The 72089-nt window shown below is 36.7% G+C and overlaps 2 protein-coding genes, 1 long non-coding RNA gene, 1 other non-coding gene and 1 pseudogene across 8 annotated transcripts; 3 read left to right on the forward strand and 2 right to left on the reverse strand.

Moving 5' to 3' along the window:
* Window positions 1–8327: 8327 nt before the first annotated feature.
* Window positions 8328–11887, reverse strand: LOC120087835 (vesicle-associated protein 4-2-like). Its single transcript, XM_039044767.2, has 7 exons — window positions 10664–11887; window positions 9927–9997; window positions 9700–9781; window positions 9479–9597; window positions 9032–9109; window positions 8809–8928; window positions 8328–8697 (listed from the first exon to the last, which is right to left on the reverse strand). Exons 1-7 carry the CDS (start codon window positions 10905–10907, stop codon window positions 8638–8640), a joined length of 774 nt encoding a protein of 257 aa, XP_038900695.1. The 5' UTR covers window positions 10908–11887; the 3' UTR covers window positions 8328–8637.
* Window positions 11888–13037: 1150 nt separating this feature from the next.
* LOC120088861 (uncharacterized) lies at window positions 13038–15280 on the forward strand. Its single transcript, XR_005485051.2, has 3 exons — window positions 13038–13568; window positions 14934–14992; window positions 15113–15280. It is a non-coding gene; the product is annotated as an uncharacterized LOC120088861 (long non-coding RNA).
* An 823-nt stretch (window positions 15281–16103) lies between these two features.
* On the forward strand, window positions 16104–16892 carry LOC150033207 (uncharacterized; annotated as a pseudogene).
* Window positions 16893–22962: 6070 nt separating this feature from the next.
* LOC120087869 (diacylglycerol kinase 5-like) lies at window positions 22963–31490 on the reverse strand. Of its 5 annotated transcripts, XR_005484717.2 has the most exons (14): window positions 31200–31490; window positions 30037–30246; window positions 29806–29928; window positions 29574–29702; window positions 29150–29235; window positions 28919–29039; window positions 27987–28035; window positions 27675–27757; window positions 27370–27431; window positions 26355–26429; window positions 25040–25127; window positions 24784–24900; window positions 23632–23766; window positions 22963–23540 (listed from the first exon to the last, which is right to left on the reverse strand). XR_005484717.2 is itself a non-coding variant. In XM_039044837.2 (13 exons), the coding sequence occupies exons 1-13, from the start codon at window positions 31284–31286 to the stop codon at window positions 23214–23216; spliced, it is 1557 nt and encodes a 518-aa protein (XP_038900765.1). In that variant the 5' UTR covers window positions 31287–31490; the 3' UTR covers window positions 22963–23213. The 5 variants fall into 5 exon arrangements, 4 of the variants coding, with proteins under 4 accessions (XP_038900765.1, XP_038900769.1, XP_038900766.1 ...); XM_039044837.2 differs by lacking the exon at window positions 23632–23766; XM_039044841.2 differs by having other exon boundaries at window positions 22963–23766.
* A 3792-nt stretch (window positions 31491–35282) lies between these two features.
* Window positions 35283–35385, forward strand: LOC120089537 (small nucleolar RNA R71). The gene has a single exon (XR_005485213.1). It is a non-coding gene; the product is annotated as a small nucleolar RNA R71 (small nucleolar RNA).
* The last annotated feature ends 36704 nt before the right edge of the window (window positions 35386–72089 follow it).

Genomic DNA, 72089 nt, shown 5'->3' on the forward strand with positions numbered 1-72089 from the left:
TTGAGATATTAAAAACCCAATATTTCGAGAAGAGTTTTAGAAATGATTCATAAGTCATAATCATTTGGGTAATACTACGACTTGATGAACTAGGTAAAGTATGTGTAATGATATGAAGGATTCTTTTGGAATATCTAGCTAAGTTGATATCATTAAAGAAAGTCAAAATAGTTGGACATGAGTTTAGACTTAAAGGGGATAAAGCAAAGTGTTATTTGTTTGGGTTGAAAGATTATTTTAGAGTATCTAGATTAATTAAATCCATAGCCTTATGGTGATGAGGAGATCAAAGTTGGACAAATTTGAACAACCGAAAGTCTTCTGGAGTTTAAAAGTATGAAAATTGGCAAAGGAGAATTCTACAAGATGAAAATTCTTAGGGAAAGAGATAAGACTTATGGAGAAGTTAAGTAAATATTCTTTAGTAAAGAGATTATGTTCCACTTGGAAAGAAAAAAAAAGTATCCAAGAAAGTTTACTCTTTTGAAAATAGAAAGGAATTTAATGTGTTCAAAACTCCCAGTTAAGTATGGTTTGAAGGCTTGAAAGAGGGGTTACAAGGTATTTGTTTTGGTGTAAAAGAAGAATACCTCATTATCATGTGGAACTTTAGGAGAATATGAGTTGGATAGAAAGATAGCTTGCATAGGTGATCGGTATGGAACTTTTTTTTTACACAAGAATCTGTTACCAAAATAAAGTTTGAGAATAGATAAGCTAAAATGGAGTTACTAGTAACAGTAGATGTTCAAGAATTATTGACATGGTATGTTGAGGTTTCATTAGTTAAGAGGTAAACTATTAAGGGCATTAGTAAGATTTAAGGGATTTTGATGTAGTGTGAAAGTTCGAAATATGAACTAGCAAGACCATCAATTTGATTGAAAAAGGAAATTAATCCAGCTCGAGGTAGACAAAGGTGGTATATGTACAAAAGTAAGTAAGTTGGATCTTCCAATATCACCATTGGCATAAGGGATAGATTGGTAATAAAGTTGAGTTGATAACAAGAAGTTGCTATAGGTGGGTTTGGAGTAGTACAGGATAGTATGTTTTCCCTTGCATGGGCAATGAATTAACTAGCTCTAGGGAGTATGAGTAATTCAAGTTATGACTTATAAATCAAGAAGATTTCATTGTAAAAACCGATTTCAGGGATCAATTATGGTTATTACGAGGTTATGGAAATGTATTATCAATTGACTGGTGCTTTAGCATCCAGGGACTTCAAAACCTCATTTTCAGAGGGAATTTTAAACTCATCCACAATAGGGTCTAAGTAATGATATGTGATTGTTTTAAAGCTAAAGAATAATATAAGGATTGGCTCAAGCAAGTTTTATAGCCCATGACAGTATAGAACCTTATGATGAGTTTCTCATGAATGTGAGGCTTAGTTAGATAGAGTTATTCTTAGACATGTAGACCCTAAGAAAGACATCACAGTCAGTGCTTCTAGAGTAGAAGCAGTTTTTAGTTGACCAGATTTGTTCTGGTACGTATCTTCAGATGAAACATTATATCGTATGACTAGTTTCTCCACTACACCTATGAAGTTTTCTCTGTGACAGAATGGTAAGCTCAGATATATGTTTTTAGTGGATAAGACTTTCTTAAGCTTATAACAGTTTTCATAGTTCTTAGCTTGAACGTGTTAAAGTATTGTTGGTTTTCAGCATCTTAAGTTTCATAGTTATATATGGAAGGGGTTGTCACACCTCTTTTGATACTAGTTTCAGCTATATCAAACAGTTACTCTCATTTTACATCTAGTTTTTGGAAGAGTATCCAGTTAGCATTGGGTACTCGATTGGATTTTAATACAACTTTTTACCCATAGACTGATGGTCAGAAAGAACATTTGAACTAGACATTGGAGAGTATGTTGTGCACTTGTGTGTTAGAGTTTTCCAGGAGTTGAGACTCTCACATGCATTTGATGGAATTAACATAATTACAATTATCCAATTACCATTGGCATGTCGTCGTTTGAAGTCCTCTATAGGAAGAGTTGCAGGTCGTCTGTGTATTGGGATGAGGTAGAAGAAAGGAAATTGCTAGGACTTGAGCTAGTGCAAGCCATGAATGGGGCAATACAGAAGATCAAGGCCGTATATAAACACCTCAAAGCAGACAGAAAAGCTACATCGACGTGAGACATAAGGACCTAGAATTTGAGACTAGTGATAAAGTGTTCTTAAAAGTGGCACCTATGAAGGTTGTTCAGAGGTTTGGCAGGAAGGGAAAGTTGAGTCTGAGATCATTGGACCTTTCGAGGTCCTAGAACGAGTTGACCTCATAGCTTACTGTTTGGCATTGCCCCCAGCACTGTCTTCAGTTCATAATGTCTTCCATGTTTCGATGTTAAGGAAGTATGTGACATACCCGTCCCATGTAGTTGACTACGAGCCCTTATAGTTGAATGACAACTTAAGCTACGAGGAGAAGCCTATAGAGATCCTCACCAGAGAGATAAAATCATTGCGTTGCCGGGAAATTGCTTCTGTGAAAGTCCTGTGGCAGAATCACCAGTTCAAGGAGGCTACCTGGGAGCGAGAGGATGAGATGAAAACCCAGTACTCAGAGCTTTTTCAAGAATAAACTTTCGAGAGCGAAAGTTCCTTGAGGAAGGAAGAATGTAACACCTGGAGTGTTTTAACTATCGAGGATGAAAGTTCTTTGAGGAGGGAAGAATGTATCACCCCACACATTTTTATATAAAAATGTAATTTCAATAACGTTATTATTTGGAAATTCATTAATTGCTTAGTCCTTGGATCTCAAGTATAAATGCAGGAATTTAAGTTTTGGCAGAAAATTATTCACTTTTGAATTTCAATGTGAAAGTTATGACAGGAATTAATTTTCTTTCGAAATGGAAAGAAATTAATTATAATTATACCTTCCTTTTTAGTTATTATATTTATTATTATTATTGTTATTATTTTTAAAAACCCACCAACCCATCTCCTTCTTCTTCCTCGCACGGCGACACCCCCCCCCCCAATTTTCTTTCTTCTTTCCTCCCAATTGCACGCCGCCTTCCCTCACTGTCCAAACCCACGAACGCCGCGTCTCCCCTCACTGCCTCATCAGACCGCCGCCACGCCTCCTTCGTGCTCAGATCCGAAGTTGTCGTCACTCGCCCAGCCGATTTCTCCTCCATTCGTGGCCGCATTGCCCAGCTGAGGGTGTTGTTTTCGTTCATCTGACGCCCCTCTGTCGGAAACCCATCGTTTCAAGCCCTTAGCCTAGCTCGTTGTTCGTCCGATCCGTCCAGCCGCCGCTCCCTTGCGCCTCGCTGGCCCAGACTCGATCAGCTGCCGCCTCTTCACGCTTCGCCAGACCCAGATCCATCGTCGGTCGTTTCTCTTGTCGCCGTCGGATCTATTCCAGGTAAGGTGGAGGTAGTTCGGTTTGATCTCTTAGCCATTAACGTTGGTTTTGTCATTTTGATTCACAGTTGTTGGGTTTTATTTGAAGGTGAGTTTTAACGAAGCTTGGACTTAGAGGTAGCATTGTCAAGGGAGGTTGGAAGTGATTTTCATCCTTTGGGTAAGTTTTTGGATATATTGGACTTGGGTTCGAAGTTTTGTTGTTATGGTTGAACTGAAATTATTTGAGTTGTTTTCAGAATTGGGACCGCTACTTCAGGTTGCCGCCATAGTTTGGTCATTTGATTTTTGTTATTCGTAGAGTTTCATTTGAGGTAAGTAATCTTACCACTAGAACTGCCCACGGGCCAGGCTTTAGTTGTATGCTAGCATGATGAGTGTATGTTATGGTAAATGTTAGCATGTTGATTGATAGTACGACTTGAATCAAAGTATGTTTTGGCACGAGTTCTGATTTATTTAAATATACACCTAGGCACTTGATTGTTAGTATGGGGTAGTATGTGTTTCCATATGTTGGTATCTGATCTGCTGATGTTGAGGCATATTTGTATGATGTGGATCTATGATGTTAAGGTATACATGAATGTTGTAGAATATATTGTTGAGGATTATGTGTATGTGGTAGAGCCATGGTATCGAGGATTACATGTATGTCATAGATTCGTACGGTGTTGATTTTTGAATGTTGAGGCTGTGTGAACATCCTCACTGATTAGTTAGATGCTCACCAGTTTGTGTTTCCTTCGGGATTCACCAATTTGTGTTTCCTTCGGGATTCACCAGTTTTGTGTTTCCTTCGGGATTCACCAGTTTGTGTTTCCTTCGGGATTCACCAGTTTGTGTTTCCTTTGGGATTCACCAGTTTGTGTTTCCTTCGGGATTCACCAGTTTGTGTTTCCTTTGGGATTCACCAGTTTTGTGTTTCCTTCGGGATTCACCAGTTTTGTGTTTCCTTCGGGATTCACCAGTTTTGTGTTTCCTTCGGGATTCACCAGTTTTGTGTTTCCTTCGGGATTCACCAGTTTTGTGTTTCCTTCGGGATTCACAGTTTGTGTTTCCTTCGGGATTTACCAGTTTGTGTCTCTTTCAGGATTCACCAGTTTGTGTTTCCTACGGGATTCACCAGAGGTAGTGGGCATACTTAACTACAGTAGGATAGGACCCAGTCTCTTACCTATTTCATGTGTGTATATGTGCCATAGGTGCGTATCTAGAGGACATAGATGCCTAGCCTGACCCTAGTGGTAGGGTTACTTACTGAGTATTTCATACTCATTCTTTCTTATGTTAATGTTTCAGGTAAGGGTAGAGATGCACCAGCGATGGCGCAGCGGAATTCGTGATCATGCCACTGGGACTAGTTTTTACGCTTCCGCATCATGAAATTTAGAGTCCTTATTTTCCCTTAATGTTTAGTTTTACTGTTTGAAACTTATTATTAAGGATTGTTTTTTTTTTTTTATTACTTTTAATAGTCTTTACGAATTATGGGTATCCTATTATTGTTTTAATAATTGCATAAATGGCTTTTGAACTTCTCTTGTCTATTTAGCATTTATTTCAACATAACTGAGCGTCGTTTCAAATCCTATGCATGCATTTATCTTAGTAATGGCCTAATCTAAGTCCTAGGGGATCGGGTCGTTACACATCTAGTGGTTATTATTTCACGGTCCGGTCTTATGCAAACTCATTGCATAGGATACCCCCACTCGCATGTCAACTACACGAACACGTTGAATCATTGTGTTTGTATTAAATACAAAGTGGGTCATATTCATAGTGTTACCAATATAAGGTATCCAGCCTTATCCCTATACTATAGACCTTTCAGGCTATATCTTGAACATTGATTATTGTATGTCTCTACACATAGTTCAAGATTCATAAGGCAACCTTGGATGTTTGTTTATTAGATTTAGGGTTATTAAGACAAAAATAGACAAACAACGCAAACAATTTGTTTATTAGATTTAGGATTATTAAGAAAAAATAGACAAACAACGCAAACAATAATATTTATTGAATTAACATCTATAGCTCTTTATTGATGACGGTTAATTAATAATGTTTACTATCTACGAGTTTTAAGGCATAAAATTCAACAACATTTAGTATCTCACAAACACACGCCCCAAAATTGCGTATGCTGTTAATTATCTCAGTTAATTTTTGCACTCTCCGACTGATGTCCACTGGCAAGCTGCTAAAAGAGTTTTGAGGTATGTCATTGGCACTTGTCACTATGGTCTTATGTTTTAGCAAAGTTTTTGTATAAACATTTCAAGATTCTCTAATGTTGATTGGGCATCAAACATTGATGACCGGCGATCAATGGCTGCCTATTGCGTATTTGTGGGAAACAATCTAGTGTTTTGGTCCTCAAAGAAACAAACGATTGTAACATGTTCAAGTACTAGATCTGAATACAGAGCCTTGGCTCAAGCTTTCGTAGAAATCATATTGCTTCAACAACTGCTAGACAAAATGGGTATGAAATCAAATATGAGATTGATCCTCTGGTGTGATAATCTATGTGTCAGAGCCTTGGCAACAAACACGGTCTTCCATTCTCGAACCAAGCACATCGATATCGATATTCACTTTGTAAGAGATCAAATCACCAATTGCAGCCTGGAGATTCATTATGTACCTACGACAGATCAACTTGCTGACTGTTTGACGAAGCCTTTCTTCCATTCGCATTACTATTTACTTCATGAAAAAATTGGTATGGTTGATCTAACCCCAAGTTTGAGCGGGATATTAGGGAAAATACCACGTTGGAAGAGGCTAACAAGTCAAAAGTGTCAAATCCTCATAAGGAATGCCACAATAGAATGAAAGTCCACGTATGAGAAAAGTGGTCCACATTTCCAATTTGTTATAATTTGTTAAAAGATTCTTATTCCCTTATTTATTCTGATTCTTTATTTTTTCTGCCCTTAAATTAGGGTTTTCCATATATTTAAAAGCCATGGTTGTCTCTCTATTCATCAAGTGAAAATATTATGAGAAATTCCATCAATTCAAAGCTGCAAATCCTTAACTCTATTTAGGACCCGTTTGATAACGTTCTTGTTTCCTATTCCGTATTTTTCATTCCCTGTTTCTTGTTTCCTATTTCCTATTTTTTAAGAACAAGAAACAAGAATATGTTTGATAACTATTTCTGTTTCCCATTTCTTAAAAAATAACAATAACAGAAACTTGTTTAATAACTATTTCTTGTTTCTTGTTTTTTGTATTTTGTATTTTTTTTCCTTTACATTTTTCTCTCCATATTTTATAGTTTAAATATAATTTAATTATATAAAATTTAAAAAATATATAGCATCCATTAAAATATAAAAAATAATTATTAAATATTTACATCATCAAATACACATAAGTCCGATGTAAAATTAATAACACTAATACAATTGTTTCTATCATTCATATGTTACTAAAATTTGATTTACAATATCATTTCTCACTCAAGTCATTTGTTTTAAATTTTAAATAATGTAAACTCAAATCTAACTATAATGTAAACTCAAATCTAACTCAATTATATTATAATGTAAATGTCAATGTATCACCTTAGTAAACAAAATTTATAACTTGTTTTTTATGTAAGAAAAAAATTAAATTTAAAATAATATATAAAATACATATATCACCTTAGTAAACAAAATGTATAACTTGTTTTTTTAAGGAAAAAAATTAAATTTAAAATAATATATAAAATACATATTGCAAATGGTAAAATTTAAAATTCAAAATCTTAAAAATATTTATATATACATATGGAAAATTTGAAATTTAAAAATCTAAATAATATATAAATCTAAATATTTGAAAATTCAAAATTCAAAAATAAATTAACATATATATAAAAATAATAATAAAGAAAATAAAAATAAATAAAAGAAAAAAAGAATTATAAAATAATTATAAAAAATGTAGAGAAAAATAAAATATAAAACAAAAAAAATCTCACTTGAAATTTCGGAATAATTATAAAAAAAAAAAAAGTGAGTTTCTTAAAAAATAAAAAACAACATAGAATAGGAAATAGAAAATGAAAACATCATGGAATGGAGTACTAAATCGTTTTTCTTATTTACAATCTCTGTTGTATGAAATGTTTATTTTAAAACAGTTTAAAGTTTCTTAAGAAAATGATGGTCTCCCTGTAAGAGGACTCATTTTGACAATTTGTAATTTGCATCTTTATAAGATCTTATCGAAGTCAATACAAAGTGGAAATGGAGGAGGACCCATCCACCAAAATGGATAACCTCCTTTCCAAACTCACTAATGCGACAAAATCATTCATATTACAATCATTGCTTCCCTTTAATCTCCCATTATCAACCATATCAACTCTCTAATTTAATATTCAATTTGAAAATGCTCTTATCTTATCAATTACTTTTATATGTACATCTACACATAATAAGTTCAAATTTCCAATCCTTGTCAAGTTAATGGATATGTAGTTCAACTTCCATTATCCACACATGAACATTTTAGCATTATTCACTTCATTTAAATTAATAAATTTGACATTAGATAGAGATAAATAATGCAATTATTGAAGGTGGGGTTCACTGGAATATGTTCATAACATGATGGGAGAATTGCTATAATTGTTTTTATCCATTAGGTCTCCACTTAGAGGGGAAAAAAAAAGAACCAATTTTTAGCCATTTCGTGCCTAATATGATATGAAACCACTGAGGAAAAGATTTCAAAGAAAGGGACAGACCAAACAGACTCCACTCAGCCAGTGGCCTAAAATGATGTCTCTCAAATCAAATGTTTCATTTAGAGATGCTTCTGGATAAGATTCACCAAGAAGAATAAGGATATATTCTATTTGAACATTTGATTCTTTAGCTAATTTATCCTAAATCTTTTATCACAAACAGCAAAACCATCAAATAAGAAAAGGCATTTTCAAATAAAATGAGAGATTTGCCAAATTTTGGTGTCAAACTTTAGGGCGAAGCAACATCACAGCCACTATTTACATCAATGATGACAGTGTTTCAAATCAACTGAAAAACCTTCAACTTTGAGAAACAGCAACCCAATCAAACAAACACAATATTATGAAACTCCATCACAAATCTAGTCGTTAAGCCATTCGCCTTTGATTGCTAACGTCGATGGCCGCTCCTTTGACAAATGGCACAATGAAAAGTTCACACATGAATGTGATTTCAACTTCCATGACACAAGCAACTGATTTCTACACCAAATCCACACCTCCAACCTGTTGCTTAGCTAGATATCTTTCCCTTCTTTCTTTCTACAAATGGAACCATGGCATCAAGTATGTCAGAGAATGTAAATGTTCAAATGATTTTAAAACTCAGTAAGGTTTGAAGAAGATGTGGGCAACAGTTTAGTTATATCTCACCCATTCATCGAGGACGAGTCCTCCACCAACAATTTTCGGGTCTGTTTCTTCAGCAGGCTTTTGGCGCATCTCAGTTGCAGCTTCAGCCTCAGCTAGTTGTCGAAAGACTTTCTCCAGTGCCTGAAAAAGAATATAGGAGAAGAATCCGAACCGATATGAAGATTCATTCGAGAAGCAGTTACAGGTGTCCTTGATATTGTGTTTATCACTTGTTACTACTTACAGGATTAGAATGATCCGGGTCAAGAAAAACAACTTGCAGTATTTGCTCAACTGCTACATGGTCTCTTTGCTCATCAAACTGTGAAATGCCATTATTTCAAATTAAAATCCGAAAGTTAATCCTAGAATGAATTATAATTAGTTTTTCACATAAGAAAACTAGAAGATCTTCACAAAACCACTTGATCATAAATGGAAAAATTGCATCATAGGATTGATAATAAGTGACTAGAAGTATTTAATTAGCCTACCATTCATTTTAGTCATTGTGAATGCGACAAAACTATACCTCAGGAAATTATCTTGAAATGGCAGCAGATACTGAACTTTATAGAACAATGAAATAGTAAATGCTCCTCTTGAGACAATAATAATACAAGCATTGGCTACAAACTAAGCATGGAAAAACAGTTACTATTTCATCAGAATTTGAGACTGCAAGACATACCAGCTCCGGCACGTAGTCCATGTTGCCCTTCACTTTCAAGCTCACAATCTTGAACTTGACCCTTTTCTTATGATCTACATGCTTGTCATTGTTATCTAGTGGCTCCACAAACTTGAATACTGAAGTCAATCACAGATATGGGAATCTCAGCAAAATTCCAAATGATTTAGTTACATTGTTTCTACTTGCCATGTTGAAACAATGTAAGACAAGTGTCTTACCGGTTGCAATAATACTTTCATCAGGAGCAAGTATACCACCAGGAGGACGCATGTAACAGCTCTTCGGTGCGGTCGTTTGGAACTACAACAATTAAAGGGATCACAACTCACAAGTAAGATGGCTGTATTGGGTAGATTAAAACAACAAAGAAAGTTTGGCATCTATAATAAAACTAAACAACTCAGTATTCATACTGATAAAAGTTCGAGAAGGAAATAATCCATACTTTGAAAGCCACATGATTCTTGCTCGTATTCTTTATCTCAATAGCACTCTTGACCTGCTTCCCAGGTTCAACTTTAAGGGGAAAGAAGAAATGAAAGAAAGAAATCAAAATGCAATTGTGAGGTAAAACAAATCTAGTCAACAAATAAAATGATGCAACAACCAATATATCCAATTCAAAGGCCCCATTGTTGTTAGACGACAAAACAAACTAGCCTATATAACCAAATAGAGAGGAAGCGATCTGAAAAAATGAACAAAAAGAAAAGGAGAAAACAACATTCTATAAACCCAATCAAGAACAGATCATTTTTTAGTTTAAAATTTGGACAACATCTTTTAGAGAGTAACTAAGTAGTCATCAATCATCATCCTTTATTAGATTCACAATGAACAGGGGAGGATGAGTAAATGAACACATTAAAATTCTATTTTAGCTCAATCTACTGCCGGATCAGAAAAGCAAGAAACCAGAAATTAGAGCTTCCACATTGAGACAGAGGAAAGAAGCAAAAAACACACAAGCTTTTCGATCATCCAGAAGCCAAACACAGTTGAAGAACAGAACGAAAAGGCAACGAAACCTCATTATGAACCCAGAAACATGACGACCCAGATGAAACAATCAACTAACTTAATCAAGAAAACACTAAACCCTATAAATAAACCAAAAACCAAGTTCCCCATCAGGCAGAAAATCAACCAAGCACAAGAGAAAAAGAACCGCCGGAGACATACATGGAAAGTAGAGCTTATTGGAAGGATCGAGACGAAGCCTTCGTTTGGTAGGAAGTAAAGATTTCGCAATTGACGAAACCACACCAGGATGAGAACTCGAATGCTCAGCTGGCTTATGACCATTACTTTGCAAATGAACTCTATGAATAACAGACGATGAAGAAGAAGAAGAAGATGGAGCATTGCTGTTTTGCCAAAAGGGAATACTACAAAGGGTCAAAACCTTCTCATCGGCGACAGCCATTGAAGCCGCCAAATCAGACCCTTCAAGTTCTTCCCAAGTGTTCTCCTTCTACAAGAGGTCGATTCCTTAGTGGCGAAGAGAGGATTTGGGGTTTTGCTATTTGGGATTTCCTAAACAGGGGATTTATTTAAGTGTACATCTCCTTTACTCGCTTCTCTTCGAATTTACCGTAGCCGAAACAACCCTTCCGAATTCGGTTTGATATTCTAATTTTGGAATGTAAATGGGAAAATTGTATAGTTGAGAATTTTGATGGGTTGAAGCTGATGATGCCGTTAAATATACTTGAAATACTGGAATTTATGTCCAATCCGACCAAGAATACGGTTCCGTTGCAGTAATCTTCGAATCATCATCGCATTTGTGGTGGCAATATCTGGCATGACAGTTCGCCTGTTTTTTCACTAATGCACTTTTTGAACCACATTAAACAAATCACTAACAAGAAAACTTGTCAAATACAAACCTTTCATTAGATTAAACAAACCATTACAACTGAACCAACCACAGCTTAATATAAACAAATATTATTATCTTTAATTAAAAGAACTGTTGTTAACAAATAGCAATTGTTCTTTACTGTTGTTGTATATTCTTTTTTTCTTTTCAAGAAAAAGTTGAATTCCCATCAAAATTTAACAAGTTAATGTACTAATGAAGATACACACAAGGATAATAGGAGTAGAGAAGATGACGAGAAAAGGCACAAATAACAAGTTGCTTGAGGAAGATCAATCCTAAATATTCAAATATTTAATAGTGGGGGCCAAAAGTTATGATTTTCGCCACCATATTTCCCACTTTTTTCCTCATTTTCATTTGTTCTTCGAGAAACTGGAGATCTACTTTTGCTTGACAAGAATTGATAAAGCTATCTTTATAAAGACAACATTAGTGCATGCAGTGAAAGGTGTATGATGATGATAAGCAGCGATGTTGTAAACAAACATGTATGTTCCTGAGGTGTTCTTAAGTGTTCAAGTAACATAAGAAAATTGCTCACCAACTAATCTTCCCTTGTGACTCTGACCCCTCTTCCAAAATTTCTGTTTTTTCTTCAACATGCTCATTAATAGTGTTCTAGTAATGTTTCTCTTGTTTTGACTTTGTCCCTTAAGTTTACTACATGAAATTGTAACTTCTACCTGATCCAAGGAAGCATAGTCGTATTTTTTAACTTTTCAAGTGTTTTAATTTTGAAAATAAGTCATTTTTGGTAAAAGTTAAAAGTATTTGACAAGCATTCAAAATATCTTTTAAAACATATTTTAAATAGTTTTTGTAAAAATAGTTTAACTAAAAATGACATTTCTAAAAAACATTTTTTCTCTAGTCAATCCAAACATACCTATAAATTATACCAATATAAGTATGATTTAGGTCTCATTTGGTAACTATTTTGTTTTTTGTTTTTGTTTTTGAAAATTAAGCTTATGACCACTACTTCCATCTCCAAGTTTCTTTCTTTGTTATTTACTTTTCACCCATAGTTTAAAAAACCAAGTCAAATTTTGAGAACTAAAAAAATTAGCTTTTAGAAATATTTTTGTTTTTGGAATCTGGCTAAGAATTCAATCACTATACTTAAAAATTGCAAATCAATTCAAGTTTCTTTCTTTGTTATTTACTTTTCACCCATAGTTTAAAAAACCAAGTCAAATTTTGAGAACTAAAAAAATTAGCTTTTAGAAATATTTTTGTTTTTGGAATCTGGCTAAGAATTCAATCACTATACTTAAAAATTGCAAATCAATGTAAGAAATGCGAATGATATAGACTTAATTTTCAAAAACAAAAACAAAAAACTAAATGGTTACCAAACAAGACCTGAGCAATTTGAGCGTTTATTCCTTTATTTAAAGTTAGTTTTTTTTTATTGCACTTAGAAAAAGGTTCAAGTACAAATTTAGGGCCTATTTGGGCCCAAGAGTGGAGTGAGTGGAGAGCCCAGTCCATGTTTGGGGCTCCAACTATTTTTAGTTGGAGCTCTAATATTATCTTCAAAATTAACCCTAGGAAACATTATTCCCAACCCCACGATTTCTGTCATTTCACTATTTGCAACATCTCTTTTCTCCCTCGTATCTTCTATCTTCTTTCTTGTCATATGGAACGAAATACTTAGATTTAGATCAATGATGTTCTTCCTTCTCTCTTTACTTCTCTGTCTTCAGATTTGGCTTCGATGCCGTCTTTAGATCTGGTTTCGCATTTCTTCGTTTTCTCTTTACTTCTCTGTCTTCAGATTTGGCTTCGATGCCGTCTTTAGATCTGGTTTCGCATTTCTTCGTTTCCGCCAGTTCCATCGGCATTGAAACCTGATCTAGATCCTTAGATCTATAGATCTAGCCCTTCACATATCTATAGATCTACATTTATGGTGGTACTCTTCTTGCATTTTTTTAGAACCATTCACAGATCTATAGATCTACCGATCTGGATTCGTGTCTTTTGCCCTTGCCACTCCAAACAATCTCTTCTTTAGCTACTCCAAATCTTTGATTCCCTTTTCTACTTTATTCTATCTTCTCACTCTATCGAAACAGGCCCTAATTTGTTTGGATGACGGACGATTGTGCTTGGTGGGGGCGGAAGTTATCATTTGGAGAGTGGTAGGGTGTGAAGGACAAGTTCAGGAGCTTGGTAGGGGGAGGTTCGAAGGTAATCTTCTTTTTTCCTTTCCCAGTCGATGATGAGGTCATTTTTATTTTTATTTTTTTTCAATTTTAGCTCAAAACTTTGTAAATTATGCTCTATGTTTGTCCACATTTTGCTTCGAAATTATGCTTTGAATTTCGTTTCACGTTCATTGTTTTGATATTATCGTTTTTGTTTGTTCATTATTTGTCCATTTTCTAAATTATAAAAAAATGGAGAAACATGTGGTTTGGGCTGTTGGGTATTCTTAGGTTGATTCTATAGGGTATTTGCGGGATTTTGGTGATTTTGATTAGGTTATTTGATGAATTTGATGAATTTTGGTAATTTTGATTAGGTTATTTTCAATATGTTGTCTATAGTGTATTTGATGAATTTTGGTAATTTTAATTAGGTTATTTTCATTATCCTGATGAAGAATGATGGACTTTCTCTTCGTAGTGTCCATTGTTTGTCCATCTTAGTCATTGTCTGTCAATTATTTGTCACTTTTGGCCCCTGTTTGTCCATTGGTTGGCCGCAAATTTTGGTATCTGTTTTTTTTTAACTTTTGGCCTCTGTTTTCATTGTTTGTTGTATATTGATTGACAGTAGTTGTTAGGTACAATTTATTGTATTCATCATTGTCATATCATCTTTTAGGATAGTTTATTGTGTATTTATTGACATTGGTTGTTAATTACTGTTTATTAGGTAGGTTTCTGTCAAAATCATTGACTTTTATTTACATATGGATCTCAATTAAAAAAAATATATATCATGAGTCAATAGTTCACTCAACTATATATATATACATATATATATATGTCTCACACTTCACTTCAACTTTAGGCCAAACCCATTCCATCTACTTGCCTAATGCAATTGGTATGTCATTTCTCTTGTCTCCAATATTTTTTTTTATCCTGTGTTTTATTTCAAAATATTATGAACTTCTTTGCATCTTTTGGTTTCTATTGTCTCTATTGTTCGTCTCTAATTTTTAATTTTTCTTCCTTGAATGAAATAACTTACCCTTGTTTGTCTCTGATTTAAAATCAATTGTTGGTCATTCTATCTATATTGTTGATTTCTCATTTACTATTATTCATGATATTATCTGAAATTCTATGTTCAATGAATGAATTTCATAACTCTGAGGTTGGACCCCATTCCATTCCTTTTTTTTTTTTTTTTTTGCACTTTATAATTATGGTCTCACTTGCCTTTAACTATAAGGACAAACATATTCCATCTACTTCATAAATGCAAATGGTATGTCTTCTTCCTCTTTATCCAACATTTTTTTTATCATGGGTGTTAACTAGTGCCTCCCTATTATAACTTTTTTTTATAGTACTAATATTCTTTTTTGTAACTTGTTTTAAGGTTGGTCTTGTTACGAATCAGCTGCATCAAACGCTGTCTACCAATTTTCTCTTGATGAGGTGATAACTATCTATCATTATTATGGTTTATGTAATTCTTTTCGTGGTTTAGGTTACACATTTTTCTTTATCTTACTTATATTTGTTGCTAATCATTACTTTTTGTGTGCTCTTGTCAAGGTGGACTATTAGCATACTCGGGCATTGCATGAGGTCCGTTAACATGAATATAGTAATTTGGACGAATATTCATATATTCTTAATTATAGTTGTTTGTATGATGAAAATAGAAATATATGTTTGTTTCATATTTATAGCTGTTTGGAGTAATTTATAGTTGATTGGATGAATTTATAGTTGGGTGACTGTTTTATAAATCTTGTTTATGTTTGGATGAATAACATTACTTTATACTTGTTGCGATGTTTGGGTGATTGACAATAATAATATTTAAAAAAAAAAGTAATATAAAAAATCTGATTGTTGTATTATTTACTAAAAAAAGGATAACATGAAAAAAGAACATAAAAAAAATTAACATGAATAAAAGAAAAAACAGTTTGCTATGGACAAAAATTGGTTTTTTAAGTCTGCAGAAAAAAAAAAAATAGTAATGTTAAAAAAACAGTTTGCTATGGAAAAAAATCGATATTTTAAGTCTAAAAAAAATAGTTTCATTAACATGGAAAAGAAAAAAGAAAAAAAGGATAACCATTGTTGTTTAATTTGCTTCTAAAATAACATGAAAAGAAAATTAAAAAGATAGTTTTTTAAGGAAAAAAGTCCCAATCAATAGTGTAAAAAAAAAAAAAACAGTTTGCTATGGACAAAAAACGACATTAAAAATCAAGTTTGTTAGACTCAAAAGAACATAAAAATAGAAACTCGAAAAACAATTTGTTTCATATGGCATTAAAAAAAACATAAAAAATTCAGTTTTTTAAGAAAAGAGTCCCAACCAATAACGTAATAAAATAACTGTTTGATATGGAATAAAAAAAAAACTTAAAAAATCAGTTTCGTAAGTCTCACTTGTTTACTATGGAATAAAAAAAATAATTTAAAAAATCAGTTTGATGGACTTAAATTCGAACATAACATCAAAGACTTAAAAAAACAATGTTGTTTAATATGACATAAAAAAAGAACACAAAAAAAAAAAATCAATTTGTTGGATTTGTTTTCATAAATATAGTGCCAAATTGATAGTGTATTTGTTTTTAAAATAACGTAAATGAAAAAGAACATAAAAAATCGATATTGTAATTATTTTATGATCTAAAATTTTTCTTTCAGGACCAGCTTCAATTTTTTGAGTACGTAATGGACCCAACAGAACTAGTTACAATAATAATAACATTCACAATTTCACAACGTCAGTTACTTTTAACACTAGAGTTATTACTAAATGACCATAGGAGGATAGAAAACACATCATATGACAATAGACATTGTATTAGACAATTAGTATACTTTCGACTCATTCATGAGTCGGACTTATGTTGTTGTCAAAGTACAAGAATGAATAGAAGATGTTTTGTTATTTTATGTTATTTACTTAAGACAACCGGCAGATTAGTCGAAACTGAAGTTATAGATGTAGAGGAGATGGTTGCCATGTTCTTACATATCTTAGCTCACGACATTAAGAACCGGATAGTTCAAAGAGAACTTGTACGGTATGGTGAGACTGTTTCTAGACATTTCAATACCGTTTTATTAGCAGTGTTACGATTACACAATGTGTTGTTAAAAAAAAACCTTTTCCGGTCGCAAACTCGTGTACAGATCAGAGATGGAAATGGTTTGAGGTATAGTTAAACTACACCAACATTAGTTTAACGTAACTTATTTGTTAGGTGAACGTATGCTCATGAATATTTCTTATTTTGTTCCACTACATAACTTTCTGGATGCGTTAGATGGCACATACAACAAGGTAAATGTCAGTGCAACTGATCGCCCAAGGTATAGGACAAGGAAGGATGAAATTGCAACAAATGTACTCGGTGTCGGTACAAATGGTGACTTCGTATTCGTCTTATCAGGGTGGGAAGGATCCGCAGCTAATTTTGGAGTTCTCAAAGATGCAATATCACTACCTAACAGACTGAAGGTTTCGAAAGGTAACTAGTTACACATATTATCTCTTCCTACTCATTGTATTTCTAATATAAGGGTTGACATGATTGGACGTTCAACAGGGTATTATATCTATGTGATGTCAGGTACCCAAATATAGAAGGTTTTTTGGCTCCATATAGAGGCGAAAGATATCATCTTTCAAAGTGACATGGAGGAGGTATGCACCAACAACTCCACGAGAATTCTTTAACATGAAGCATTCTTCTACATGGAATATCATTGAGAGAACGTTCGGGTTGTTGAAGGGTAGATGGGCAATCTTGTGAGGAAAATCATACTATCTAGTGAAAATCCAGTGTTGAACCATCATGACGTGTTGCCTTCTGCACAATCTAGTCAATAGGGTGTTGGGATTGGTGTTCTAAATGTCTTGTATTTTCGTAGTTTGTAAACTTTGTATAAACAAATTGTTATTAATAAAATAACTGTTATTTTATGAGCATACACTCAATCCAATAAATTAAGATCCTAGGTTATTTTATGTAATTTAAACAAGTATGTAGAGACATACAGGTGGATCTTGTTTAAATAATAACCTAAACGGTTTGTAGTAGATGAATAAGGTTAAGTACCTTATCCTAGTGACACTACGGATACGACCCGTTTTGTAGATGCTAAAAGTGTTGTAAAGTGCTACAAATGATTTGATCCTGATCATTCATGTGCAGACATGTGAGTAAGATCATCCTATACAAAGAGTTTGTATAAGACCGAGCTATGAAATAGTTAGTTTCATTATATAACACCGTTAATGTAGAGACTTACATTTCACAAGGATGACCATAGGTGACATGACCTGAATCTTGATTGAGTTGTGAAGTCCTGCTCATGAAGGCAGTCCTTTGATTTGTATGGGTGAGGGTAGCCAGATTGTCAAATCAATAAGCCTACCATTTTGGGAATTCATCTGATTGGGGAATTGGGAACACAACTACACAAGATAAAATTCACTCTTTCCCTGATGACAGGGTAAGTAGATAAATTGCTCCCTTAAGAACTGATTCTGGGACTTGAACAATGTGGTCACACCCTGTCTTGGCTCGAAAGGGACTTGGTCATAGTTGGACTATGACTTATTGTTCACTAGAAGAATCAGTGATACTTAAGGAGTTAGATGTAACTATAGGGGCAAAACGGTTTTTTTGACCCAGCTGTACTTACGAGCAATTTGTGAAGGATCATTGCACTGTTGATTGGTTATATCCAATGGACACAGAAATATACCTGTAGTACAAAGAGTGTAGCTATCGGTGTTTAGTGGAGTGACCGACAGTTAATGGAAGTTGGGTAATTTAACTAAAGAGTTTAGTTAATTATCTAATTACCATTTGAGCTTCAATCTATAGATCCATAAGGTCCCTTCTGTAACTCAACATGGATTTAATTGACAAATAATTTTAGATCAATTTGAAGTATTCAAATTAATTGCCAGAATTAATTATATATGATATAATTAATTAAATTAATTATACATGTGATATAATTAATATAATGTATTTAATACATTATAGTATAAAGTATTATGAGAAGAATTTGAATATGATTCAAATACTAATTATGTGAATGAGATTCATATAATTAAATTTAATATAAATATGATTTATGTTAAATATCATAAATAGTTTAGAGGAATTAAATATTTGGATGTGATTCAAATATTAATTATATGGATGTGATTCATATAATTAAATTTAGTATAAATGTGATTTCTATTAAATATCATGCATTGTTGAGAGAAAATAAAACTATAGATTATATGTTATATTTGATATAACATATAGTATATATATATATATAATAAGATAGTTATTATATATATATATTATTTAATTTAATTAAATTTATTATTTATTTTTAATTTAATCAAGGAAGGGAGTTACAACTCTCTCCCCCTATTTTCTCTCAAGTTACGTATAGATGGGGGTATGTGAATCAGTTGATCATTCATCTTCTTCATCGATTTTTTAGAGAACATTTCTCTCTGCAGAAAAACACAGAGAAGAAATGCAGAAAAACACAGAGAAGAAATTCTTTCCCTCTTCACTCTCAATCTCTCTTCCTCCCTCTTCCAAATCTAGGGCAGAGCCCACAACTCCGACCTATTCTCAATCTTAGAGACTATAGAAGGTTCCGTTTGTGATGGTTGTTGGCTTTTTGGCCCTTAATATCAAATTAATTAATTTTAATTAATTAATTAATCAATGTTTTGATGATAACAAACTAAATTTTTAATTACTGAAAATTTTAGTGTTTTAATATGCTCATAGCGTAGAGCTTGGAACAACGATTCTAACACCTCTTGAATCACCAATCCGACGACGACACGTGGAGCTTTAGGAGAGTGACACGTGGGGCTTTTGGTTATTTAAAATATTATATATATATATATATATATATATTATTTTATTAAAATAAAAATGAAATTAAAAAAATTAAAAGGAAAATAAATTTAATATTATTTTATGTTTGTGTCTAACTACTAGTTTTTTACACATGGTATGTTTTTTTATTTTTGGATTGACTTTAAAAAGAATGAATTTAAAAAGAAAATGAATTAAAAGGAAAATGAATTTAATATTATTTTATGTTTGTGTCTAACGGTCAGTTTTTGACACATGGTACGTTTTTTTTATTTTTTGGATTAATTTTAAAAAGGAAATGAATTTCAAAAGAAAATGAATTTAATATTATATTTTGTTTGTATCTAACGGCTAGTTTAATTTAAAATCTCTACCATTGATTTTTCTTTTCCAAAATCCAGGTCCAAATTAATTTTGGTTTCTAAAATTTTTTTCCATCTCTATATAAACCACATTCCTCTCCAAATTTTGAACCAACAAATTTTACATTTCATAATCCTCCAAAACTCAAAAGTTTCCATTGTTGCTCTCTCTAAGCTCCCAATTTTTTTCTTTTCATCTTATTCTTGAGAGAGTGTTATTGTATTGTGAGGATAAATTTGTTGAGTGCTTAAACTTGTAAATCCACTATAGTGAGAGTTATATTATGTTCTTCAAAAATTCTAACATTTATAACGGTTTGATCTTAAACCGTGGAAAGGATCGGGTTTGCTCTTGAACCCGTAAAAGGAGCGGTGGTGTAATTGGGCTCTAATCCATGGAAAGAGTCGGAAAGATTTTATTCATATTCCCAAGAGGTACTTGGGGTGTGGAGTAGGTCGAGTTTGACCGAACCACTATAAAAATTACGGTGTCTTCTTCTCTAACTATTTCCTTTTTATTTTTGAAATTAATTTAACAAATTTATTGTATGTTTTAGTTTATTCTTATTTATTTGCTAAATTTTGATAAAATTAAATTATCACACTTTTTGTCATCTTATTTGTTGCATAAATTGAATTTTTCTTATTATTTATAAAAAGTGTATTAATTAGTTTAATTGGGTTAATTTAAAAAAAAAAAGTTTAATTAAACCCTATTCACCCCTCTATGGTTACCATATTGATCCAACAGTGGTATCTTCCAATTGGAGCTCGAAGAGGATCGTGATCTTGATCAAGAGGGAGTACGTGAAGAAGTATGGCTACAAGGGTTTGTATATCTTCTTCCCTTTTCTCTCCCTCTAAGCATGCTGTAAAATTGGGATCGATCCCCGCTTCCGCTGTAGAACCATCATTGGTTTCTTTCATAGGAAAATGATTAATAGTGAACTGATTCAGGATTTGGATGAGGTGGATTCAAACTTCGCTACAATTGGAGGGAGGGGGTGAGGAGGGATGAGATCAATTATATTGAGAGTTCAAATGAATGGACCCAATGGACGGATAAATTGGCGCAACAGATGTTTACTGAATGAAAATTGCATACGTGTAGTGCCTTTATGCTACTTTAATCAATTAAAATGCTTATATTTCTTTGTCGTGTGTTGTGAAATGATTTCGAGGTTGTTTAGGACGCTGGGATGATATAGGATGTGGGGAGTTCTGATGTCTAGAGAGTTCTGATGTCTGAAGAGTTCTGATCGAGTATGAACGATCAAGTATGTTCAAGCACTGAGATGTTATACGATACACGGAAGGAAAATGACGGTGAGATACAAAACACGTTCCAAAAATGGGCCCACAAACAATTAAAATTGGTGAGATAGGATAATGGGCCTCCAAACACTAAGATGATATAGGATGTGGGGATATATCATCTCATGTTGGGCCTCCCAAACAGCCCCTTCATTTGGAACTCTCTTAATATTATTATGTTTAATATATTTTGTACTTCACTTTACCCATTAGTTATGTTCCGTATTTTTTTTTTATTTATTTGTATTAAAATATGTATGTATATACACTAGAATGTCAAGTTCTTCAAGAGCCCCGAAACACACTTGGACTAAAGAGGAAGAAGTGAAGCTGGTCGAGTGCTTGGTGGCGTTAGTTGCATCTGGTGGATGGAGATTAGACAATGAGATGTTTCAACCTGGGTACTTGGCACAATTACAATGTATGATGGCTGAGAAGTTGCTCAGCTGTAATATCCAAGGATCACCGACTATAAATTGTCGAGTCAAATCTCTAAAAAAAACTTACGAAGCAATCGTAGAAATGAGAGAATTAGCTTGTAATGGATTTGGTTGGAATGAGGAATTCCAGCATATCACAATAGAGCGGGAGTTATTCGATGGAGGGGTGAAGGTGCAATTTTGTCTAAATTGATTTACGAATATTGATAACCTAATCATAACATCCACTTTACCCTTCATGCAGAGTCAACCTGCAACAAAGAGGCTTCTACAGAAGTTGTTCCCATACTATGATGATTTGACCTACATCTTCAGTAAGGATTAGACTACAAGAGGACGGTCAAAGACCTTTGTAGACATCGAGTTTAACGTCCCAAACCATATGAATGATGGTGTTTCTATCCATGAATCATAGGATCCGAACTTCCTCACGATGTCTAGTCAGGGAATGGACATGTCACAGGATGACATGCATGGAACACGTACTGGTCGAAGAACTGAATGAGGAAATGCTTCGAGAGAAAGTAAGAGGAAGTGAAGTGGGAATCAATCTGAAATGTCAGAAATTGTTAGGAATGCAATGGAGTTCACAAATGACCAATTGAAGGCCATTGTAGAATGGCCGAAAGAGAAGCATGCAACCGAGGTCGAACTGCATGCAGAAGTCGTAAACCAACTCCAAGATATTCCTGAATTGCATAACTGCCAAAGGGTGAAGCTTATGCAAATCATACTCCATAGTGTGCATCTAAAAATAATGTACTTTTTTTTTTGCTATGTTAACTAAGGTACCTTCCAAAATGACAAAGAAACAGTGGTTAGCTTTTAACATAAATTAAAATCAAATTAATTTTGTATAAATGGGTGGAACATATAGTTTTAATTATATTTTCAAAATATGATATTTCACATACATAATTATTAGTATTATAAAAGATGGTAGTAGAAAAAGTCACACGCGGTCTAAAATAATCTACATTCAAATAATGTTATAATTCAGATTACAGTAACCTGCACCCCAAACACAGACTATTATAACTCAAACTACAATACTCTACACCCCAAACACAGACCACAATACTCTATACCACAAACACAAACTATTATAAATCAGACTATAACAATCTGCACTCTAAACACAGATTATAATAATACACAGTTTATTATAATCCACAGACTATAATACCCGAATGCCCTCTTAGTTTTTTATAGTGGAAAATAGTTACCAAAGTTTCTTCTTGTACAAGAACAAAAATTTGTTTATCTGCATTAAGAAAAAAAAAACCTTTTGCTTCAACTTTTCAACTCATTAGGATAAATCTAAATAAGCCATTCACGTTCAAGAAATTAGATAATAAAAGAAGAAAATGCATTGAAAAGCCTGGGTAAAGAAGACGGATCACTCTCTGTTTTAAATAAAGGAATAAATACCTATTTTTATTAAATAGGCAACATTATGGGAAATCAAGCCGATCACTGTAAGTACATGAGCCTGCTGTTCACATAACAATCAATGATGATGATCATTCAGAAAAAAGATAACTATAGCTACAATCAACGGTAGGAGAATTTGAACCATCGACCTTATGGTATATCGGATGTACCAATTGAGCTATGCTCCTTTGGCAAAAAAGATAACTATAGGTATAAGTGTTTGTTTTCAACTAAGATGAGAAATATCAATTTCATCTGGAATCTTAAAGGTGGCTGCTGCACCAAATTTCCTGAATTCTTCCCCACTTTGCGTGGAGTCTTCTTCAAAATCCTCCTCTTCTGAATCCTCGTCATGCCTGCTAGGTGTTGAGGGATCATTAACACTTTTTGATCTGCAATTATGGGTAGCAAGCATGTTGACTTGGCCAAGGTGAGAGATTTCCACAACAACAGATTCATTTGCAGGGAGGGGTTGCTTCCAGGGTTCCCCATCCATCCTCATGTATGTGTGATCTGCTGCACCTTTTTGAAACTCAAACCGAATGCGATGGGCCTTGTCCCAAATCAGAGGCAAAATGTGAGTAAAATAGAACAGAGACACAGTGAATGAATATGCTAAAACAAATTCAGAACAATATCTATACCAGGAGAGATACATGATTCTGTCAAGCACAAGGTTAAAGACAAACTTACAACTGGAAGTACTATATAGTTATAGTACATCCTACTTGAATGAAGACCTATAGTGATTATACCCTCTAATCACTAATCCAACCAACCTGCATCAAGTTCTGACTTTTAATCATGAGACAAAATCCCTTAACAGTGATAATATACATGTTGTCACAAGACCATCACTATTCCCTTTGTTCTCATAGCATTGTTGACTTCAACCTTATAAAAACTTAACATAATGTGTATTACAACACTAGTTAATCCAACGGGTCATATCTTGGATGTATATCAATAAAACAAACAATATAACAATGAACTTTTCTGCATTTAGACCAAATTATGTCGGAACCTCAGGATAGATGGATGATTGAATGGATTTCGGTAACCAAGTAGACTCCAAATTCACAAAAGTATAGCCCACAGTGGCAGCAGTTAACCTCAAAGAATGTATTTGATCAATGAATACTTTGGAAGCGCCCTTCAATCAAAAAAAAATCTTACAATTTTTCTTTCAAACATTGCTCAACATTCTGCTCTAAGTCTAGGTATGCTTCATATTCACACAAGTACTAAAAGTTTAAGATTACTATGGAAATAGAACATAATTATGAGATTTTTGGTTGTTATGAGCATTTTACCATAGCTTATATCCCATATGCTGACGGTTATGATCTACAACCGTAACACATGGAAGTAAACAAATCTATATCTGCTTTCAAAAGCCTTCTTTGGGCTTGTATAATGAAGATGCAGTTTACCAAGATGTCTCAACTTAATCCCTAATCTTTAAGTTAATTATCAATTTGGTTATTTATCTTTTACAATTCTCAATTTTACCCTTATTACATTAAAAATTCTCAATCAAGTCAACCATGTAAAATCTACTGCTTTTTGTTAACAAAAAGTTGATGTATTAACACTTCTAACAGTTTCTTTCTTACAAAAAGACCTAATTAGGATTTTTTTTTTAGTTCAAGAAAATGTGAGGGCAGAGAGATTTGAATCTCTAACCTATCAGTCGATTAAATTATGCTTTGTTTGGCAGTGGTACCTAACCTAAGAATTAGCTAATCTAGATTAGAGACCCTGTTGTGTCCCCAGCCCTTTATTCTATTTCTTACCTGTGCAAGGCGAGTTCCATGTCCTTTTGGAGCAAGCAGAACGAGTCCATGCCAAGCATCCCGAAAGCCAACAACCTCAAGAAGGCCATCATCAACATATGGTGGAGTTAAGTCTCTCTATGAACATATTTCATTAAGGAATGACATCAGATACAAAAGGAGAAGCATGTGAAAATAATTAAAGCATTCTACCAACATCAGGATTTAGATATGCTATCTAAATAAAAAAAAAAAAACACATAGATCGGGGACTAACATCACGCCGCTTTCTGTTATTAGGTGTACCCCATGGATTGAATCCACCAGAAAAGCTGGGCAAGTTAAGGCATACGATTGACCTAATTCTGTAACAAACATAAGGGTACAACATTTCATAATAAGAAAGAGAAGCATATGGTATCCTAAGAAAGGGGTCCTATACATTAAAGAACGTCTGACCAGAATTTCTTTTTAGTTCTCTGTTTCTAAAAGTTACACTTGCTACTTCACTATCACTTTGGTAAACTTTCCACTTTTTAGGAAACACATTCAAATTCTAAGCCAATTTCAAAAATCAAAAACAATTTTTGAAAACCACTTTATTTGGACCTTGTTTTGTAACAATTTGGTTTTTTGTTTTTATTTCTTAAAGATTAAGCCTATAAACACTTCTTCCACCTCTAAATGTCTTGTTTTGTTATCTACTTTTTATCAATGTTTTTAAAAATCAAGCCACATTTTGAAAACTAAAATAGTAGTTTTTCAAAACTTGTTTTTGTTTTTGGAATTTGACTAAGATTTCAACTCTTTTATTTAAGAAAGATGCAAACAATGGTAAAAAATTGACAGAAAATAAACTTAATTTTCTGAAAAATCAAATGGTTACCCAATGGGGCTTTAGTTTTCAAATTCTGGTTTTGATTTTGGATCATTTTTTAAAAAAAGGTAACAAAAAAAAAAAAAAAGGTTGATGTAGTGCTTATGGTTTAATTTTCAAAATTGGAAAACAAAATGTTACCATGAGCACCTATAACTATTATCGTTAACTAAGGTGAGAGAGGAGGGGTACTATCTTCTTGCCAGAATAATTATCAAGACTGTATGTGACACAATATGTATCTATTTAAAAAAAAAAAAAAGACTGTATGTGACACAAAGTTAATAGTAGTACTGATAAGAAGGAAACAATAAAATGTAGGGTGCTGGTTTCAGTTTCCAATTATAAATTTTAAAATAATAGTAGTGCTATTACCAAGAAGACACGTTTTCTCCAAAAAAAGAAAAAAAGAAAAAAGCCAAACTCAAATAAAAGAGATGCATCAATACTTCCATAATTGTTCTTCTGCATGTCTTGCAACAATTTGGATGGAAAAATATTATAGTCATCAAATAGTTAAAAATAAGGGTATGCCAACCGTAAACAAAGTGACATTTGAGCGAATTGCAGTCCAAAAGAAAATCAGATCAGTACCAATAGACAAGGAAATTATTTGAAAATTTAATACGAATTTGAATATGGTTCCAAAACAGGAGTTATTTGTAGAAAGTAGAAGAGAGTCCAGTAAGTAACTTTGAAAGCTGAAAAACTTTACCCATGAGGTATATGCAACGGTTTCCAGTCACCATGACATTTCATGATCTCAACCTTAGCCATTTGAGCTATATTCCTACAGTGACAGGAAACTAATTAAACAAAGGAAAGGGAAAAAAACTGAAGGTTAATGCAACATATCATTCTTGCATTACATTTTGAATTAATTAGGAGAAATACCCATTTTTTAAATTAATTTTTGACCGTTTTACACTTATACTTTGAAGTCATTTTCCATTGTAATAAGAATTGTGGTGTAATTGCTCGGGACTATCTGTAAATTATTTCTGCCCAAATCTGATAACTGGCAGATTTGCCCTTGTTAAAGATCTTTCTGTGGTGACTACTAGAGTTATAAAGACGTGGTTTAACCCATTCTAAGGTGACTACAAGGGCCAAAAAATTGAGTTTTTTTGTTGTGTGGAAGCTATGCCATGGGGGAGTCAATATGATGAATAGAGGCATTGCCATGTTTTTTAAACCGTCGTTGCTGCAATCTGTAAGAGGCAAAAGGAAAATGAAGACCACCTATTCTTTCATTGTTAATACAGGATACTATAGCAAGGGTTAGAAATTTAAACGAGAGTTTTAAGCAATCTTGGGATCTCCACATAGCAGTAGCAGCAAGGGCGAACATATTCCAGATGTTACGGGGCCATAGAACATAAGAGGGCTAAAATGTTATGGATCGAGTTAAAGGAACTCACTGGAGTTTCTTGAAATAATGGAATGAGAAGGTGGTAATGACGAGAGTTGGGATTTGGTAAGATGTTGTGAACTTGGCTAATTAAATGGTTTGATATGGAGCTCGTATTTCCATCTTTGTATGGTATTCCCCGAATGCAATTTATACTAATTTTAGTGCATCTTGTAAAGTCTCCTAATGGGCAGCCAGCATCGTGGGGATTGTTTAAAACCTCACAAGGGACGATACATTGGGAATTTTGTGTACCTCATCATGGTTAACTTTTCACACACAAACAAATAAAATAAAATATAATCATTTGGATACGAACATGGATGAAGGATGAAACAAAGGAGCAAAAAACCAGGTGCTGCCAATCTTTGCGTAGGTACTCTGGTACACATTACGAAGAAAAGGTTAAATTTTGGTATACATGCAATAACACTATAATAATCGAAGAGTTAAATGTGCTTGACAAATACATCCAAGAAAGCTTAGACGTTGAAGCTCATGTTTTGATGATTCAATGTTTTTAAAATCAATTGTGTTTCTAGTATCTATCATCTCATACATAGATTTTAGTAATGATTGAAAACTAGTCTGAAAGCAAATTCATGATGAAATTGTAACGCTTACCTGATTAACTAACTGATTCTTAAATTTTTCAGGATGCAACTTTCGCTCAGAATGAAATGCATAGGATACTTGAGCATCCATTCCTATAATCAAAACAAAGAAACCACTCTCATGTCGGAGACCATTACCAGGATTATTTCAAACTAAAATTAACAGGGTACAAAATCTAAAACAGTAAAGGCCAAATGTGAGGCATGCTGAAGTAAGAGATTTTCTTTCTGGAAATGATTTAGGACATATCTCCTGTGATATATTACAACGCTTAGTAACATATTGAACTTTTATCTAGAAGTGCCATGGAAATAGTCTTACCCATGCTGAAGTAATTCCAAAATCCCCCACGGAATGTGAGGCAACCTTCCTGATAATCAATAAAATACTTCAGGACATAAAGAGGGCATAAGATTGACTTATGTAAAGCATAATTGAAAGGTGAAGTTTCTTCCAAAAACTGAAAAACAAACAAAATGAGAACTAGAGGCCACCTTTCCAGAAATAATACTTTTTATGCGTGTTGAGTTGAGTGCATAACCTTTATATAATTTCAGAATCTACGTTAAGAATATTGCTAAAATATAAAAATGGAATTAATAATTGATAATGAACTAAGCAATTATGACGTAGAATTAAGAGAAGATGACTCCGGGAAATAATTTATATAAAGTAGAATCAACTGGCCTTCCCAAAAGACTTTGGTTTCTAAAATATAAATTACTTGTATTTTTCAATCAAACTTCAGGGTTCCGTTAAAACTGCTCATTTCCAGGGATATAAATTGAGTTATCTATCGGGTCTTCATCAATCATAAATAAGAACTATATTAAAGACTAGTCCCAAAATAGAATACCTGGACAAACAATAAAATCTAGTCATCTTATCCAATATTATTGATATGTAATCCCGTCAAAATACAAGATTGCTCCTGTCTTGTGTTCTGAATTTCTAGTTCAGCGATCAAGTATCTTCTGTAGAAGTTAGCTTCAACTTCAAGTAAGACCATGTAGTTAAGTATCTTCTGTAGAAGTTAGCTTCAACTTCAAGTAAGACCATGTAGTTTTGCAGGTGTTGAAAATTGGAGTATTAGACCAGTAAGTAATTACTTAGATGATGATGAGTTGGTTTTCATGCAGAATTCTTTGAGAGAAAATAAGATAATTAACTAAGATTTATTAGAACATCAAAATACTCTTTTACGTCAAAATGCAACATAAACAGGGAATATGTTCCACATAGCATGTAGTTACCACATTGTCTTCACCCTCAGTGACGCGATGAAATGCATGTAGGGAATGTGGTAGTTCAAGGGGAGCAATAGGATCCAACGAGCCTTCTGTTGGAGCTCTCATCCTCATCAGAATGTGCCAACTGTCAAACAACAATAACACGACCCATTACGGCTTTTGATAAGAATAATGCAGAGTTTGTCATGAAAACATATGCAAACATATGTGCATCAGCCTTTACATCCTTCTTACTTGTCTATTTTCATTTCCTTTGCTTTCAGGACTTGATCTAAAAATGAAACCACAGAGTTAGGATCTGTTCCAGGATTCCTCTTACCCTGAAATTAGGAAAATATTTTTGTTTCAATTCTTGTGCTGCATGATAATAACCAGGACGAAACTGATCATTATACAGATGCGCCTGGTTGATAGCAAACTAAACTGCACAGTTTTTACAGAAATGCATGCGCTCTTCAAATGCCAGGCCTATCGATAATGTTTTCAACATTAACTAACATTCTAATCAATAAGAAAGTGGCAATTAAATACATTAATTCTGCCTTCAATAATATTTGCACGACATCCTGTGCAATGCTACAATGTTAATATGCTAACCAAACAGTGTGGAAAAAAAAAAAAAAAAGCAAAAAAGGAAGGGGGGAAAAAAAAACCTTACCCAACCAAATGCAAAAGGAAGATTGTTTCCAGTTCCTAAGGGCACTGTAGCAATTGGAGGCGGATGAGATAACTTAAGATCGCAAACGACTCCAAGAAGCCAGCCAGCTGTTCCATCACCCCCTGCAACCTGAAAGATCAAATGCATCAAAGATGAAGTTTAACAGCGTACCTTCCTAAATCATAAAACTTTGAACTTGGCGTAGATATATGAAAAGAAATCAGAAACTCACAATTAGTCGCAATTTCTTCTGAATATCAACTGCAATTTCATCGCCATTAAGCTTAAGCTTTTCAAGATTCAAGAAGATTCTGCGCAGCACCTCATCAGGAGCTTCTTCCCCCAAATCAAAAACCTTACAATTAGTCAGATAGAAGTCAACCAGCCGTAGATTCAGTAATTTTCTATATAGCTCCCTCAAGCTGACAAAGTACATATAAAATCTTTGTGACCAAAAAATCACCTGTTTCTCATTGAGAAGAGAACGATATGTGCTAAGGAGACTGCCACCAAGCTGACCACCACTTCTGGAGTTGATAAATACTAAAACAGGACAATTTGGAACATAAGGAACGCTTTCAACTTCCGCATCAGGTCGGAGTATGTAATTGGGGATGATAAAATCCTTAAAGAATTCAGGATCATGGTGAAAACTTGCCGCCATTGCTTCCAGCTGCATCATTGTATGATTTGCATCATCATTAACGAATTTTGGTAAAGTGTTCATAAATTATGCTCGCAGAAAAATGGGTATCACAAGTCTGATTTATGCAGACAACAACGCAAAATAGAAATCCTTAAATCACATAAAACAATAATTTGCAAAGTTTTGGGAATAAGTAGGTTATGTGAATACCAAAAGTTGCTCAAGATAATACCCATTCTACATTAGTCGCCTAAATCGTTTGAGAAGAAAAACACAAAGAAAACACAAGAAATGAAACTTAATCCCATGTATTCCGTCCCCAAATAGAGATTATAGATCCCAATCCTGATGATTAGGACTCAATGAATCACGGCCAAGTGTAGGTTTTTAACCGATTTCAGATCTCTAAAACAAAAATTTTCACACGACCAATGCTTTCAGAGAAACACCCGTGATGGGGATCGTCGATTAAGCACAAAAATTACAAGTCAAAATGTAATTTTACGACATTGTAAATTACCAATGTTGCATGTACAGAATTGCGCAAGATATTAAAATTATATACAAATTATACGAAATGACCCACTTGGAAAGCGAAATAGACAAAATTCAGAATAATCAAGACGTTAAAGCACAAAAAAGCGCAAGGAATATCCGTGGTCTGTAAAAGATCAATAAAAGAAATCAGCCGGAAATTCCGAATTTTCCTGTACACAGAGAGAGTTGAACATTTCCAGAGAAGCAAGAGATCAACCAAACAGAAAAGTTATACTTTCTAATGCTGTCTTCCCAGTTGGCGCCTAGAAATGACCGTAAAAATGGCGGAAGAAAAAAGAAATAATATAGAAATCTCACAAAAAGTGGATCAGGAAAAGGAAAAGCCACCGCCTGAAAAAGCCACCGGAAAACCAAATCGTAGACGGAACTATATTAAAGAAATCTTAAAACTCCTGCCTACCCAGTGGGCTTAAAGTGCATACACAGCGAAATATTATATATAGAGAGACGAATTGGTGGGAAGATTCAGAAAGGCGCGTTGCCGTTGACTGCTTCAGACAGCTACACATCCATCTCTCTCGCGCTCTTATTTTCTTCAGTTGGTTTAAGAAAGAGAATTGTTGTTTATTATTATTTTAAAAACTTCGTGACCTTTTATTTTACAAGGAAGAAGAAGAAGAAGAAGAAGAATATTCATCTTCCAGTGAACGTTTCTGCCGCGTGGACTTCACTCGCCTGCTTTACAAGCTGCAGCCCAATTACAAACAATTAATAATATCTTTTTCTGTCTTCTTCTTACATCCAACAAGTTGCTAAAATAACGATTCATGTCAATTATCACTATCATATTAAATTTCGAAAAAATGCATTCCTCATTTTCCTCCATCTCATTTATGTTAATATGCAGAAAAATTTAAGGTCACGTTCACTTTAGTAAAAAGGCGTAGAGGGTTCTTAATCCAATGTATCTGAAAATTACGTCATATTGTTACAGTTGGTTAACATTATTGTTACTATTCCAGAGATAATGGTACTATTTACTATTATCATTACCGTTATTGTTACTATTTGACTCTTAGAAATAACGGTAACAGCATGAAAAATCCATAATTCTAAGTAAAGACGATTAAAAATAATTCAATTACATTTGTGATTCAAACTCATTGCAATCGATTCATCAATGAAATTCCATTACAATTATATCAATTTTCATTATGAATTGGTAAATGTGGCCTAAAAGGAAAAAAAGATATACTACTTTTAAAGAGAGAAAATTTATCACGTGATAATTTGTAGTTAGATACTTGAATGGGTAGAGTGTAGCAGAGGAAGTTGAATTAGGTTGAGTTGATGAATTATATATTATTACGCGGTTTTCTATAAAAAAAAATATTACCCAGTACTTAAATGTTTTTTTTTATAGAGAATAAAGAACCTTCAAAACTGATAGCATAAATTAGTTGAGTTCATGCAACAAATATCATGTAACATTGTGTTAAGTCAGGGGAGTAAAAAAATGTGTTAAATTAGGGATTGGAAAGAGTTTTTTTTTCCCTTCCTTTTTATTCTTTAGTAACTTCTTTTAGTTGCGTGTGTAACTAGACTTTTCACAAATGAAGGTGGATCCCACAACATTACGGGAGTATTTGGTGGCCTATAATAGGATGGGGTTGTAATATAATGTAATAAAAAACTCAAATGTGGATTGAGCATTTTGGACGCAATTTGTAATATAAAACTTATTCCGTCCGACAGTTTTCAACCCAACCCTCTTTTTTATTGTTTTCACGTTTCACGATCTCATTTTTGTTCCGTATTCGATTACTCATGTCATGACATTAGGAGCGGGGGCGTCCTTGCAATGAGTTTGTACAAGATCGGACCATGAAATAAGTCACTCTTACTTTATAACGTTGTTTATTGTTTAAGACTGACTATTTCAAAGTGATGACCTAGATAACTTGACCTTAATCTTGAGCTAACTATGAACTCCTCTTTATTCAGGATTATCCTTAGATTTGCATGGGTGAGGATTGACCCAACAGCGCCGGCTCAATAAGCCTCCTATTTCAAAGTTAAGACCAGGTAGATAATTAGGGACATAGGGTGCAAGATGGAATTAACTCATACCCGCTTTCAGGGATAATAGAGAGGTTGTTCCCTTAAGTGCTGATTTCGGGTCTTGAACAAGGGGCCCCACTCTCTCATTGGCCCAAGAAGAACTCCGTTTGATGATCGGATCACAAACCAATTGTTCATTAGATGATCAGTGAGACTTAAGGAACAAGAGGTAATCTCGGAGGTAAAATAGTCATTTGACACAGCCATTATTACGAACAACCTGTGAAAGGTTAGTTTACTAATCATGATTATATCGAGTAGACATAATATATCTACAGTGAGGGGAGTGCAACTCTGGGCTTTAGTGGAGTAACCCAGTAGTTAACGAATGGGGGTTAATTCAGTGTAAAGAATTTAGCCAATTAATCTCGAATCGTTGGAGCCCATGATCTGTAGGTCCACGAGGTCTCCCTACTAGCTCACAAATGGATTAGCCTTAGAATAGCGTAATAAGTTAATTTGAAACGTTTAAATTAGAATTAAGGGAATTAGTAGTTATATGTGATATAATTAAATGTTTAATTTTGGAATTAAATGAAATTGGAGAATCAATTAATATTTAAATATGATTTAAATATTAAATTCATGAATAGGTTGTTGGTTCCAAGGAATGCATATTTCAAGTGTCCAAGTAACTGTTTCAACTCGAGTTCTGGTGGTTCTTCAAGTGATGGACGCGTTGGTTTTATCCGCCGCTCACTCAGACTTGGCGGCTCTGATTCCTTTAGGGTCTCCTCCAACGTGAGGACCTCACATATGTGAGTCTTTTCTTCAGGCAACTTAATACTGTTTAGTTGATAATCCTCACTATCTGGGAATTTTAATGCATTGAGCACATTAAACTTCACCTCTTCATTGTCCACGCGCATAGTTAATTCACCTTTATGCACGTCAATTAAAACTTTCCCACTAGCTAAGAAGAGGCATCCAAGGATAATTGGTACCTCTCTATCTGCTTCGTAGTCCAAGATAATAAAGTCTGCTGGGAATATGAGATCATCAACCTTCACCAAAACATCTTCAATCTTCCCTTCTATGTACTTAATTTTTCTGTCAGCGAGTTGAAGGGTGACAGAAGTAGGTTGTGCTTCACCAATCCCCAATTTCTTAAAAATTGATAGTGGCATGAGATTAATGCTAGCTCCTAGATCACACAACGCCATGACCCACATATAATCCTCCTATCGAACAAGGAACTGTGAAGCTCTCGGGGTCCTTCTGCTTCTTTGGTAGATTATTGCTTAATAACGCGTTACATTCCTGCGTTAGCGCTATCGCTTCTTTCTCACTGACTATTCTCTTCTTCGTCAAAATGTCCTTAAAAAATTTTACACATGTTGGCATCTGCTCCAAAGCCTCTATAAGTGGAGTATTGATGTGTAGCTGCTTTAGGAGCTCAAGAAAGCGTTTGAATTAATGTTCATCATTCTTCTTTATCAGACGCCTAGGGAATGGTGCGTTCAGTGACACCTCAGGCTTTCCCGCGTTATACGTGCTGGTTTTGGCTTGTAGTCTCGGGCATTCTTTCTTCTTGATCCATTGAACGTGTAATGTGTTCTTTCGAAGGACTGCTGTTTCTTGGATTCCCTCTTCTTTCTTCAAGAGCTCTTCCACTCCGCAACGTCACCACGTGACATTGCTCCTTCCCATTATTGTTCCCAAGTGTTTCAGTATTGCTAGGTAGAACTCCATGCTGCCTGTTTTTCAACTCGCTTGCTATCTGCCCTACCTGGATCTCTAGGTTTCTGATTGATGACGCCTGGCTTTTCAGCAACGCGTCGTTCTGGGCTATGTACTCCTTCAATAGGTTCTCAAGCGGAGATCCTGAGCTCGATGCCTATCCTCCTCTATTGAAGGGCTATTGATGTTGCTGATGCGTTTGTTGAAATGCAGGCGGCGGTCCATTCTTTTGTTGATGGTTCGCCCCTGGGTGATGCTTCTGCTGATATCTTTCTGTCTAAGAAAAATTCTGATGGTTTCTCCATCCAGGGTTATATGTATTAGAGAATGGGTTTTTTTTTTTTATGAAGCATACTGACTGAGGGTTTTGTGGACACTCAGTATATGAGTGAAGATCTCCGCAGCCCATACAACTAACCATGGGCTGCCCAAACGCCTCTACCTAATTCACCTTCTGCTAGTTTGATGTGTTTCCCAGCGTTATGTTCTGCAGAAGGCTGGTCATCGTAGCCACTTGAGTAGAAAGAGTGGCTATTGCATTGGCATCAATAGAATTAACGTTCTGAGATTTCCTTCTCCTGTCATTTCTTCCATCATATGTATCATCCACCCATTCCATATTGTGTTTAGCAATGCGGTCTAGTATCTCTTTAGCCTCAGTATAGGATTTGTCCATAAGTCCACCAGTCGCTGCTGCATCAGCTGTCATCTGTGATGCTCTATTCAGTCCTCCATAAAACGTCTCCATTTGAATAGTCAGTGGTAGTCCATGTTCGGGCAATTCTTGACCAAGCCTTTAAAACGCTCTCATGCATCGTTTAAGGTCTCAGCATCTTCCTGTTCAAAGTTCATAATTTCTCGATGCCTCCTTGCATTGGTGGTAGGTGGGAAGTATTTTTGCATAAATTTTTCCACCAACTTGTCCCAGGTGGTGATTTCACAAGGCTCCAATGAACTCACCCATTGTTTTGCGTCATCACGCAAAGAATAGGGAAACAAGGACAGCCTGATCGCCTCTGGGGTGATTCCAGGAATCACAAATGAATTAGACGTTTCCAGGAAACGGTTCATATGGGCGTGAGGGTCTTCGCCACAACCACCCCCAAATTGTCCAACAATCTGGAGCATTTGGAGCATAACAGATTTCATTTCGAACCTAATTCCATCTGGCATTGGGTAATGCCTGACAGTTAACGGATGGTGGATCTCATGGCTAAAGAGTTTAGTAAGCTATTCACATATCGTTGGAGCTTCAAGCTATAGGTTCATAAGGTCCCCTTGGTAGCTTGGATAAAGTTGAGAATCAGTTTTTGGGTCAGTTTGAAATGTTCAAATTGACAAGAGGGAGTTCTATTATATATGATATAATTGAACTGATTAATTATATATGATATAATTGACTAAATGTATGAGATACATTATTTTGGAGAAAATTAGATATAAATATGATTTATATCAAGTAGAGTTGAAAACACTATAGTAGATATATGTTATCAAACTATAGGTGAAGAATATAATATGATTATATTTTTTATTTAATTAATTAGGCAATTATGAGATAATTGGCCGAGTAGTTCTCCGGAATCGTGTGAAAGTGGGAAGATCGAATTCGGTTCTTGTAACTGAAGAATAAAATGAAAATTGTTTTCATTTTGCAGGACACAAAAAGAGACGCAGAAAATTCGCTCACGGTGTGAAAGTATACGATCACTTAGCGTTGATAGCCTATACAATAGCACGTATCGTCCTAAACGATCCCATATCCATGCACTAAACGATCGCCCGCGATTTCTAAACAATCACTTAAGTTAACTATACGATCGCTTAGCGCGCCGAGCAGACCTAAACGATCGCTTACCATTTGCTATACGATCGCTTAGCAAAAACTACACGATCGTGTACCTTTTTCTAAACGATAAGCACTCGACTATACAATAGTCTTCTACTATCTCCCACTTGCTTGTTCATACTACACGGTCGTCTTTTCCTCCTCCCTTTATCAATTCCATCAAAGTCGACCCTTTGGATTTTCACTTCAAGAATACCGAGGGTTTCAAGTAGCGGTGTCGTCCCCAGTTGCTATTGGTTTGTGCACTATTGATTGTGTAGACGACGTGGTGCTGTTAGGTGACTGTTTGCTGGGCGAAAAGGAGCGTAAAGGAGTTCGCTTCTACTAGACTGAGTTTGAGTGAAGATTTTCTTCAGCTGGTACGTTTACTCGATCTTTTGTATTTTATTTTTTAAAGCATGCCTATAATTAGTATTACAATGCATATCTATTTATTCGAATGTATGTGTGGTAATTTTGTCACAATGAAAGCGAAAAGATCTGCTTCCGCTTATGGATTCTCTTGTTTAAGAGTTCCTTCAATAACATCTACAAAGTGGATCGTATTCATAGTATCACCATGATAAGGTATCCCTCCTTTATCCATATACTACAAACCATTTAGGTTATTAATTTAAACATCCACTTGTATGTCTCTACATACTTGTTTAAATTTACATAAAATAATCTCGGATCTTAGTTTATTGGATTGAGTAAATACTTATAAAATAACACTTATTTTATTAATAACAATATGTTTAGAGTTTACAAATTACGAGACTACAAGGAGATTTAGAACACCATTCCCAACAGTATGAACATGATCTAGATCTTATTTAACATGTATAAGGATGTATGAATTTATACTATGTTTTATGTGTTGGACTCGATTTTATGATGGATGCCATTTATGTTAGTGGTAGTTGTCCCTAACCCTAGTCATGTACTCACTAGAGGTTAGTGTTTCCTTCAGAATTCACCAGAGGTTATTGTTTTTCTTTAGGATTTCACAGAAGTTTGTGTATCCTATGGGATTTACCAAATGTTAGTGATCTCCTTCGGGATTTCACCAATGGTGAGTGATCTCCTTTAGAATTTCATCAGAGGTTTGTGTATCCTTCAAGATTCACTAAAGATTAGTGATCTCCTTCAGGACTTCACCAGAGGTGAGTGATTTTCTTTGGGATTTTAGTAGAGGTTTGTGGGTACATCTCACGTACGGTATGCTAGATTAAATTATTCATTAGATGGCCATCTATAAAAAGTAGAGGTTTTTGCATGTCCTGCTAGTATGTTTCATTTATTGGACATAAATACTTAGTCTGACCCCAGTAGTAGGGATACTTACTGAGTATTTTATACTCATTATTTCTCATATTTCTTTTTCAGGTAAAGGTAAGAACACACTGACGAATGACAAGCGGAATCCGAGAACGAGCCATAGGGACCAGTCAAATACTTCTACTCATGTCTTTTCTATGTTTTCATGATTTTAAACTTAGTCGATTGTTGAATTTAGAGAATTTTCAATTTTTGCACTTTTGATATTTTGAATGATATCTTCTGGTGATGTTTAATTTTCTTTTATTTGATTAAGCGTATCATGTTAAATGAACTTCATTTATTTACTTGTAATAAAGTTATTTATTTTATAGTATTTATTTGGTTTTTACCAAATAACAAAAAAGGTGTCAATTTAAAATGTATACATGTATGTAGTAATGACCTAGTTTTAGTCCGTCGGGTCATTACAGCCAAATTACCATTTTACCCCTATAGTTACATCTAACTCTTTAAATACCACTGATCCCTCTAATGACTATTAGTTATAGTCTAACTATAAACTAAACCCCTTTCTAGCTAATGTGAGGGTGAGACACTTCATTGATCAAGATCCGAAACCAACCCTTATGAGAGTAATACATCTACTTTCCTAGACGGGAAAGAGTGAATTTCATCTTGTATAACATATTTCTAGCTCCTAACAGATGAATCCCAAAAATGGTAGGCTATTGAGTCGACAAATCTTGTCACTCTCACCCATACAAATCAAAGGATTGCCCTTATAGACAAGAGTTCATAACTTACTCAGGATTAAGGTCAAATCATCTCCCTCATAGACAAGAGTTCATAACTCACTCAGGATTAAGGTCAAATCATCTATGGTCATCCTAATAAAATGTTAATCTCTTCAAGTAACGATGCTATAAAGAGAGATTAATCATTTCGCAGTCTGGTCTTATACAAACTATTTGCATAAGATACCTCCACTCACATGTCTCCACATAAATGATCAGGACCTTAGATCATTTGTAATACTTTACAACTATTGTGACAATTACAAAGTGGGTTGTATCCGTAGTGTTACTAAGATAAGACATCCAATCTTATCCATATACTACAGACTATTTGTTAGAGTTAGAAAACATGCAGCAGAAGAAAAACAAATCATTAAGCATTCTAATACATTAATTTTGGCTTTGAATAAAGCATGCTCATAAACTAACAAGAGGGTTTCATGATATACCTTTGAAGAAACACTTGAATCTCAAATTCCAGCTGCAATTCTCCTCCAAATCTTGTTGTGGATCACCACAAGATCTTCTCTACTATTCTGTTGGTGCCTTGGATTGAGTTATGTGACTCAAAATAAGTTTGAATTGAGGGAACAAGGAGGAGAGGTTCTGGTTTTCCAACTGAAAACCTATCTGTTAGAAAACCTATCTTTAACCTTTGAAGTTTTTCAGCTTATTCCACCCAAATGCATGCTCGATTTCCACTCACAAGTGAAGAATATATTGCATGACTTTCATGCAAAAGGAATTCATGCATGAATTACACCTCCTACTTGGAGTATCAAGGTGAGATTTGAATGGAAAGATTACTCAAAGTGGGAAAACCCCACTTTGAGATAATTCAACATTTTCTCTTCAATTTGAAAACTAATTTTCAAATTAAATCTCAATTTTAGTGTTTTAATTCAAAATCAAAACTGAAATATTATTAATTTTAAAAAATTAATTCAAAATTAATTTTTCTAATAAAATTAATAATTAATAATTAATTAAATAATCTATTTAATTTAATTAATTTAATATCAAATATTAAATTAATTTAACACTAATTCCACCATGTAATCATTTCTGCAAATCTTATAGAGCCTAATGAGAAATCTCTCTCACAGATGCTAAAAAAGCACAAGTGTGCAATAGGCTGGAAGAAGGGAAGTCGGGGTCAATTGAGCCTCAAAGAAGGCTGAACCTCATAATGAAAGAAGTGGTCAAGAAGGAGATTTTAAAATGGTTGGACGCGCGAGTTATTTATCCGATATCCGACAGTAGTTGGGTAAGTCCAGTTCAATGCGTTCCCAAGAAAGGGGGAACGACCGTGATTGTCAACAGTAATAATGAACTCATACCTTTGAGAACTGTCACGGGCTGGCGCATCTGTATGGATTACTGGAAGCTCAATACAGCAACTAAGAAAGACCACTTCCCCCTTCCTTTCATCGATCAAATGCTTGACAGACTCGCAGATAAAGAATTTTATTGCTTTCTCGATGGTTATTCTGGTTACAACCAGATTCTGATAGATCCGGAAGATCAGGAGAAGACTACATTTACTTGTCCCTTTGGAACATTTGCGTTCAGACGCATGCCTTCCGGGCTGTGTAACGCATCGGGGACATTTCAACGATGTATGATGGCCATCTTCTCTGACTTCCTAAAAAAGACCGTTGAAGTCTTCATGGACGATTTTTCAGTCTTTGGAGATTCATTCCAGTCATGCCTAGATAATTTGGAGGTCGTCCTCGCTCTATGCAAGGAGACAAACTTGGTGCTGAATTGGGAGAAATGTCACTTCATGGTGACTAAAGGAATTGTCTTGGGTCACAAAGTATCTAAGGCTGGCTTAGAAGTAGATGAAGCCAAAATAAATGTCATTGCGAAACTTCCACCACCAGCTAATGTTAAAACTTTACGAAGTTTTCTAGGGCATGCTGGCTTCTATAGACGGTTCGTTAGAGGATTCTCTCAGATTGCGTGACCTTTGAGCGCACTACTAGAGGCGAACCGACCCTATGACTTTAACGAAGATTGCACTGACGCGTTTGAGACTTTGAAGTATGCGTTGACGACAGCCCCAGTACTGATAGCACCGAACTGGACACAGTGCTTTATTCTTATGTTGCAACGTGAGTGATGTGGCAGTAGGAACTATGTTAGAACAGAAGAAGGTAACTTGATACATCCCATCTCCTACGCGTCCAAAACATTAAATTACTCTCAGGAACATTATACCACTACTAAAAAAGAGATGTTGGATGTAGTGTTTGGTATTGAAAAATTTTGATCTTACTTAATTGGTGCGTCAGCCACCATATACACCGACCACTCAGTCATTAAATTCCTGATGAGCAAAAAGGACGCAAAGTCAAGATTGATAAGATGGGTTCTGCTACTACAGGAGTTTGACATTGATATCCAGGACAGAAAGGGAACAGAAAATCAGGTGGCTAACCATCTGTCCAGACTAGAGAATCAAGAAATGTAAGCCCAAGAAAGTGAAATCAAGGACACATTTCCTGATGAAAGCCTGTTTAGAGTTGAAGGCAGGGAACATTGGTATATGGACATAGTCAATTATTTAACCACCAAGCAATTCCTTAGGAACTTCAACTTTCAGCAGAAGAAACGGTTAATTCATGACAGCAAGTTTTATTTTTGGGATGAACCGTTTCTATATAAACAAGGCCCTGACTTCATACTGCGTTGATGCATTCCGAAGGAGGAGACATAATGCGTCTTAGCTGAGTGTCATAACTCTTCTTACGGAGGGCATTTTGGTGGGCAAAGAACCACAACGAAGGTCCTTCAAAGTAGATACTTTTGGCCACCCTCTTTAAAGACGCAAGGGAGTTTGTTCGAAAATGTGACCCCTGCCAACGAACTGGGAATATTTCTTCAAGGGACGTAATGCCTTTGAATAATATTCTCAAAGTTGAGTTGTTTGAAGTTTGGGGCATTGATTTTATGGGACCTTTTCCCCTGTCCTGTGGCCAACAGTACATCCTGCTAGCAGTAGATTATATATCTAAGTGGGTAGAAGCAGTAGCCTGTGCCAGGAATGATGCGTCCACTGTATCTAAGTTTCTTACCAGGAACATCTTTACACGCTATGGAATGCCAAGAGTCTTGATAAGCAATGAAGGTACGCACTTTATTAATCACATCATTTCTAAATTACTTGCTAAATATAATGTTAGGCACAAGATTACCACTGCCTACCACCCACAAACAAAAGGTCAAGTAGAAGTATCGAATCGAGAAATCAAGTCCATCTTAGAAAAGGTCGTCAATGCAACGCGGAAAGATTGGGCATAGAGGCTAGATGAGGCGCTCTGGGTCTACAAAACTACATACAAAACTCCTATAGGTATGTCTCCATACTCTCTCGTATTTGGAAAAGCCTGTCATTTACTTGTAGAGTTGGAGCACAAGGCGTTTTGGGCAGTGAAGAAGTTGAACATGAACTTGGATGCCGTGAGCTTTCAACGCAAGCTTTAGCTCAACGAGCTCGAGGAGTGGCGATTGAACGCGTACGAAAACAACAAGCTGTACAAGGAAAAGACAAAGCGTTGGCATGATCAACACATCTGTAAGAAAGAAATTGTTGTTGGTTAAAAAGTTTTATTGTTCAACTCACGTCTGCGTTTGTTTCCAGGAAAGCTGAAATCCAGGTGCACAGGACCTTTTATCACTAAAGCAATCTTCCCATATGGAGCTGTGGAAATAACACGAGAAGATGGCACCAACGCGTTCAAGGTAAACGGCCAAAGAGTTAAGCCTTACTTTGAAGATGGATTGGATTGCCAGAAGTCATCTCTCGCACTACGCAAAACCAGTTGAGGCCCGCGCCGAAGCATCTCTACGTTTGCAATGCCATATATTCCAGGGATGCTTCTCACACCCTTGTCTTTTTGCATTTTGTATTCTATGATGCGTTTGAATTTGTTGATTTAGTTGTTTGGATGTTTTTAAATTGATTGTCTTTGCTTTTACAAAAGTTGGAAACTTGTTTGTTTTTCTTTAAAAAGTTATGTATGATCGAATTTAGAACAATGGATGCGTTAGACACAAGTCTAACGCATGGCCCAGTTGAAGGGACACGTCTCAAGAACACAAAAACACTCGATTATTTAGATAATCGAGGCGACCCTTCAACTTCACATTTATTACAGACATCAAGCGCCGCATGACGTCAGCCACAATCACCACTCTGCCTATAAAAATTCCCAACAATCTGAGTTTTATTCTTCTTCTTCTTCTTCATTTCGCTCTCGAAACCTCTGAAACAAAAAGAAAAAAAAAAGCAAGCCGAACCCTTCCGTCTCCCTCGCTTCCATCGCTCGAGCTTCTCCGGTCACCATGTTGTCCGCTTCAGATAGCCAGAATCAGAGTGTGAGCTTTGGAAACGACTCTCCGGTAAGCTCTTACTCCTCTTCCTCTGTGTCAATTTCACCCCCCTCAAGCCCTAGGAAAACCACCACAACCCTCGCCCAAATGAAACCCACACATGGCGGCGCTATCTCTTCCCAGTGGCCATTCGTTTCGAAACCTTCCTCAGCCCTCACGAAACTCCCTTCCAAAGCCTCCAAAGCCGTCGTTACCCCTCCAGCCAAAACCCCTCAACCTAAACCCAAAACCCCTTAACCTAAACCTAAATCCCTCAACCAAAACCCAAAACTGCCCTCAAGCCAAGGGCCAAGACACCTGCCAAACCAAGGACGCGTCCATTATCTACGGCCGCATCCAAACCCTACACCAAGCCTGCTGCACCACCAATTATCCCTAACATCACTATGGTGGGTGCAACGCATAACCCACTTGCAGCCTATGCCCACAATGCATCGTCACCAGCAGTGCGTCCACCACCTCCACTTTCTATCGAACCCTTGGCCACCATCTATCCCGTGGAATCGGACGCGTCGAGCCTACCACCTCTTTCGGCCATCCTCATATCTTCCCCTGGGACACCTTATACCCCAGTGGGCACCCCTCCATTAACTCCACCCATACCACTTTTTGACAGTCCTGCGTTAGAGCACAATCGTGAAGAGTTGGCAGATCTGGCTCGACTCGACGAGCAAGAGGTCTTTGGTGCAATCTTGGCATCCCTCAATCAAGGCCAAGAGGAAGAACAAGTGATGCGTTTAGACCCACCTAATGCATCATTTGAGTTAGACGAAGCGGAGTGGTATGTGATGATGCTTGAAGAGGAACTAGAAGAAGAAGAAAATAGAGAAGGGAGAATTGACCTTGACGCATCTCAACCACGCTCATCCGATGCGAATGAAGGGCGTTTAAAATCAAAAAGAGTATCGAGAAAAAGAAGATTGATATTGGAGGAAGAAGAATATGAGCAAGCTGCATCCGGACCTGAGGGTGCAACGCATGAAAATAGCTCAAGGCACAACGCATTAGAGCAAGAATTGGAAAACTACGAGCCCGCAAGGCAAGGGCGAAGGAAGACTAATCTCCAAAGGGAATTGAAGAATGAACTGAGAGAACTGGCAAGGGAAGCAAAAGAGTATGTAGCGGGGAAATGCAAGGTAACCGACGCGTTACCTAAGAAAACTTTGAGAAGAAAACGTCAGTTTAATGACATACTTGTAGAAAAGGGCTTCTTCCCCGAACGCCACCCACTGCCGATTTACATAACTAAGATAATAAATGCATTGGGATGGAATTAGTTTTGCGTTGGGCACACCCGTATCTAGCCTAACCTCATCCGCACGTTCTACAATAGTGAGTTCGATATGGAGAAGAACATTGCTTTTGTTGATGGGGTGTTAGTGCGCTTCTCAGCTGATAAAATAAACGAAGTGTTCAACATCAACAGTAACCCAGACGAGGAAGGAAATCGCATCTTGGAGCAGTATACATCAAGTCATTTAGAAGATGCATTAAGGACAAACGTAAAACCTGATCAAACGTAGCATCATGCCTACAACGCATGATGAGACATTATCAAAGGAACGCGTCTTGGCTACTTATTGTGTTATGCAGTGCATCCCTCTGGACATTGGAAGAATCATAAGGGGTCAGATCAAAGCCATCAAGACTGAGCCACAAGGGCAACTCTACTTTCCATGGCTGATCTGTGCATTGTGCAAACGCGGGGGCATCCCTCTTGGGGATGATCATGAAGATGTCGATGGCTTAATAGACATAAAGTTAGTAAGGCGTCTACTTCGTGGTTTACCACATCAACCTGCCTTACCTGCCAAGGAAGTCGCACCCAAGCCTCAAACATCAAAACGCGCCCCCAAAAGAAGACGCGTCCTGATTGTTGAACATAGCAATGAAGCTTCAGAGCATGAAGAACATGAAGCTGAGCCTGAATTTCTGGCTGAAGAAGCGCAACCAGGCCTTGATTTTATTTCCTATGACTCACCATTAACCCCGCCAGAAGGGAGTCCTGATCAAACGCACCAAGAACCAACTCTTATGGATCAGGACATCCTTTATTCTCTTCCTTCACCCCAACCAAATCCAATTCCCAACTTCGTGCCTCCTCCAATAATTTTTGAGCCAACTGGGCTAGGGTCAAGCAATGCAGCGACTTTTGAAGACCCAGTTGGAAGAGATGAACCAACACCTCAATGCAGTACAGACTTGGAAGAGTTGAAAACGTTTATCAGTGATCAACTCAGACCACTGGCCGTGTCTATAAAAGGTCTCCAGCAGCAGAATCGGGTACTAAGGGATTATTTAAGGCAACAAACAAGATGGATGCAAGACCAATTTGTTTACACAACGCAATACATTAATTAGGTCTTGGTTGGAATATTTGCTCTGCCTCCACACCCTGCTCATCTTAGAAACCTCTTACGCTTCATGGATGAAAACCCCGAAGAAGAATGTAGAGACGACGCGCCAGCACAATAAAGTTTTGGGGTGTTGGGTTATTTTTTTTTTTTTGTATTTTGATTTAATTGTTCTTTTGCATCTACTTGCCTTGTTTGTTCAATTCATGTGAAATTATGAAAATGAATGAGAATTCCTTATCATTTTGCTCCTTGCGTTTGACCTTGGCATGCTTGATTTTTGTTATTTGGATATTTTCTAAGTTTTGTGCTTGGCCTAACCTCAATGATATCAACTATATGAAATCTATAAGCATAATGTAGGCGTTCGGAAAATCAACAAGGCTTGAACTTCTCTAAAAAGATTAAGTTTACCTTCTAACGCGTGCAAACTTTAAGTCTTAAACTCCTTCCAGATTCTCAAAGCCTTTTGAAATTTTGTTTCTCTTTTAGCAATGAGGATTTAGCTCGTCTCCAAATTTGGGGATGAGGGAAATCCGAGTTAAGATGCATCAAATGAATACATCATAAAGAAAAAGGGAGCAAAATAAGAAGAATGTTAAACACAACTCCTCTGTCATTACTTCAAAAGAAAAAGAAAACCTTAAATGGCATGGGTTTAGTTGGAACAGACACTTAGCCATAGTTGGATGCTCGCATGACACCAGTGAGGGTAAGCCAAAACGAAGTTAAGTCTCCTAGACCAACGTGCCCCATATAACTCCTTTATCTAGTTTGAAAAAAAAAATTACATCTTGAAACGCACGAAGATTAGATATGAGTTTAGTTGTGAAGGGTTCTCACCCGTAGTGGGATGCTCGCATGACACCCGTGGGGGCAAGCCAAAACAAAAGTAGGATACCTGGAACAACGCATGGGTAAGTAAGTTCATAATCTTTTTCCTTTTATCCGACATTTATTTTACAAAGAGCATCTAATGCATTGCTGGTTTAGGAAAGATGGGAATGTTTTGAGAAATGTTATGATAAAAAACCTGCTGCTCCAGAAATTAAACATTAGTCCTTTTAAGAAATGAGTCAGTCTGAGTTATATTTTCCAAACTCTTATCTTAAGTTTATGACTGAATATGATGAGAGGTGAACTCTGAACACTTAAGACAAAGGAGATAACAAAGAATTATTTTTGAATGCTTGAGGAAAAGCATTGTTCAAATTTGGGGGTGGTGATAACTTGTAGAAATACAAGTTATTTTTGCTCTTAAATTGGAACAACTAAGGTTTTTAATGATAAACTCTCCTCATTTTTAGTAGAAATGCATGGATTTATTCAAACATCAGCAAACTCATGCAAAAGAAGTTTTATTACTAAATATCGCGGTACTAACACACTGAATTGTAGGATTTCAACCCAAGGATTAGCATTACGAATTATACAAGTGCCACAGGAAAAACTTTAATGCATGGGCCATGCGTCGGAGGGAGTTCAACGCGGAGAAGATTCATTGGTCCAGGCTGATTGTGTCACATCACCACTTGCAAGTATGGGCACCTGCAGCAGGTGGCGTCTGAAAAGCTTCCAAGCAGTAGGCGGCATCTGAAAAGCTTCCGAGAGTCAGGAAACTAACCAGGGCATGGACTTTAATGCTGACTAGGGCATGGACTTTAATGCTACCCATTCATCAAGTGAACGTGCCCATTCACCAAGTCCCTCTAGAGTTAAGAAGTTCAGAAATCATCAAGATTCTTTCTCTCTGTAAATTGTAGTTATAATCTTAGTTTTGTAAAAGTTGTGCCGTGGTGTTGAGACGATCAAAAGGGTTGAGAACCACCAACACCATCGGTCGGGGAGCGGAGGAGACCACTCTTTTGAAAGATACTTCGTCCACTGCCTATATAAGTGGTTGTACACAGCGAGATTGAGCCAAAGAACTACAAGAGATTGTATTCTTTGGCTTGACTCAGTTTCCTTCTTATTTATCTCTTTCACTCCATTAGATTGAATATTGTTTTTGTAAAGACTTCTTGTTTCTTTATAAAATTCATATGTTTGATCCATCATACTTACTATTGTTTATCTCTTGTTTATGTTGAACGCATTAATACTTTATGCACAACCTCATTTTAACGCTCAAGCCAACTTGACAACTTGGTAAAAGCAACTTTAACTTCGATTGTTCGAAAGAATAACTAAGCTGCATCAAGTAGAACGCCTAGTACAGCTAGAGATAGACTTACTGGTGTTTCTTGCATTCTATGTTAGACGCATGCGTCCTAGAGATAGGCTTTGTATGTTATTCTCATTGAGAAGTGTTGAATAAGGTCTAAAGCATAAACAAAAAGATAAGCAAATCATTCCATCTCATCCACATCACATCTTAGTTGTGTACGTTCATCTTAGACCGACACGTCCCCCTACCTTAAATTCCATTTTCGCATGACCCATCATTCACCGCTCAACTCTTTTGTATCTTCTTACACAGGCATAGCAAGTTACTGTAAATAATACATTTCTCATATTCATTTAGGAAGTCCCCTACAGTAGATACAACGCAAGGTCTGCGTTTGGTTAACTGAATCCCTGAGATCGATCTTAGACTTGCCAGGAACATAAATTAGATTTATACTTGGGTCTAGTTTTGAAAAACTTGAACGTCATTAGAAGGAGTTGTGTGCGGTTTGTGCATATTACTAACGCCCCAACGCGTTACCATTACTTAGACGCATCAAAGCATAAACGCATCAGTTATATTTAGAACTTATTTCTCCTATTTATTCTATACAATACACTTCTAGAACATCTCACGATAGCAACGAAGAAGTAGGGGTTGTCAATCAGTATCAGTCCAATCCAAGATTTGATCACTGAACGACAGTTATGACGATCCTCAAGTATCTTCGAAGAATGGGGGACCTACATGCTTGTATATGGAGAAAAGGATCTGATCCTTACAGGATACACAGACTTTGACTTTCAGACTGATGAAGATTCTCGTAAATCGACGTCGGAGTCAGTGTTCACTATGAATGGAGGGGTTGTAATATGGTGAAGCATCAAGCAAGGATGCATTGATGACTCCACTATGGAAGTCAAATACGTAGCCGCTTATGAAGAAGCTAAGGAGGCTGTTTGGCTGAGGAAATTTCTATAAATTTGGAAGTTGTTCCAAATATGGATTTGCCTATCATTCATTATTGTTATAACAGCGGGGCTGTGGCAAATTCGAAGAAGCCTCGGAGACATCGTCAGGGCAAGTATATAGAGTGAAAATCCCACTTGATAAGAGAGATTGTGCATCGCGGTGATGTGATAGTCACAAAGATCACATCGGAGCACGACATTGTTGAGCTTGGAGGAACTAATCTTCTGCGCTTTCTTGTGTTTCGACCCCAAATTTTCCACTTGTACTATAAGTAGTTTGTTCGGTGATTTATAAATTTTATGTGACTAACAAGGGTTTATGGGCGATGATAAATTCTGAGCTAGCATAGTTAGCTCAATTTCTTAGAGTGGTTTCACCTATTTAAATTTGCTAAATAGGTTATGAGGGTCGTTGGTTGAGTTTCAAAGCAATTGGGCTAGGCATAGGTAAGAAGTTTAAATCAAACCTTGAGAATTCGATGATCAAAATTTCATCGGAAAATTCCATTCGTCTGAGCTAGAATGTTTCATATTCTTTACTTTCCTTGCAATTTATTTTCATGCATATTTGAATCTTAAACCACACCAACATCTCCCCCCCCAAATTTAACACTTTAGCTAGCCTCGGCAAGTTTCATTGTGTTGGGTTGTATGTTCTAAAGCTCCAGTTTGTAAAGTTGAACATATTCTATTTTTCAATAAAGATGTTATTTGATGGTTATTCAATAAAGTTGTTGTTGAAAATGTAAATTGCATTTGTAAAGACTAAATCCAATAAACTAAGATCCATGGCTATTACATGAATACTTGAACTTTATGTGGAAACATAAAAATGGATCAAGTGTGAGTGAATAGCCAAAACGGTCTATAGTATACGAATAAGGTTGGGTGCCTTATTCTGGTAACACTATTGGATGTGGCCCACTCTGTAGTTGTTACAATTTGTTGTAAGGTGCTACAAACGAAGTGATCCTGATTCGTTCATGTACTAACATGAGGAGTGTGGATCGTATGCAATGAGTTTGCATAAGATCGGACCAAGAAATAATTCACTTTTACTTTATAATGTTGTTTTGTGTTTAAGACTGACTATTTTAGATAGATGACCTAGGAAACTCGATCTTAATCTTGAGCTAACTATGAACTTCTGTTTATTAGGGATTATTCTTAGTTTTGCATAAAGGGTTGGCTCAACAGCGCCAGCTCAATATGTTGGGATTGGTGTCCTAATTCTCTAGAGTCTCGTTGTTTATAATATACACATTGTTTGTGAATAAAATAAGCGTCATTTCATTATGACATTTACTTATATCCAATAAAAAAAACTCCATGGTTATCGTATGTAAACTTAAGCATGTATATGAGATATATGATGCGTTATTTTATTAAGTGGAGAATATGGATGATATGCGTTGATGGAATTACGTTGTGCACTCAAGTTTCCCCAGCGGAATTCAAGTGTAAATTCCTCTGAGTTTCCTGGTAAGTCCAGGGTCGATCAAAGGTACTTGTGAAAATAGTTTGTGTTGATAATTTTCTTATGAAAACTTTGCAGTAACCAGTAAAATAAATAAGGTGGTTGGTTTGTTGGTTGTGTTGATTGAAAATAAATAAAATAAATGCGGCAGATTTGAGAAACAAAAGTGACATTGATAGATACAATGAGTATGCGATGAACGGGTTGAGAAGATCTTTAGCTAGCGTTACTTGGGAATGCGTCAGACTATGTGATCATGTTACTACCATGCATAGCAAGTCATTTTCCAATGTAAATACGATGCTCCTAAATCTAGGATGCAACTGTTGCATGCAAAATGTCCATAGAGCTTATTTCTAAGTCTCTACTATTGTCCTATGCGTTGATGAAAAATGCATGATAAGGTGACCACATACAATCACATCTTATTGCTAAGATGCATGCGATGCGTTGATAACAAATAGTACTCATCCCTAAGCGCCTATCTCTCGTTTATGCGTTCTAATCTGGTTTTCCCAAACCTAGATTCTGACCTGACCTTCCCAAGTCTAGATTCTGTCCTTAGACTACCCTTCCGAGTATCTCTAATAGACGAACGAAGGATACATAAACAAGATAATCACAAAGAATGAAGATTCCCTTGTTGTGCTAGCTAAATGCTTCTCAACCCACTCAACTAATTTAGCCACTCATGCGTAAATCATAGAGAGTGAACAAATATAGGGAAAGAAATTCCATTCTTATAAATAAGTTAAGTACAAATGCTAATGGAAGTTTAAGGTTGAGAACCAGGCTTTTTACACTAGAATCTCTATTCTGAACTAAAGATATCCCCGCTTCCACAGGAGTCGGCCCTCTCTCTCTGTCTTGGAGCTTCTGGTGCTTTCCCAAGCTCGCTAGAACGATCTACCGGCACACCTTCTTCCTCGCGTCCACCTTAAAATGAAAGAAGACTATGGACAGAGACGCGAACTTGTAAAATGATGAAATAATCGACTGCTTAACCCTTTCTCTAAAGAATGCACTTGGTATTTATAGGGCATTAAAGGTGAAAGACGGCTTCTCTCTCCTGGCTATATAGATGAGACAACTTTAATTCTTGACTGATGCGCCAGATAATTGTCACTGATAAAGCTGGATGTACTTTGTGACCATTATCGGCTGCTAACTTAATTTGGATCTGACTGTCGTCAACTTTCTGTCCCATTGATCTTAATTGTCCTTTCTTTCGGATGCGCCCACCATGTTGTGGTGATTATTCTTGGGTGAATGTTTGCGAGCACGATTAACACAAAGTCTTGCAGTGAAGTTGCGCTCGACCAATGTATTCCTATGATGGCATTCTTTGCATTGTGTCAACGCATTATTCTGCACAAAAATATAAAGACCAACTGTTCTAATGCGTTGGACCCATGCGACTGCAATATTATAGAATTTATGCATAATGGATGCAATTTAACATATTTCATCAATGTAATCTAACATTATTTAAGGATTTAGCACTATGATAACGTGCATTTTTGCCCGTTATCAATATACAAATGGATCATGCCTTAAGTGATAACCTAAATAGGTCTGTAGGATTAAGGTGGGATACCTGATCTTGGTGATACTACGGATACAACCCGCTTTGTAGAGGTTTACAAGTGTTGTAAACTACTAGAGATGGTAGATCCTAACCATTCATGTGGAGACATGAGAGTGAGGGTGTCCATACAAAGAGTTTGTATAAGACCAGACCACGAGATGACTCGTCTCTGTATATAACATCATTGATACTAGAGACTTACATCTCACCTAAATGACCATAGTTGACATGACCACAAACTTGAGTGTTTTGGGAACTCCTGCCCTTGAGGGCGGTCCTTTGTTTAGTATGTATGAGAGTGGCCAGATTGCCAACTCAACATGCCTACCTTTTTGGGGACTTGTCTGATTAAATAGCTGGGAACTCAGTTACACAAGATAGAATTCACTCCTTCCTCGAAGTAGGGGTAAGTAGATAGATTGCTCTCTTAAGAGCTGATTTCGGGGCTTGAACATAGTGGCCACAGTTGCTCTTTGGAAGAGAGGACTCAGTCATAGTAGGACTATGACTTATATTAATTAGAGGGATCATTGGTACTTAAGGAGTTAGATGTAACTACAGGGGCATAATGGTTATTGGTCGAGCTGTACTTACGAGCGATCTGTGAAGAATTATCGCACTACTGATTGGTTAAGATGGACACATAATATATCTGTAGTAAGGAGAGTTTAGCTGTCGGTCTTTAGTGGAGTGCCTGGCAGTTAACGGATGGTAGATCCCTTGACTAAAGAGTTTAGTCAGTTATTCACGTATCGTTGGAGCTTTGAGCTACAGGTCCACAAGGTCCCCTTGGTAGCTCAATGGATTCAAGTTGAGGATCAGTTCTTGGTGTTGATTTGAAATGTTCAAATTAACAAGAGGTATTTCGATTATATATGATATGATCGGTATGGTGTATGAGATACATCAAGTGGAGGGTTAATGTAAATGAGATTTACATTAAGTGCAATGGAATAGAAAAAGAGCTATGGTTTATTTTTTTCATGAGATAAAATATTAAAACTATAGGTTACAAATATAATATGGTAAGTTGGTTATCATTATATTTATAATAATGTTAATTATTGGATAATTATCTCTTTTTCTCTAATTACCAATTGAGTGAGAGGTTATTTGTTGTTTCATGGTAACCGCTAAACGATCACATAGCTTTTACTAGACGATCACATGGCTTTTGTTAAACGATTGGGCATCGTCCTATATGATAGGCTTTGACATCTCCCACTTACTCAACCATTTTCATGATTGTTCTCCTTTGGTCTCATCCTCTAACTAAGTCCACACAGAGCCCACACTCTGGATTCTCACATCGAGAATACCAAGGTAACCTTTGTGGTGGTTTCATACTCAACTCGACATAGTTGAGGCTCTGTGGAGGCCGTTCGTGGTGTTTGTGACTTAGAGATCTCAGGTTTCGAGTTCGTTGTGATTGTGCAGTGTAGAGTTCGTAGTGTTTGAGCGTTCGTGTGTTGTCGTGTTTCTGTGAACGATCGTTCGTGATCGAGGGATCTTGAAGATGAGTCTTCAAAGGTATGTTAATTCCTTCCCTTGATCTTATAGAAAAACATACTGTAATTTCAATGCATGCATGACCGTATATTTCCGTTTCTTGACTGTAATTGTTATTGTTCAAATACGATTGAAATTTGGAACAATCTTTCCACTGCTTATGGAAATCCTCATGCCCGATTTCCTTCACAATAAGCCTCCGATTTTAGGGGTAAGACCGGGTAGATAGCTAGGGACATAGGGTGCAAGATGGAATTCACACCTACTCGATTTAGGGATAGAAGAAAGGTTTTTCTCTTAAGTGTTGAATCTAGATCTTGAACAAGGGGCCCCACCCTCTCATTGACCCAAGAGAGATTAAGTTTAGTGATTGGATCACAAACTAATTGTTCATTATAGGATCAGTGGAATTTAAGCAGTAAGATGTAATTTCGGGGGTAAAACAACATTTGACCCAACCGTTATTATAAATAACCTGTGAAGGGTTGACTTATTAATTATGGTTAAATCAAGTGGACAGAAATATATCTACAGTGAGGAGAGTTCAACTATCGAGTTATAGTGGTGTGTCTAGATAGTTAACAAATATTAATTAATTTGATCTAAAGAGTTTAGCTAATTAATCTCAAATCGTTAGAGCTCATGATCTGTAGATTCATAAGGTGTTGGGTTTTATGTCCTAAAACTCATAGTTTATAAATAGTAAACATATATGAAGTTTATTCAGACACATGTTGTTGAATGAAATTGAATATATAACTCTAAATCCAATAAACTATGAACCCTTGGCTATTGTAATGAATACTTGGACTTTATGTGGAGACATAAACTGGATCAAGTTCGAGTAAAATAGCCTAAAAAGTCTATAGTACTTGGATTAGGTTGGGTACCTATTTCTGGAGATACTATTGAATACGATCCACTTTATGATTGTTCGAAATGTTGTAAAGTGTCTTAAATGATGTGACACGTTCGTTCATGTAGAGACATGTGAGCCGGGTGTTCTATACGATGAGATCATGTAAGACTGACCACGAAATAATCACTGTTACATATTAACATCATTTACTGTTAACACTGATTAATTTCACTTCTTGATGACCTAGATAACTTGATCTGAATCCTCAGCTATCTAGAACTCTGTTTATTCGAGATTGTCCCTTGATCTGCATAGGTGAGAGTAAGCTCAATAGTGCTGCTCAATATACCTCCCATTTAATGGATAAGATCGGGTAGATAGCTAGGGACATAGAATTTTCAAGATGAAATTCACTCCAACTCATTTTAGGGGATAGTAAAAATGTTGTTCCCTTAAGACCTGATCTCAGGTCTTGAACGAGGAGCCCCATCCTCTCGTTGGCCTGAGAGGGAATTGATTTAGTGATTAAGGTCCTAAATCAATTGTTCATTAGAGTGACAGTGGTACTTAAGGAGAAAAGATGTAACTTAGAGGTAAAATGGTAATTGACCTAGCGGAGGTTACGAACAACTTGTGAAGGATTAACTTATCGATGACGGTTATATCAAATGGACACATAAAATATCTACAGTGAGGGGAGTGCAACTACAGGCTATAGTGGACAGTCCTGTTAGTTAACAAAAGTTGATTAACTAGGTTAAAGAGTTTGACCGGTTAGTCTCAGATTGTTGGAGCCCATGATCTGTAGGTCCATCGGGTCTCCTTGCTAGCTCACTAGGGACAAAATTAAAGAACTAGGTGAAGTGAGAATTTGAAATGTTCAAATTCAATATTTAGAGAAAATTGTATTTATATGAGATATAATTTATATTTATATAATTAATTATTTTGGAGAGTTTGTTTTAATAAAAATATTTGCATAAAAGTATTTGAAAATTGATTAATCAAAAGCTAGTTGTCAAAGACAATTTAATATGTGATATTAAATTTGTTATTAATTTAATTAAAATTATTTTTATTAAATAACTTCTAAAATATGAAAATAGTATTTCATATTTTTGTCAAAAATCATTTTACTAAAATTTTGTAATAAAAAATTTAGTTAGTAGAAAAATCAAATTGTTGGATTTTCCCACTAACTAAGTGGTCTTTGAAGGGGCTCTTCCAAAGTTTGACACCTAGATATTTCATGTTAGTGGAGTTTGAGGTGGTAGACATGCAAGATGGGATTTTGCATGTGTTTTGTCTTTTAATAGGTTTTGGTTTTCAAAAACTAAAACTTAATGCTTCCTTGAATATTCATTGTTTTTTTCCACAAATTCTCTTTGACTTTCCGATTTCATTAGTAAAATTCCCTAGCTTTCACCAACAAAACGATCCCACAACCGTGTTCTTCAACCAAAGAATAGCGAGGATTTTGAAGGAAATCGAACACGAGAATTTCAATGAGCAGCGGAAAGATCATTCCAAATTACAATCATATATGAACTTTACAATTACAGTCATAACCAGAAACATACAGTTGTGCAATCCTTACAGAAATTACAAGATGATATTACAAATAATCAAGGAGAAATGCTACACACATTTGTAGACTCATTTCCAAGGTCCTTGATCATAAATGCTCGAACACAGCAACCTCGAATGCTCGTCCAACACGACTGCTACATTGCACGAACAACGCACACTCGAACTCAGTGATAATCTCGGTCACGAACACCTCAACAGCATGAACGGCCTCTACAGACCCTTGACGGTGTCGAGTTGAGTATGACACCACCAAGAAGGTACCTTGGTATTCTCGGTGTGAGAATCCAAAGGGTGGGCTCTGTGTGGACTTGGTTTGAGGTAGAAGACAGAGGAAACAACAATCTTGTAGATGATTGAGCAAGTGGGAGAAGACTGAACCTATCGTATAGATCGATGCCCAATCGTTTAGCAAAATTAAGCGATTGTCTAGCAAAAGCTAAGCGATCGTTTAGCTCATCGCTTAGCTGCATGTTTGTCGCCTACAAACACTACAAGATCGTTTAGCTCGCTCTAAGTTTTTGCTTAGTAAATTTTATATACTTGACAAATTTCGTGAGATTATTTTCCAAGAGAGAAAATCTCAAACTCACAAAATTTAACATTACTGAAATTAGGAAAACAATTTTCCTTTTATCTCACGGTTACCATGAAACCACCAATAACCTTCCACACAATTGGTTATTGGATAAAAAGATTTAATTATCCAATAATTAATATTATTGAAAATAAATGATATCCAACTTATCATACTATATTTATAACCTATAGTTTTAATATTTCATCTCATGAAACATATGAACCATAGCTCTTTTTCTATTCCATCGTACTTAATGTAAATCTCATTTACATCAATCCTCCACTAGATGTATCTCATACATCATACCGATCATATCATATGTAATCGAATTACCTCTTGTCAATCTGAATATTTCAAATCAACACCAAGAACCGTCCTCAACTGAATCCATTGAGCTACCAAGGGGACTTTATGGACCTGTAGCTCAAAGCTCCAATGGTACGTGAATAGCTGACTAAACTCTTTAATCATGGGATCCACCATCCGTTAATATCCAGGCATTCCACTAAAAACCAATAGCTGAGCTCTTCTTACCATAGATATATTACGTGTCCATCTTAACCAATTAGCAGTGTGACAACCCTTCACAGATCGCTTATAAGTACAACTCGGCCAATAACCATTATGCCTCTGTAGTTACATCTAACTCCTTAAGTACCACTGATCCCTTTAATGAACATAAGTCATAGTCCTACTATTTCTGAGTCGTCTCTTCCAAAGAGAAGCTGTGGCCACTATATTCAAGCCTCGGAATCAGCCCTTAAGGGAGCAATCTCTCTACTTATCCCTGCTTCGAGAAAGGAGTGAATTCCATCTTGTGTATTGAGTTCCCAGCTCCCAGATTAGATAAGTCCCCAAAAAGGTAGGCATGTTGAGTTCGTGATAACAGGCAGAAATGTACGTTATTATAAGCCTTTTATTTAGAATTATGAGGGCTGTTAAGTAGAATATACGGTGATTATACTAAGAATTCATGAGAAAATGAGCTTGCATCGATCGACATTAAGAATCTCGGCTAACCCACTATTATGCGTTATTATGTGTCCAATTGTTTATTTTTGTAGCAAACGCAGGAATCGATCGCATACGGGGAATCTCTCCATCGCAGAGGCAAACACATACTTTCGACGCATGGATGTTGCGGCCATTAATCGTATACGTCCATCGCATAGAAGTTGTGGCTACAGAATAATAACCATAATTGAGGGATGAACGCAAGTGTGGTGGAATGCTTTGATACTTCAAAAACCAAGCATGAACGCATATCTTGGGAGTATCAAAAGGTGATGTTGACATTTCACCTACCACATCGTTAGTAGTAGAGATTCAGAGCAGGTCCATCATGCCGTTAGCTGCTGAATTTCAGAGAAGGACCATTAATGTTGTCGGCGATCAAACTCTATAAATAGAAGCCTTGGACCACAACTTCAGGCATTCGAGCTTCTGCCTTCGTGTAGATTCTTGTGATCCAGACCAAAGAGTGAGAAGATAGTCTTGAGAGTTCTTCATTCCTTCAACCATTCCGAGTGACAACCAGAGCTCTGTTGGATTTAGATCTCGAGAGACTACTCCATTGCGCATCCATGGCACCACTGGTAGCCTTGACACACATCTGATGGAAGCAAGATATTGCTTCCATCTGGCCCTCCATATCTCTTCTATCTCTGTATTGTATTACATTGTGGCTTAAGAGATTAATACATTTTCTGATTAATGCATTTCTATATTTTCCTTCGACTTCATCTTCATTTATCTCTTCTTATCGTCCTTTACTTTCATTGCACCACTAAGTAAGACTGCTAGAGTATCGCATACTTAATCATGTGACATAGACATATGAAGCATGTAACAAACCACCGAGAGGTGTGTGTTGCGTGAGTGTTGTGAGAAAATCCTATTCGCCTAGTGTGAAGCTGTAGCAACGCTTGTCTATAAGCGAACGCAATGCTTGTCTATGAGTGGAATCAATAGCGACTAACTGCCTGGGAGGGTAAGTAGTTGAACGCATTAAGCAAAGTAAGCAGTGTTCCTAGAGATAGGAATAATCTTATGTCAACCATGTTTATGTGATTACCTTGTCTTATGAGCGCATCATTCATCATTTAGGCATACTTGAGAGAGTAGTCTAAAGACCAAATCTAGGCTTAAGCGAGTCAGATTTGATCGCATAGGCAAGAATAGAGGCTTAGAGATAAGCTCTGTTTGCTATCTCACAGCGTATGCACCCTATAGGTAGGATATGGCAGTATGCGGTCATCTTGTTCATGTGTGGGAGCACGTGAGCAAGAATAGAGACTTAGACATAAGGCCTCTCGACACTATCGCATATACATCGCATGCGTCTTTGTCAAGTGTGTGCAGCATAATCACATAACTTGCGCTGGCTGGGGTTACCCTTGCGATCAAGCTTAGTGTTGTGGTGAAGTCATCCCCGCCATTTTATCTATTTTTCCATGCATTTTATTACGCATTAACAGTTGTCATGTCTCTACCTCTCAGTTATACTTCCACTGCTTAATCTGTTAATTAGGAGTAGAAGTAGCGCATAGCCCATAACCTTCAATATTCTTTTATTTTTCACCTCAAATGCATTGCTTCACAAACATATTAAGTTACAAGTCCCTGAGTTTGATCTTGGATCACCCGAGAAACTTGTGTCCTCATTATACTTGGTGAGAAAGCAAGAAAACTTATGATAGGAATGCATGGTCATTGTATACAAGATTAACGCATACTTTCCATTCCAACACATGACCACCAACGCATGGGAACATATGCATAGCCTAAGACATGCATCATAAATGCTTCCCAATTTTTATCATCAGTTGGCAATCTGGCCACTCTCACCCATACTAATCAAAGGACCGCCCTCAGGTAGGAGTTCTCAAGACACTCAGGATTGAGGTCATGTCACCTATGGTCGTTTAGGTGAGATATAAGTCTCTAGTATCAATGGCATTATATACAGAGTCTAGTCATCTTGTGGTCCGGTCTTATACAAACTCTTTGTATAGGACACCCTCACTCGCATGTCTCCATATGAATGGTCAGGATCTACCATCTATAGTAGTTTATTAGATATGAGTAAATGCCAGAATGAAATAGCAATTATTTTATTCATCAAACAATGTGTATGATTAAAAACAACAAGACTCTAGGAGAATTAGGACACCAATCCCAACAATCTTCCACTTGTCCTAATGACTCGGGATACTAATGTACAATACACTAAATAACATGTACAATATACAATAAACTAGGGCATACCCCAGTAATCATCTCCCACTTGCCCTAGACATGATGCCGCATATCTCGCAACCCCAGACTCTCCAAGTGACTGATAACGGGCAGAAATGCACGTTATCATAGTGCTAAATCCTTAAACAATGTTGGATTGCGTTGATGAAATATGTTAAATTGCGTCCATTAAGCATAAATTCTATAATATTGCGGTCGCGTGCGTCCAATGCATTAGAGTAGTTGATCTTTATATTTTTGTGCAGAATAATGCGTTAATGAAATGCAAAGAATGCGATCATGGGAATACATTGGTCGAGCGCAACTTCACCGTAAGAATTTGCGTTGATCGTGCTCGCAAACATTCACCCAAGAAGAATCACCGCAACATGGTGGGTGCATCAGAACGAAAGGACAATTAAGATCGATGGGACAGAAAGCTGACGGAAGTCGGATCCAAATTAAGTTGACAGCCGATAACGGTCACAACGTACATCCAGCTTTATCGGTGACAATTATCTGATGCATCAGTCAGGAATTAAAGTTGTCCCATCTGTACAACCAGGAGAGAGAAGCCGCCTTTCACCTTTGATGCCCTATAAATACCAAGTGCATTCTTTAGAGAAGGGGTTAAGCAGTCGATTACCTCATCACCATTACAAGTTCATACCTCTGTTCATAGTTTTCTTTTCCATTTTACGGTGGGGCAAGAGAAGAGTGGTGATGCTAGAGATTGTCCAAGGCAGCTCGAGAGAGAACCTTGGGGCGTAAGAGCAGAGAGCGAGCTGACTCTCGCGAAAGCGAGACTATCTTTAGAGCACGAGTAGAAACAGTGTAACACCTGGCTGCAAGAAATTGCTCCAGGCTCTTTACTATACTTGTATTGTTATTCTGTACTTAATCTTATATCTAATCAATGGAAATTCTATTTCTACATCTGCTCACTCTCTTAATACACATGAATAGCTAAACTAATTGAATGGGTTGAGAGCTAACATGTTCTAGGAAGTTCATTGTTTGCGATTTTCTTGTTTTATGTTGTGCAAAATACCCCTTTAGAGTTACTCGAGAGAGAATCTAGGGAAAGAACCTAATGTCTCGAGAGAGCTAGGTTAGAATCTAGACTCGAAAGAGCAAGATTAGGATTGCATAAACAAGAGATAGGGACTTGGACATAAGCTCTGTTTGTCAACTTGCATCGCATGCATCCTAGGAATAGGAATGATATTATGTGGTCGCATATTTGAGTGAATGTCATGTTGTCATCGCATAAATAGAGATAGAGGTTTATGTGTAAACCTTGCAAACTTATCGCATATTTATCACATGCGTTCTAGCCTTAGAAACCGTGGCATTCGCGCCGGGAGGTGGTTTACTATTGTATGCATGTTGCATGATCGCAAGGCATGAATGCATCCTAGGGAGATTTAGCCGAAACCCTTCTCAACCCGTTCACTGCATATTCATCGTATTTCCCGTTTACCAACTCTTTTCGAACTCTGTCGCATTCGTTATTATTATTAACGCAACAATAACCCAACACTTATTTATTCAACTGGTTACCATAAGTTTTCATAAAAATCTCCAATGCAACTATTTTCACAAGTCCCTATGTTCGACCCTGGACTTACCAGGAAACTCAGAGGAATTTACACTTGGATTCGTCTGGGAAAACTTGAGTGCATAACGCAATCCACCAACACATATCATCCATAATTTCCACTTCATAAAATTCAAGCATCAGTGACCCCTCGAACACTTTAGCCGTGAGGGCCTTTGTAAAGGGATCAGCAACGTTGTGCTCTGTTTAGAGTAAACATTGACCCGATGTCGATTTACGAGAATCTATATCGGTCTGAAAGCCAGAGTCAATGTATCCTGTAAGGATCATATCCTTATCTTCATACACGAACATGAAGTCCCTCTTTCTCCAAAGATACTTGAGGATCGTCTTGACCTCCGTCTAGTGATCAAATCTTGGATTGGAATGATACCGATTGACAATCCCTACTGCATAGAAAATTTCGAGTCTGGTACACAACATTGCATACAGTAAGCTTCCTACAGCTGAAGCATAGGGAATCCGTCTCATCTTCTGATAATAGGCAGAAATGCACGTTATTACAGTGCTAAGATATTAAACAATGCAGGTTTGCGTTGATAAAATATATGAGATTGTGTCCAAAAAGCATTAAGTTTATAACATTGCGGTCTCATGCGTCCATCGCATAAAAAATAGTTAACTTGTGTATTTTTGTGCAGAATACGCGTTGATGCAAGGCGGAAAATTCGATCACAAGAAAGCAACGATTGAGCACAACGTTACCGCAAGGCTTTGCAGTGATTTGTGCTTGCAAACTTTTGCTCAAGAAGGATTGCCGCATAGAGCCGACACAACTTGGTGGTGCATCTGGGTGAAAAGCATAATTAATCACGATGGAACAGGAAGCTAATGATGGTCGAATCCGAATTATGTTGACAAGTCGCTAACGATAGCAAGTACACTCAGCTTTTCATTGACAAATATTCGGCGCATCAGACAGGGAATTAAAGCCATCCCATCAGTGCAATCATAAGAGAGAAGACACCTTTCACTCCGAAGCTCTATAAATACCAAACGCGACCTTCAAAAGAGGAGTTCAAACAGTTAGAGAATTTTCCCTTAGATAGAATAGTCATGTTCATAGTTTTCCTTTTTTTATTTAGAAGGCGGAGTGAAAGAAGAGAAGAGACGCCGGAAGATCGCTCAGGGAAACTCGAGAGAGAACCCAGAGGTGTGGAAAATTAGAGAGCGGGCCAACTCTTGCGAGAGCGAGACTATCTTTTGAACAGAGTAGAAAAAACAATGTAAAAGCCTTGGGAAGCAAGAGATTGCTACCAGGCTTTTTATTCCCATCTTGCATTGTTATTTTGTATTTCAACTCTATATCTATACAATGGAATTTCTTTATCTACATCTGTTCACTCTCTTGAAAGCATGCATGAGTAGCTAAATTTATCGAATGGGTTGAGAAAAACTAAGCTAGCATGACCTAGGATCTTCATTGCATGTGATTATCTTGTTTTATGCTATGCCCAACACCCCTTTAGAACTACTCGAGAGAGAGTCTGAAGAAAGAACCTAAGACTTGAGAGAGCTAAGTTAGAATCTAGACTTAAGAGAGCAAGATTAGATCTGCATAAGCGAGAGATAGGGACTTAGAGATAAACTCTATTTGCCAACATGCATCGCATGCACCCTAAAGATATGTTAGGATATTATGTGGTCGCCTTATTTGTGTGTGTATCATTTTGTCATCGCATAAATAAGAATAGAGGCTTATGTGTAGGTCCTATAGACTCATCGCATATATCGCATGCGTTCTAGTATTAGAAGCCGTAGCATCTGCGTCGAGAGATGGTTTGCTATTGTATGTGTGTTGCATGATCGCATAACATGAAGGCATCCTAGGAAGTGTTAGCTGAACCCCTTCTCAACCCGTTCCCCCCATATTCATTGCATCTTCTGTTTTATCAACTCTTTCCGAAACTCCATGCATTCGTTTAATTTATTACCACAAACAATAACCCAAAACAACTATTTGATTTCTTGGTTACCACAAAATCTTTTTGAAAATTACCACCGCATACCATTTTCCCTAGTCCCTGAGTTCGACCTTGGACTTACCAGGAAACTCAGTGGGGTTTATACTTGGATTCTGCTGAGAAAACTTGTTGCTCAACACATTTCATCACCACATTCCATTCCATATTTTCATTTCACTATATTTTTAGCTCTTTATCTAAAAAAAAAAAAAACAATTATGCTAAACGATTGCAGTGAGTGATTTTGTTAACTTTGTTTTTTTTAATATTTGACCTTCTCAATGTTTTTCTTGCAACGATCGAGGCAATCGATTGCAGAGGCGCTACAAGAAGACGCAACTACGTTATTCTGTCACCGCAATCCAAAAAAAGAAGATCGCCGCAAAGTAGGATGCGTCAATAGACAATGTGGGGACAACACAAATTTGGGGGTTGTATTCTTCCTTGACTTTATTCCAAATTCTGCACTATCGCATCGCATTTTAATTTTGAAAGTTTTATCACCGCATCCTCTTTGATTACTGCAATCATTTAACATTGATAAATTTAGTAAGTCGCCGCATGCTCTCTCTTTGCCAATTATGATTTCAATGATGAAACATATGCTTCTATTTTTTCGTGTACACTATAGTCAACTTAATCTTAGAAAAGTTACCTCATGAAATATTTTAGAAGTTAGTGGTCTGCTAGCTTTCTTTCAAACTGACCCTTTACCAAACTTCCTAAGAACATCGCACGACTTCTTTCAATCTATTGGCAATGAGAACATTGCCGCATTTTAAATTTGGGGGTGAGGTATTTATTTTTCAACCTTGCTATTTTTAGTTCTATAAAAAAAAAATTGAGAATAACAACTCTAATGTCAACGCAATGGGGAAACCCATGTTGATAAGAGTTAAGTTGTGAAGGGCACTTACCCGTAGTTGGATGTTCGCATGACACATGTGGGGGCAAACCAAAACGAAAGTAAGTCGCCAGGATCAACGCATAAATAAATGACCGCAACTCCGCTACCAAGTAGGTATGAGTTTAGTCTGAAAAAGGGCACCTTGCTTATAGTTGGATGTCCACATGACATACGTGGGGACAAGCCAAAATGAAGGTGAGACACTTGGATCAGCGTAAGGTCAGAGAAAAATAACAATGTAAAAAATATGCAAGGAAAAAAACATTTAATACTCCAGTGAAAAAAAAAGGTTTTTTTGAAATAAATCATGCGATGTCCTGGAATCTAGTAAAGTCCTTTTGAAGGTTAAAATTGCGGTTCCTAGATTTAGAAATATTTTAAGAAGAGACTTGAATAAGAATTAAGGAAATTTTGGTATGTAAGATTTGAATGAAGTATCCTTGAGAAATCTAGGAAAAGAGATTGCAGTCGAATTTTTAAAGAAAATCTTTAGCTTATGCTTAAGGACAAGCATTGTTTAAATTTGGGGGTGTGATAACGGGCAGAAATGCACGTTATTACAGTGCTAAGTCATTAAAAAATGTAGGTTTGCGTTGATAAAATATATGAGATTGTGTCCAAAAAGCAGTAAGTTTATAACATTGTGGTCGCATTCGTCCATCGCATAAAAAACAGTTAACTTGTGTATTTTTGTGTAGAATATGCGTTGACGCAAGGCGGAAAATGCGATCACAAGAAAACAACGGTTGAGCGCAGCATTACCGCAAGGCTTTGCAGTGATTTGTGCTCGCAAACATCTGCTTAAGAAGGATTGCCGCATAGAGCTGGTGCAACTTGGTGGGCGCATCTGGGTGAAAAGCATAATTAATCACGGTGGGACAGAAAGCTGATGACGGTCAAGTCCGAATTAAGTTGACAAGTTGCTAATGATAGCAAGTACACTCTGTTTTTCGTTGACAAATATTCGGCACATCAAACAGGGAATTAAAGCCATCCTATTAGTGCAATCATAAAAGAGAAGACGCCTTTCACCCCGAAGCTCTATAAATACCAAAGGCGACCTTCAGAAGAGGAGTTCGAACAGTTAGAGAATTTTCCCTTAGATAGAATAGCCTTGTTCATAGTTTTCCTTTTTTATTTAGAAGATGGAGCGAGAGAAGGGAAGAGACACCAGAAGATCGCTCAGGGCAACTCAAGAGAGAACCCAGAGCAATGGAAAAGCATAGAGCAGGCCGACTCTCGCGAGAGCGAAACTATCTTTTGAACAGAGTAGAAAAGACAGTGTAAAAGCCTTTGGAAGCAAGAGATTTCTAACAGGCTCTTTATTCTCATCTTGCATTGTTATTTTGTATTTCAACTCTATATCTATACAATGGAATTTCTTTATCTACATCTGTTCACTCTCTTGAAAGCACGCATGAGTAGCTAAATTTATCGAATGGGTTGAGAAGAACTAAGCTAACATGACCTAGGATCTTCATTGCATGCGATTATCTTGTTTTATGCTATGCCCAACACCTCTTTAGAGCTACTCGAGAGAGAGTCTAAAGAAAGAACCTAAGACTTGAGAGAGCTAGTGATAACTTGTAGAAATACAAGTTATTTATGCTGTTTTATTTAGATTATGCGGTAGAAAGAAGGAAAAGTTGCGTCGATAGTATAAGAATTGGCTGAGAAATACGAAAATTATAAAGTGTCGCAAACACGCCCACTAACCACATTGCGATGGAAAAATATAATGTCCAAGTCTTTTTTTTGTAGGAAATAGAACACCGCATGCGTTAATTGTTCGAGGACAAAAGTACAACGCATCTACTCCGCATGCGCCAATCGATCAAGAACGAGGAAAGATCAACGCAATGGTGGTGCATTGATAATTTGTAGTAATATAGGTTATTTATACTGTTTTATTTAGATATTACGGCTAAAAGAAAGAAAAGTTGCGTCGATAGTATAGAAATTAGCTAAGAAATGCAAGAATTATAAATTGTCGTCAATACACCCATGAACACCATTGCGTTGGTAGAATAGAGTTTTTAAATTTTTGTTTTGCAGGAGATCAATCACCGCATGCATTAATGGCTCAAAGATAAAAGAAACAACGCATCTACATCACATTGCGCCCATCATTCATGAATGAAGAGATGATTAACGCAATGATGGCGCATGCGACAATCGATCAAGAGCTTAGCGATTAGTGAAAATTCAACCGCATGTGGTAATAAAAAATAACACCGCATGCGGCGATCGATCGAAGATGTAAAGAGCAACACATTTGCGGAGGAATCTGGAAAATGTACAGCTTTCAGTTGTGCATTTCTGACGGGTTGATTGCCTAACAGAAGGAATATTCACTCTGCCATTTCAGGAACTACCGTAACCGTAAAGTGGGGACTACAAAGTCAAAGAGCCAAGCTTCACCTATAAATAGTTTCTGCAAATTCACTAAAAGATATACTTGAATACATAGAGACGTGTATATACTGATCTGAGAGAGATGGTCTGAAGCGATTTCCAGAGTAGATCCGAGATAATCAAGAGACAAGGCCGATAGGTGAGTCTTCGGGCAAAGAATCCTTCCGATCCCTACCGTTGAAGCTCTGTATGAAGGTTACTTCTACCAGAAGAGCAAGCCCGAGAGGGAAGCTCTCCTCCCCATTACTTCAACACGCCGACAAGCAAAACCTCCGTCCAGGATCTGTCTTAAGACGTTGACACTTTTCTGTATTTGTTTCTAATCTCTATTTCATCACTTGTATTCATCTTCTTAATCTTTCATTCATACCATGTATCGAACGCTTAATCTTAGTATTAAATGTTATGATCATTACTATTGTCATCTCTCTATCTATTTCCGTTCATCCATAATCTATTTTCTCTATGATGTTTTCCTAGTTCCTTGGGTAAAACGCAAGAATTAAGCAAGTAAATTAATTGGTGTTAAGGAAATAATTATGTTTAATCAAAGTATGCTCGATGGAATCTTCACCTGTGAGAGAAGAAGTGAAGATGTTATTCCACCTATCGAGAGAGGGTTGGAAGAATGCGTTAACTAAAACGAGAAGTACTTCCAGAGATGGAAGCAACCTTGCGTTCATCACGTTCATCCCTGTTTCACCATATAGATATGGGAACAAGACCGGTCACCAAGAGGTGTACGCTAAGGGAAATCGGAACCTTAGTTGCATCTTTAACGCGATTAACAAACTTGCGTTGTTTTTATTATTTACTCTTTCTCTTTCTGATTCATCCATAAAGACTTGCCATCGCATACCACGATCCTTTGTATAACTTCACAGTCAGTCTCGAACTCAGTATCATGTATCATGTATCATGTATCTTGTATCATATTAGTTTAGGATTTTATTTTCAACGCAATTTATTTTATCAACGCATTTTATTTCATCGCACTTTAAATTTCTGTATAAACCCAATTCATTATTAATTGTAAAAACTGGTCGCATGTATCACAAAAGTAATGCATTAATGAAAACAATCCCTGTGTTCGACCTCGGATTATTCTGAGAAACTTGCGTTGGAATTATACTTGGTTTCAGCGCAAGGAAACTTGTGACACACATTACTCTATCGCATACTACAAGCCTATCATTAACAACACATATTTAGAAGTAGTATCGCATAAAGACTAAAGATATAAAAACATCATGTCAAGTTTATGGCACAGTGCACGCATAATAAGGAAATCATTCTTCAACATTTACAAGTTTATGGCGCCGTTGCCGGGGATTGGTAACGGTTAGTGTTGAGTATTTTTGTGGTATTTTGCAGGATAGATCTCTTTGTACTGTCTGTTTAACGCGAAGAACAGACTGATAGTTTATGAGTACTGGAACTGATCAAAATTCAAAGCTGACCCAGAGATCGAGCGTACATTTCGCGCAAGGGCATGCCAGGATAGAGCAAGGCACAGAAGAGTGAGTATGGCAGAAAACAACAACAATGATAATGTTGCACTCGAAGTAAATCAAGGGGTGAGCCGCCCAGCACAAGATCCCATTTTTCTGATCGCTAACCATAACATCCCAATGAGGAACTATGCGGCGCCCAACCTCTATGACTTCTCTCCTAGAATTTCATGTCTGACAGTTGAGGAGAACACATGTTTCGAGATTAAGTCGGTCATGCTCCAAATGATTCAGAATATAGGGCAGTTTGGTGGTCTACAAGGTGAGGACCCACATGCCCATCTGACCAGTTTTGTCGAGATGTGTGGTAACTTCTCCATCCCTAGCGTAACCCCAGAATGTATCAGACTTTACCTCTTCCCATACACCTTGAGGGATGAGGCCAAGAGATGGGCTCATTCGTTAGAGCCAAATGAAATAACTTCCTGGGATCAGTTGGTGGAACGGTTATGAAGAAGTTCTTCCCTCCAGCAGTCAACGCAAGAAGACAAAAAGATGTTCTGAACTTCGAGCAGATGGATAACAAGACCCTAAGCACCGCTTGGGTATGATTCAGACGATTGGTGACGAATTGTCCGCATCGGGATACCCAATTGCGTTCTGATGGAAACATTTTACAACGGTTTGAACAGATCAACGCAAGCTGTTGCTGATGCCTCCGCTGCAGGAGGATTTATGGATAAAACATACACTAAAGCCAAGGCCATCCTTGACTGCATCTTGCAGAATATGGATGACTTGGTAGACGATGGGTATGGAGGAAGATGCTCCGAGAGAAGAAGAAATGATAATGCCATTGTACCTACGGATATAATGACAACTTTGGCCGTACAGGTGGCCATGGTGACCTCTCTTCTACAATCGATGGCATTTAATCAAGGTGCCCTCTCCCAAGGATCAGCATAATCTAATGCACCGGCACAAGTGGCCATAATAAGTTACGTCCAATTTGGAGGTGGCCATGCGGTGGAAATGTGCCCATCAAACCCCTAGCAAGTGTGTGCTATCCAGAATAATCCGTACAACAACACTTATAATACTGGTTGGAGGAATCACCCTAACCTTGGTTGGGGAGGAAACCATAACCAAGGAGGGCCGAGTAACCATCACAACAGCAACTCCAAGAATTGAGGAAACCCTCCACCTTTTCACCAAAACCAGAATCAAGGGCATCAGAGACAACCACAAAACCAACCATCCTCCTCAAACACCTCTGGAAATTCATTAGAGTCCCTGCTCAAGCAATATATTGAGAAAAATGATGCTGTAATGCCGTCGCAGGCATCTTCAATCAAATACCTGGAGGTTCAAGTTGGGTAACTGGCAGTCGAGCTATGCAATAGAACACCTGGAACGCTGCCAAGTAATTCCAAAGCCCTAGGATCTCACGGAAAGGAGCAATGTCCTTGACGACATTGTGTAGGCAAGCCTGATCGCCTGCGGAGGTGTGGATTGCGTTCTTCATGGGAAATTGTCTTCCGGTCTATATCTCTAAATTCTATATTTAAATGCTTACTTAATTACCTTCTTTATTGCTTTATGAATCTTGTTATTTAATGCTTCCTTAGATTTTCTTTTACCGTTTATGAAATTATCTCTCATTTAATTCATTTGCATTAATTTCCGTGCTCTCTTTAATTTTCTTACTTTTCTGTATTAAATGCGTTATTCTTAAATTTTGGTGAATGATTGTTTAATAAGAAGAGAATTATTACCGCAAAGTCCTTGTGGCTTGTGTCGATGAAAAAAAATAATAATAATAACAATCAACATCCGGTATGCATTGCGATGATGGGTGCATCTTGTGTTAACAAGAGACACTTTGCGTTCATCCTACCCAAATGCATTGCGTTGAGGGGTGTGTTGCACTCGTATGTATTTTTCGCTCGTCCTTAGCTAAAACGCACTATGTTGAGGTAGTGTTGCGCCCGTAGAAATACAGTGCACCCGTCCTCCAGAAATGCGTTGAGCCGGGGGGTGTGTTGCGCTGATACATGCGTTGTTACCCGTCCTTTGCAAAGATGCATTTGCGTTGATGGAAGCATTGCGTTGATTCTTAACCTTGCGTCCATCCGAATAAAACACCAAAGACAAATTCCTTTTGCAAATTGAGTAGTCCAATCGTTTAGGCTTCCAAGGAATGATGATTTCGCAGATGAAAGGATGTACTTCTGTGTTGAGTCATAAATGTGAGGAGTCCGGTGATAGGATTTTTGAGTACCTCGAGGCCTACCACCACAGAATTTGCATTGGGCTCATCAAGGCCCAACCTATAAATTCCCACTTCTTCCGTCTGAGAGCCTATTTGAGTCTTTTGCAAATAGAAACCCTAGTAGCTTTGCATACCCAGACTTACTTTCTTCCTAAAACCCTAAGTGTTTCCTAGCTTTCTTACTCAGTTCATCCATGGCCGACCAATTTTCCCATCCATCTTCTTTATCCTCATCACCCTTGCAAGCCAAAATAATTGCAAGAGAGGTGGCAATTGATAACTTGTAGGAATACAAGTTATTTATGTCACCTTATCTAGATATTGCGGCCAAAAGTTAGTGTATATGCGCCGATTGTATGAAAATTTGCTTAGAATTACAATAATTATAAATGATCGCAATTACACCCACTAACACTATAGAGATGAAAGACAAGCCGAATTTTACTCTGTTTTGTAGGAACCAAGTCACTGCTGGCGCTCAAGGCTCACGAGAAATTGACCAACGCATCTCTGTCACATTGCACTCGTCAATCACCAATGAAGAGACGATTACCGCAATGACGGCGCAATGCGACAGTCGATGCAGAGCTGACTTTCAACCGCATGCGGTAATAAAAGCAATACCGCATGCAAACTCATGATCGAAAGATGCAGCTGAGCAATGCAAAAGTGGAGGATTGAGACACATGTACAACTAACGGTTGTGCAGAATTGACGATCTGATTGCATAACAGAAGGAATAATATCCCTCCATCTTCGGAATCACCATAACAATCAGTGGGGACCACAAGGTTGGAGTCAAAGACCTGCACCTATAAATAACCCATAGATTTTAGAGAAAACTTATGCTACTTGATACGGGGGCGAATTGCTGCAAAGTGTTGAGAGAAAAGGTTGGGCTGAATGCTTAATTGAAGAAATTTGGGAAGAAGACGAGACAAGGCCGAGAGGTGAGTCTCAGATCTATTCTGCCAAATACCCGATTTGATGCTCTGTGTAAAGACCCCTGCTACCGGTTGAGCAAGCCCGAGAGGGAAGCTCTTCCTATCATCAGATCCATCCAATCCGGCAAGCAGATCTCCATCGAATCAATGCCAAGACGTTGGCGCTTATTTGTATCTGTTCTAATTCTTTCATCGTTGTATTTCCTTTTCTCTTTATCTCTTCATTCACACACCATGTATCAAATGCTTAACAGACATATTAAATGTTTGATAGCTTTCATATACCATTCTCTTGTCTATTTTCGTTCCTCCATTAATCACTTTCTCCATGATGTCTTTTCAATCCCCTGATAGTTAATACGAATCAAACGAGCACTTAATCTGTGTTAAAGGTATAAAATGTGTTTGGTTAAGGCATGCTAGAAGACATCCTCACCTGCGAGAGCATACGTAAAGATGCCATTCTGATCTATCAAGAGAAGATTAGAAGAATGTGTTAACTAAAGTGAGTAGTACTTCCAGACATGGAAGCAACCTTGCGTTCATTACGTTAGTCTCTGTCTCACCACAGACATGTGGGAGCGCGACCGATCACTGAAAGGTGTACGCCAAAGGAAGAGCGGAACCGTATTTATAGCTTCAGCACAATTGAGGACTTATGTTGTTTATATTATTTATCTTTTTCTTTTTATTCTGTTTATAAGACTTGCCGCCGCATCCTATGTTCTTTGCATAACCTTCACAGCCAGCCTTGACCCCAGCATCGTGTATCATGAAGCCTATGTCTTGTATCATCTAGCTTAGGTTTACTGTATTTTATTTTCATTATCGTATCTTTATTGCTTTCATTTACTTTACCGCAATTTTATATACTTGTACACAAAACACCCTTTTAAAGATTGAAAAACCTGGTCACATATATCACGGACATACCACAATAACCTAAAACAGTCCCTATGTTTGACCTCGAATCACACCGAGAAACTTGCAGTGGAATTACACTTGGTTTCATCGTAAGGAAACTTGTTACAACACATGGCATACTATGTGAACATCCATAATTAACGCATATCTAGCAGTAGTATCGCATCATTTCGAGCATAAAACATCATCAATCATACATATCAGTGTTTCTCAACCCAATAGCAATCCTTGTAGCAAACTACCATCTCGCCGCATAGCCACAAACCATCCCTCGAATCGCCGAAAAACCTCGGCGAAAGCCTGTAGCAACCGGACCACTCCGCATTAGAGAGGGGCAGAGCACGGAGAATGCCCCACTCCCAACATTGTCTTCTGAGAGCGAGAGAAAAAGAAGAGATGACAGAGATATGTTCGGGAGTATTTTGAGTAACATGGAGAAA

Source organism: Benincasa hispida, chromosome 10 (genome assembly GCF_027475165.1).
Source record: "Benincasa hispida cultivar pf3 chromosome 10, pf3_genome.v1.1, whole genome shotgun sequence".
In the NCBI taxonomy this organism is placed as follows: Eukaryota; Viridiplantae; Streptophyta; class Magnoliopsida; order Cucurbitales; family Cucurbitaceae; genus Benincasa; species Benincasa hispida.

Coding starts and splice junctions, on each gene's coding strand:
- LOC120087835 (XM_039044767.2), bottom strand. CDS start 10,907: ATGGCTGTCGCCGATGAGAAGGTTTTGACCCTTTGTAGTATTCCCTTT. Junction 9,598..9,699: donor TGAAAGTATTATTGCAACCG/GTAAGACACTTG, acceptor GATTGACTTCAG/TATTCAAGTTTGTGGAGCCA. Junction 8,698..8,808: donor GACTCGTCCTCGATGAATGG/GTGAGATATAAC, acceptor TTCCATTTGTAG/AAAGAAAGAAGGGAAAGATA.
- LOC120087869 (XM_039044837.2), bottom strand. CDS start 31,286: ATGTGTAGCTGTCTGAAGCAGTCAACGGCAACGCGCCTTTCTGAATCT. Junction 29,703..29,805: donor AGAAGAAATTGCGACTAATT/GTGAGTTTCTGA, acceptor TTGATCTTTCAG/GTTGCAGGGGGTGATGGAAC. Junction 27,758..27,986: donor TTGGAATTACTTCAGCATGG/GTAAGACTATTT, acceptor TTTTGATTATAG/GAATGGATGCTCAAGTATCC.